Raw genomic sequence first — 72,089 nt, forward strand, 5'->3', positions numbered from 1 at the left:
AGTGACGGCACATCGACACACCTGCCCATTAGCAAATTATATTCATATGATAAGGTAAAGGTAATATGGCAATTAAGTTGCATGAGATAGATACAATAATATAGTTCACTAATATGACTGCAGCATTGAAAGGTAAAACCAAAAACCAACAGAGCCATAACAACTACATTGTGAAAATCACATGACTTCAAATAACGACGAGGAAAAACAACATTAAGCTTAATGTAAATAAAGATGGACTTACCAACAGAATATCAGATATCTGGGTAGACCTCTATGAACAAAAACAGTCAGTCACCCTGAATGTAAAATGTGGACTGATATTATCAGCACACTTCTAGCGTCTTTGGCACACAATGTTTGCATGTGACCAAATTCTTGTGTTCTTGTTTGCATGTGACGTGAGATATACATGGAAGGCTTGGATGGTCCCATCCAAGCAAACTTATGCAAATCTATGGGCAAATGTTTCCAAAGGGTGTCTTTGACATACATGCAGGGACACAGAACAGGATGTGGAAGCAAATAACCTGAACATCCAACAAACAGGTCCAACTTGTATGGCAGAGCTCTTACAGCAGTACCCTGTAATGTATACATGTGATGTTATAACAAACTGGCTTCTTTATAGTATTTGAGAGAGTTAATAATCGGTAGAGAGCTTCAACAATGAATACCTTATTATTACTATATACATTATTATTAATAATGATCAATAGATAACTCATTATAACTATATATTATTATAATTATTATTATCACTTTATTTAGACCATCTAATTCATCTGCACACACACACACACACGCACAGTATGCACACACCCGCACAGTAACTTACATACATGCATACTCTCACAAACACACACACACACACACACACACACACACACACACATACACAAACACAGTCACATACACACATGCACACACTCGCACTGAAATAGAGAGGGGAGGGGCAGAGAAACGGGTTTCATCTTTGACAGGAGTACCTCTTGTCTGTGTTATGTTTCTTTCACACACACAAACGCTCACACGCTCTCACTCACACACACACGCATCTTTGACAAGAGTACATCAGGAAGGTTATGTCTCCCCATGTTATGTTCCTGAACTTGTGAAAGCTCCTTTAGCTTAAGCTTTCATTTCATTACATGAACTAACAGATACTAGCTTACAATGATACTAACAGACAAACTCGCTAGATCTCACAAATAACAGAACACTGACTCTCTAAATGATGCACAGCTAGAACGATCGTGAATGTCTCTTGATCTAGCGAATCTTCCAAAGAACTCCAGTGATGCTCTGTTCCAGCTTTTTTCTGGACAGAGATGAGTCTGGTTTATATAGGAAAGAGGGGGGAGCCTTGAAACCGACTTGGGAGAACTAAAAACAGTCTGGTCATCCTCTGTGTACTTGCACCCCATGTGTCCCCACGGAAACTCTGGGAACCCCGGATAGTTTTCCCAAGACTTATGGGCTGTCAGTACCTTCTTCCTGATGTTCTCGGATATCTCGTTTCCTCTCAACATGGTGGATCTGTGTGGGTACACCTTGGCACTACAGTATTTTGTTTGGATTCCTCTCTCTTTTAATCTGTGTTGCCCAAACCTTTCCCTAAGGATGTCTCAGTTGATCGGTTTGCTTAATTGACTAATTAAGCACCCAAATAAGTTTCACCGAATCTGTTACCTGCTTGACTTTACCAATTCAGCTGGGGGTTCACTTACTTTTGAAATGGACTAATTCCATGTTTCATGTAGTTTTTTGGCTACTCAAACAATTCCCTCCAAACAAGTACATGCAAATGATAAACATAAACATTTCAGCTATGGACAATTGGTGATGAAAAAAAATGAAAAATCATGGTAAAACAACTGAAAACTCTTAGTGCTCAAGGGGTTCACATACTTTCAAGTGGCACTGTATGTCCAACCAATATTTTGACATGAAAAAAAGAAATCTAACATTAGGGTAAAATGAGCCAAAAACCGAAGGGGTACGTACCTCCTTGGAGTTGTCAGAACATGCTAGCACAGTGAGGCGTTTGGTTAGAGTGTGTGTGTTTGTGTGTGTGTAATGAAGAGGCTAAAGCCAGCCGGGGCGCAATTTAAGAAACGTGCCAAGGAGAAAGGTAAATCCTTAAATCCTATTCGTAGCCTAGATTGAATTCCAGATAAGAAAACTTTAATGAACGCGTGAACTACCCCGGACACTTTAGTGGAGTTAAGAAGAAAAGATGTACCTTATCATTGAACTAACACTAGCTAGACAGTGGCTTGTGACGTTCCTTGTTATTGCCATTCAGTCTAAACATCAGTTCAATTTCATCTGTACCGCAATTTGCATAATTTTCCATGTGTCATGAAATACAAATTTAACTAGTCAAAACAACGTTCGTTTTGGCCGAGGGAGCTAGCCGGTTAAATTAGTGCACTGTCCACAATCCCTCCTACACCTGAGGCAAAGGCTGTCAGTTGAACAGGACCTCCGTGTTGTACTGTCCACAATCCCTCCTACACCTGAGGCAAAGGCTGTCAGTTGAACAGGACCTCTGTGTTGCACTGTCAACAATCCCTCCTCGCATTAACAAACTCTGCAGTCAGAGACGAGCACATGTGTCCTATTAAGTTGATAAGTTATCTGTGAAGACGAGAATAACTATATTTTTTGTGAACTTTATATTGAAGGTTTGTTCCTGCTATGTTTTGTTACTGCCAGATAATTTCTCGATTATTACCAATATGTATTTTGGCTGTGATATAGTTGTGAGAGGGACAGACGTTGTCTGTTCATATTCTGTTCACTATTTATTCAAAAGTTCTATTAAATTAGTTGAATTTAAGAGAGTGGTTCATTTGAAAATGACAAAAATTAGATAATATTACCTTCTCAATGTAATGCCGTTAATAAAAGCAGTTATAGCCTATTCAACATATCACAAGGTTAAATCAAATGGCATAAAGTACAAATATGACATAAAATATAGGAGTGCCGTGGATGGAGAGAGATATGTTTTGAGGTGCCGTGAGCCAGAAAAGTTTGGGAACCACTGCATAGAACACTCTATAGCCCGCACACTCTCCACGGAGATCAACCGGTTTGTTTGTCAATAAACAGTTGAACAGGGGGGCGTGGCTGGAGCATAGTTCAGCACAGGCCTGACATTGTCTCAGTGATTTTGTTCTCCAATTAATGTTTGTCTAAGAGTAAAATTGATTCTGTACTTCAGTCTTCCTCTCTGCACTCCTCATTGTCAAAAGTAAAGCCCTCTCCTGCTGATGTGGCAGCCAGGGGCGGAGATCCCGGGGGGGACGGGGGGGACACGTCCCCCCATCGCATAACGTTGTCCCTCCCCCCCCCCAACAAAATTGAAAAAAAAAAATATATTTTGTAACAGAGTTGGGATTCGAACCCTGGTCGCTGGTGTGGTATCCTATGCTTAACCCAGTGTGCTATTAATTCTACAGTCTCAAGATTTAAACAAATAAAAGAATAAAAAATACGAGAATATGTCTACATTCATTGTTTCCATCAGGTCCGCTTCACCTGCTCTCTCTCACCTGCTCTCTCTCTCTCTCTCTGACAGCCGGTCAGTCATTTCCCTACTATCACTGGATAAAGGCATTTCCCATGAGGCTTTGCAACCATCCTACATTAATTTATGAACAAAAAAACGAATTAAATCGCTGGCCAATTTATATTTTTGGTCATGAAAGTTATGTAAAGTCTGAATAAAAAGAATTAAATCAAGGTAGGAGGCTAAGCAAAAATCAGTAGGCTGGATTAATGAAAGTGAGTTTATCTCACCATAAGTGAGATTTTTTGAGACAACAAGTGCTATATGGGCCATTCTACCGAATTCGTGTAATATGCAGTCCCTCAACAATAAAAACTATTTACAAAACAATTAGGTATTTAGGCATAGATATTTAATTAGAAAATGTTATGGTCTATATAAATCCAATGCATTACATGAGATAGTGATAAGCTAAATATATACAAAATCATCATTTATAGGAGACTTTCTATTGGGAAGTAGCTGTCCCCAACCCTGACATCTAAATTTCAATGCCTTTAAATAACACTTTTCAATTTTTTTAGATTTTTTTCAATGATTTAATTTCAAAGATCTTTATGATTGGATTGAAACAGAACATGGAATATTTAGATTTATTGTGGGTTTAATTTTTAAATCAATTTACTATACTCAAAAAATCATGTCCCTAGTTTTCATGTCACTACCGAAACACAAGAGTTTTAGTCCATTGGCTGAGCCTGTGTTTTAGCCACGACTCTGCATTTTTGACCATGCAGTGACACTGCATCTCTGTCCCTCATGGTTGAATGGTAAGTAGCTAAATCCCATAGTTTTTATATGAATGTGTTCCAAAGTCTGAAAATCGACGTGTAACCTTAAGAATTGTCACTACCGAAACGCATGTTTTCTTCAATTAAGTAAACCTTTTGGGGTTTCATGGAAAATCTTATGTTTGTATGTGTGTTCACCTCTTCAAAGATGTGTTTGAAAGCCGTGTGCAGGCTAGAATTCTTTATTTATGCTTAAAGTTAGCTAGAATTGTCACTACCGAAACAGTCACTACCGAAACATATGGTAGTGACCAGATGATTTCGGTAGTGACAAAATGAAATGGTAAGTAGTTCAATCCCATAATTTTTAAATAAATGTGTTGTGTGGACTAAAGGGTGGCCCAGAGCACCTTTTGGATGATTTTGGGTGAGAAATGAACATCCATCCAACAGTGCAGTCACTACCGAAACAGTGCAGTCACTACCGAAACAGATAAATTGAACTTGAAAATTTGGTAAAAAAATAATTTCTATGGATTTCATTGTGAAAACCTTCAAGAAATATTTGTAAAAATACTCTTCAGAGAAGGGAAGGAAACATAATCTGAACAGGTCAATAATAATACTTTTTTACTATAGTAAATGTGATGTTTCGGTAGTGACAATTTTTGGAAGAGGAAAAACATTCCAACACATTCTGAAAATACAATATAAAACTTGACTGTTCTTTTACTAGATATGTGTACTTTAGATATGGTACAATATACATACGGACAAAGTTTTGGGAATAAACCATAAAAAAATTCAAAATATATCCGGCATGACATTGCATCAATTCGGTAGAATGGCCCATATATATTGGTTGGACCACCTCAATTCATATCACAAAACCTCTTGGAGATTATCACGGGAACTTGATCTGATTTTATTAGTTTTAACTCAATGGACGGCTCATGGACTCCACAGTCACGGCTGCGCAGGGCACTAGAGAAGACGTTAATTTGCATGCAGCTGAATTCCTCCTTGAAGAGCCTTGGTATGCGTTTGAACTTTCATCATTATTTGTCTGTGAGTAGATGTTGTGTGTTAGGACATGTATTGCCGTTTAGAGAATTTAAAACTGACGTTGAATTTCTGTTTGTCACTGTTATTAGAGAATTCGGTATTTAGCAGCTAAGTTATGATAGTTCTCGTGACAGCAATTTTTTTCATGTCCCCCCCCGGAATTACTCTCTGAAATGTTCCCATGTATTGTCCCCCCCTGCAATGAAATGGGATCTCCGCCCCTGGTGGCAGCATGAGCTCTAATACAACACTGCTGATATGATGCCATGATAGGAGAGTATGAGCTCTATCACACAACACTGCTGATATAATGGACATGCTAGGAGAGTATGAGCTCTATCACAACACTGCTGATATGATGGACATGATGAGAGTATGAGCTCTATCACACAACACTGTTGATATGATGGCCATGAGAGGAGAGTATGAGCTCTATCACACAACACTGCTGATATGATGGACATGATAGTAGAGTATGAGCTCTATCACACAACACTGCTGATATGATGGCCATGAGAGGAGAGTATGAGCTCTATCACACAACAATGCTGATATGATGGACATGATGAGAGTATGAGCTCTATCACAACACTGCTGATATGATGGCCATGATAGTAGAGTATGAGCTCTATCACACAACACTGTTGATATGATGGCCATGAGAGGAGAGTATGAGCTCTATCACACAACACTGCTGATATGATGGACATGAGAGGAGAGTATGAGCTCTATCACACAACACTGCTGATATGATGGCCATGAGAGGAGAGTATGAGCTCTATCACACAACAATGCTGATATGATGGACATGATGAGAGTATGAGCTCTATCACAACACTGCTGATATGATGGCCATGATAGTAGAGTATGAGCTCTATCACACAACACTGCTGATATGATGGACATGCTAGGAGAGTATGAGCTCTATCACACAACACTGCTGATATGATGGCCATGATAGTAGAGTATGAGCTCTAACACACAACACTGCTGATATGATGGCCATGAGTATGAGCTCTATCACACAACACTGCAGATATGATGGACATGATGAGAGTATGAGCTCTAACACACAACACTGCTGATATGATGGACATGATGAGAGTATGAGCTCTATCACACAACACTGCTGATATGATGGACATGATGAGAGTATGAGCTCTATCACACAACACTGCTGATATGATGGACATGATGAGAGTATGAGCTCTATCACACAACACTGCTGATATGATGGCCATGAGAGGAGAGTATGAGCTCTATCACACAACACTGCTGATATGATGGCCATGAGAGGAGAGTATAAGCTCTATCACAACACTGCTGATATGATGATCACACTAGGAGAGTATGAGCTCTATCACACAACACTGCTGATATGATGGACATGATAGGAGAGTATGAGCTCTATCACAACACTGCTGATATGATGGCCATGATAGGAGAGTATGAGCTCTATCACAACACTGCTGATATGATGGCCATGATAGTAGAGTATGAGCTCTATCACAACACTGCTGATATGATGGCCATGATAGTAGAGTATGAGCTCTATCACAACACTGCTGATATGATGGACATGATGAGAGTATGAGCTCTATCACACAACACTGCTGATATGATGGCCATGATAGTAGAGTATGAGCTCTATCACAACACTGCTGATATGATGGACATGAGAGGAGAGTATAAGCTCTATCACACAACACTGCTGATATGATGGACATGATGAGAGTATGAGCTCTATCACACGACACTGCTGATATGATGGCCATGCTAGGAGAGTATGAGCTCTATCACACAACACTGCTGATATGATGGCCATGATGAGAGTATGAGCTCTATCACACAACACTGCTGATATGATGGCCATGATGAGAGTATGAGCTCTATCACACAACACTGCTGATATGATGGACATGATGAGAGTATGAGCTCTATCACACAACACTGCTGATATGATGGACATGATGAGAGTATGAGCTCTATCACACAACACTGCTGATATAATGGACATGATAGGAGAGTATGGACTCTATCACAACACTGCTGATATGATGGACATGATGAGAGTATGAGCTCTATCACACAACACTGCTGATATGATGGCCATGCTAGGAGAGTATGAGCTCTATCACACAACACTGCTGATATGATGGCCATGATGAGAGTATGAGCTCTATCACACAACACTGCTGATATGATGGACATGATGAGAGTATGAGCTCTATCACACAACACTGCTGATATGATGGACATGATGAGAGTATGAGCTCTATCACACAACACTGCTGATATGATGGACATGATGAGAGTATGAGCTCTATCACACAACACTGCTGATATGATGGACATGATGAGAGTATGAGCTCTATCACACAACACTGCTGATATGATGGACATGATGAGAGTATGAGCTCTATCACACAACACTGCTGATATGATGGCCATGAGAGGAGAGTATGAGCTCTATCACACAACACTGCTGATATGATGGCCATGAGAGGAGAGTATAAGCTCTATCACAACACTGCTGATATGATGATCACACTAGGAGAGTATGAGCTCTAATACACAACACTGCTGATATGATGGACATGATGAGAGTATGAGCTCTATCACACAACACTGCTGATATGATGGCCATGATAGGAGAGTATGAGCTCTATCACAACACTGCTGATATGATGGACATGAGAGGAGAGTATAAGCTCTATCACACAACACTGCTGATATGATGGACATGATGAGAGTATGAGCTCTATCACACAACACTGCTGATATGATGGCCATGATAGGAGAGTATGAGCTCTATCACAACACTGCTGATATGATGGACATGATGAGAGTATGAGCTCTATCACAACACTGCTGATATGATGGACATGATGAGAGTATGGACTCTATCACAACACTGCTGATATGATGGACATGATGAGAGTATGAGCTCTATCACACAACACTGCTGATATGATGGCCATGCTAGGAGAGTATGAGCTCTATCACACAACACTGCTGATATGATGGACATGATAGTAGAGTATGAGCTCTATCACACAACACTGCTGATATGATGGCCATGATAGTAGAGTATGAGCTCTATCACACAACACTGCTGATATGATGGACATGCTAGGAGAGTATGAGCTCTATCACACAACACTGCTGATATGATGGCCATGATAGTAGAGTATGAGCTCTATCACACAACACTGCAGATATGATGGCCATGATAGTAGAGTATGAGCTCTATCACACAACACTGCTGATATGATGGACATGCTAGGAGAGTATGAGCTCTAACACACAACACTGCTGATATGATGGCCATGAGTATGAGCTCTATCACACAACACTGCAGATATGATGGACATGATGAGAGTATGAGCTCTATCACACAACACTGCTGATATGATGGACATGATGAGAGTATGAGCTCTATCACACAACACTGCTGATATGATGGCCATGAGAGGAGAGTATGAGCTCTATCACACAACACTGCTGATATGATGGCCATGAGAGGAGAGTATAAGCTCTATCACAACACTGCTGATATGATGATCACACTAGGAGAGTATGAGCTCTAATACACAACACTGCTGATATGATGGACATGATGAGAGTATGAGCTCTATCACACAACACTGCTGATATGATGGCCATGATAGGAGAGTATGAGCTCTATCACAACACTGCTGATATGATGGCCATGATGAGAGTATGAGCTCTATCACACAACACTGCTGATATGATGGACATGATGAGAGTATGAGCTCTATCACACAACACTGCTGATATGATGGACATGATGAGAGTATGAGCTCTATCACACAACACTGCTGATATGATGGACATGATGAGAGTATGAGCTCTATCACACAACACTGCTGATATGATGGCCATGAGAGGAGAGTATGAGCTCTATCACACAACACTGCTGATATGATGGCCATGAGAGGAGAGTATAAGCTCTATCACAACACTGCTGATATGATGATCACACTAGGAGAGTATGAGCTCTAATACACAACACTGCTGATATGATGGACATGATGAGAGTATGAGCTCTATCACACAACACTGCTGATATGATGGCCATGATAGGAGAGTATGAGCTCTATCACAACACTGCTGATATGATGGACATGAGAGGAGAGTATAAGCTCTATCACACAACACTGCTGATATGATGGACATGATGAGAGTATGAGCTCTATCACACAACACTGCTGATATGATGGCCATGATAGGAGAGTATGAGCTCTATCACAACACTGCTGATATGATGGACATGATGAGAGTATGAGCTCTATCACAACACTGCTGATATGATGGACATGATGAGAGTATGGACTCTATCACAACACTGCTGATATGATGGACATGATGAGAGTATGAGCTCTATCACACAACACTGCTGATATGATGGCCATGCTAGGAGAGTATGAGCTCTATCACACAACACTGCTGATATGATGGACATGATAGTAGAGTATGAGCTCTATCACACAACACTGCTGATATGATGGCCATGATAGTAGAGTATGAGCTCTATCACACAACACTGCTGATATGATGGCCATGCTAGGAGAGTATGAGCTCTATCACAACACTGCAGATATGATGGCCATGAGAGGAGAGTATGAGCTCTATCACACAACACTGCTGATATAATGGACATGATGAGAGTATGAGCTCTATCACACAACACTGCTGATATGATGGCCATGATAGGAGAGTATGAGCTCTATCACACAACACTGCTGATATAATGGCCATGATAGGAGAGTATGAGCTCTATCACACAACACTGCTGATATAATGGACATGATGAGAGTATGAGCTCTATCACACAACACTGCTGATATGATGGACATGATGAGAGTATGAGCTCTATCACACAACACTGCTGATATGATGGCCATGAGAGGAGAGTATGAGCTCTATCACAACACTGCTGATATGATGATCACACTAGGAGAGTATGAGCTCTAATACACAACACTGCAGATATGATGGCCATGATAGGAGAGTATGAGCTCTATCACAACACTGCTGATATGATGGACATGATAGTAGAGTATGAGCTCTATCACAACACTGCTGATATGATGGCCATGATAGTAGAGTATGAGCTCTATCACACGACACTGCTGATATGATGGCCATGATAGTAGAGTATGAGCTCTATCACACAACACTGCAGATATGATGGCCATGATAGTAGAGTATGAGCTCTATCACACAACACTGCTGATATGATGGCCATGAGAGGAGAGTATGAGCTCTATCACACGACACTGCTGATATGATGGCCATGATAGTAGAGTATGAGCTCTAAACACACAACACTGCAGATATGATGGCCATGAGAGGAGAGTATAAGCTCTATCACACAACACTGCTGATATGATGGACATGATGAGAGTATGGACTCTATCACAACACTGCAGATATGATGGCCATGAGAGGAGAGTATAAGCTCTATCACACAACACTGCTGATATGATGGACATGATGAGAGTATGAGCTCTATCACACAACACTGCTGATATGATGATCACACTAGGAGAGTATGAGCTCTAATACACAACACTGCTGATATGATGGCCATGATAGGAGAGTATGAGCTCTATCACACAACACTGCTGATATGATGGCCATGATAGTAGAGTATGAGCTCTATCACAACACTGCTGATATGATGGCCATGAGAGGAGAGTATGAGCTCTATCACACGACACTGCTGATATGATGGCCATGATAGTAGAGTATGAGCTCTAAACACACAACACTGCAGATATGATGGCCATGAGAGGAGAGTATAAGCTCTATCACACAACACTGCTGATATGATGGCCATGAGAGGAGAGTATGAGCTCTATCACACAACACTGCTGATATGATGGCCATGATAGTAGAGTATGAGCTCTATCACACAACACTGCTGATATGATGGACATGCTAGGAGAGTATGAGCTCTATCACACAACACTGCTGATATGATGGCCATGAGTATGAGCTCTATCACACAACACTGCTGATATGATGGCCATGCTAGGAGAGTATGAGCTCTATCACACAACACTGCTGATATGATGGACATGAGAGGAGAGTATGAGCTCTATCACAACACTGCTGATATGATGGCCATGAGAGGAGAGTATGAGCTCTATCACACAACACTGCTGATATGATGGCCATGCTAGGAGAGTATGAGCTCTATCACACAACACTGCTGATATGATGGCCATGAGTATGAGCTCTATCACACAACACTGCTGATATGATGGCCATGAGTATGAGCTCTAACCCACAACACTGCTGATATGATGGACATGATGAGAGTATGAGCTCTATCACAACACTGCTGATATGATGGCCATGAGAGGAGAGTATGAGCTCTATCACAACACTGCTGATATGATGGCCATGATAGGAGAGTATGAGCTCTATCACAACACTGCTGATATGATGGCCATGAGAGGAGAGTATGAGCTCTATCACACAACACTGCTGATATGATGGCCATGATAGGAGAGTATGAGCTCTATCACAACACTGCTGATATGATGGCCATGAGTATGAGCTCTATCACACAACACTGCTGATATGATGGCCATGATAGGAGAGTATGAGCTCTATCACACAACACTGCTGATATGATGGACACACTAGGAGAGTATGAGCTCTATCACACAACACTGCTGATATGATGGACACACTAGGAGAGTATGAGCTCTATCACACAACACTGCTGATATGATGGCCATGATAGGAGAGTATGAGCTCTATCACAACACTGCTGATATGATGGCCATGAGTATGAGCTCTATCACACAACACTGCTGATATGATGGCCATGATAGGAGAGTATGAGCTCTATCACACAACACTGCTGATATGATGGACACACTAGGAGAGTATGAGCTCTATCACACAACACTGCTGATATGATGGACACACTAGGAGAGTATGAGCTCTATCACACAACACTGCTGATATGATGGCCATGAGAGGAGAGTATGAGCTCTATCACAACACTGCTGATATGATGGACATGATGAGAGTATGAGCTCTATCACACAACACTGCTGATATGATGGCCATGATAGTAGAGTATGAGCTCTATCACACGACACTGCTGATATGATGGACATGATGAGAGTATGAGCTCTATCACACAACACTGCTGATATGATGATCACACTAGGAGAGTATGAGCTCTAATACACAACACTGCAGATATGATGGCCATGAGAGGAGAGTATGAGCTCTATCACAACACTGCTGATATGATGGACATGATGAGAGTATGAGCTCTATCACACGACACTGCTGATATGATGGCCATGAGAGGAGAGTATGAGCTCTATCACACAACACTGCTGATATGATGGACATGATGAGAGTATGAGCTCTATCACACAACACTGCTGATATGATGATCACACTAGGAGAGTATGAGCTCTAATACACAACACTGCTGATATGATGGACATGCTAGGAGAGTATGAGCTCTATCACACAACACTGCTGATATGATGGCCATGAGAGGAGAGTATGAGCTCTATCACACAACACTGCTGATATGATGGCCATGAGAGGAGAGTATGAGCTCTATCACACGACACTGCTGATATGATGGCCATGATAGTAGAGTATGAGCTCTATCACACAACACTGCTGATATGATGGACATGAGAGGAGAGTATGAGCTCTATCACACAACACTGCTGATATGATGGACATGCTAGGAGAGTATGAGCTCTATCACACAACACTGCTGATATGATGGCCATGAGAGGAGAGTATGAGCTCTATCACACAACACTGCTGATATGATGGCCATGAGAGGAGAGTATGAGCTCTATCACACGACACTGCTGATATGATGGCCATGATAGTAGAGTATGAGCTCTATCACACAACACTGCTGATATGATGGCCATGATAGTAGAGTATGAGCTCTATCACACAACACTGCTGATATGATGGACATGAGAGGAGAGTATGAGCTCTATCACACAACACTGCTGATATGATGGCCATGATAGGAGAGTATGAGCTCTATCACAACACTGCTGATATGATGGCCATGAGAGGAGAGTATGAGCTCTATCACACAACACTGCTGATATGATGGCCATGAGAGGAGAGTATGAGCTCTATCACACGACACTGCTGATATGATGGACATGCTAGGAGAGTATGAGCTCTATCACACAACACTGCTGATATGATGGCCATGAGTATGAGCTCTATCACACAACACTGCTGATATGATGGACATGATGAGAGTATGAGCTCTATCACACAACACTGCTGATATGATGGACATGATAGTAGAGTATGAGCTCTAACACACAACACTGCTGATATGATGGACATGATAGTAGAGTATGAGCTCTATCACAACACTGCTGATATGATGGCCATGATAGTAGAGTATGAGCTCTATCACAACACTGCTGATATGATGGCCATGAGAGGAGAGTATGAGCTCTATCACACAACACTGCTGATATGATGGACATGCTAGGAGAGTATGAGCTCTAACCCACAACACTGCTGATATGATGGCCATGATAGGAGAGTATGAGCTCTATCACAACACTGCTGATATGATGGCCATGATAGTAGAGTATGAGCTCTATCACAACACTGCTGATATGATGGCCATGAGAGGAGAGTATGAGCTCTATCACAACACTGCTGATATGATGGACATGCTAGGAGAGTATGAGCTCTAACCCACAACACTGCTGATATGATGGCCATGATAGGAGAGTATGAGCTCTATCACAACACTGCTGATATGATGGCCATGATAGTAGAGTATGAGCTCTATCACAACACTGCTGATATGATGGCCATGAGAGGAGAGTATGAGCTCTATCACAACACTGCTGATATGATGGACATGCTAGGAGAGTATGAGCTCTAACCCACAACACTGCTGATATGATGGCCATGATAGGAGAGTATGAGCTCTATCACAACACTGCTGATATGATGGCCATGAGAGGAGAGTATGAGCTCTATCACAACACTGCTGATATGATGGCCATGATAGTAGAGTATGAGCTCTAACCCACAACACTGCTGATATGATGGCCATGATAGGAGAGTATGAGCTCTATCACAACACTGCTGATATGATGGCCATGAGTATGAGCTCTATCACACAACACTGCTGATATGATGGCCATGATAGGAGAGTATGAGCTCTATCACAACACTGCTGATATGATGGCCATGATAGTAGAGTATGAGCTCTATCACACAACACTGCTGATATGATGGACATGATAGTAGAGTATGAGCTCTATCACACAACACTGCTGATATGATGGACATGATAGTAGAGTATGAGCTCTATCACAACACTGCTGATATGATGGCCATGATAGTAGAGTATGAGCTCTATCACACAACACTGCTGATATGATGGTGATGAGAGGAGAGTATGAGCTCTATCACAACACTGCTGATATGATGGACATGATGAGAGTATGAGCTCTATCACAACACTGCTGATATGATGGACATGATGAGAGTATGAGCTCTATCACACAACACTGCTGATATGATGGCCATGAGAGGAGAGTATGAGCTCTATCACACAACACTGCTGATATGATGGACATGATGAGAGTATGAGCTCTATCACACAACACTGCTGATATGATGATCACACTAGGAGAGTATGAGCTCTAATACACAACACTGCAGATATGATGGCCATGAGAGGAGAGTATGAGCTCTATCACAACACTGCTGATATGATGGACATGCTAGGAGAGTATGAGCTCTATCACACAACACTGCTGATATGATGGACATGCTAGGAGAGTATGAGCTCTATCACACAACACTGCTGATATGATGGCCATGATAGTAGAGTATGAGCTCTAAACACAACACTGCTGATATGATGGCCATGAGAGGAGAGTATGAGCTCTAAACACACAACACTGCAGATATGATGGTCACACTAGGAGAGTATGAGCTCTATTACACAACACTGCTGATATGATGGACATGAGAGGAGAGTATGAGCTCTATCACACAACACTGCTGATATGATGGACATGCTAGGAGAGTATGAGCTCTATCACACAACACTGCTGATATGATGGCCATGAGAGGAGAGTATAAGCTCTATCACAACACTGCTGATATGATGGCCATGATAGTAGAGTATGAGCTCTATCACACAACACTGCTGATATGATGGCCATGATAGTAGAGTATGAGCTCTATCACACAACACTGCTGATATGATGGCCATGATAGGAGAGTATGAGCTCTATCACACAACACTGCTGATATGATGGCCATGATAGTAGAGTATGAGCTCTATCACACAACACTGCTGATATGATGGCCATGATAGTAGAGTATGAGCTCTATCACAACACTGCTGATATGATGGACATGATGAGAGTATGAGCTCTAACACACAACACTGCTGATATGATGGCCATGAGAGGAGAGTATGAGCTCTACCACACAACACTGCTGATATGATGGACATGCTAGGAGAGTATGAGCTCTATCACAACACTGCTGATATGATGGCCATGATAGGAGAGTATGGACTCTAACACAACACTGCAGATATGATGGCCATGATAGGAGAGTATGAGCTCTAACCCACAACACTGCAGATATGATGGACATGATAGTAGAGTATGAGCTCTAAACACAACACTGCTGATATGATGGCCATGATAGTAGAGTATGAGCTCTAACCCACAACACTGCAGATATGATGGCCATGATAGGAGAGTATGGACTCTAACACAACACTGCAGATATGATGGCCATGATAGGAGAGTATGAGCTCTAACCCACAACACTGCAGATATGATGGACATGATAGTAGAGTATGAGCTCTAACCCACAACACTGCAGATATGATGGACATGATAGTAGAGTATGAGCTCTAACCCACAACACTGCTGATATGATGGACATGATGAGAGTATGAGCTCTAACCCACAACACTGCAGATATGATGGACATGATAGTAGAGTATGAGCTCTAACCCACAACACTGCAGATATGATGGACATGATAGAGTATGAGCTCTAAACACACAACACTGCAGATATGATGGTCACACTAGGAGAGTATGAGCTCTATCACACAACACTGCAGATATGATGGACATGATAGGTGAGTATGAACTCTAACACAACACTGCTGATATGATGGCCATGATAGGAGAGTATGGACTCTAACACAACACTGCAGATATGATGGCCATGATAGGAGAGTATGAGCTCTAACCCACAACACTGCAGATATGATGGACATGATAGGAGAGTATGAGCTCTAAACACACAACACTGCAGATATGATGGTCACACTAGGAGAGTATGAGCTCTATCACACAACACTGCTGATATGATGGCCATGAGAGGAGAGTATGAGCTCTATCACAACACTGCTGATATGATGGACATGATGAGAGTATGAGCTCTATCACAACACTGCTGATATGATGGACATGATAGTAGAGTATGAGCTCTATCACAACACTGCTGATATGATGGCCATGATAGTAGAGTATGAGCTCTATCACACAACACTGCTGATATGATGGCCATGATAGGTGAGTATGAACTCTAACACAACACTGCTGATATGATGGCCATGATAGGAGAGTATGGACTCTATCACAACACTGCTGATATGATGGCCATGATAGGAGAGTATGGACTCTATCACAACACTGCTGATATGATGGCCATGATAGGAGAGTATGGACTCTAACACAACACTGCAGATATGATGGCCATGATAGGAGAGTATGAGCTCTAACCCACAACACTGCAGATATGATGGACATGATAGTAGAGTATGAGCTCTAAACACACAACACTGCAGATATGATGGCCATGATAGGAGAGTATGAGCTCTAACCCACAACACTGCAGATATGATGGACATGATAGTAGAGTATGAGCTCTAACCCACAACACTGCAGATATGATGGACATGATAGTAGAGTATGAGCTCTAAACACACAACACTGCAGATATGATGGTCACACTAGGAGAGTATGAGCTCTATCACACAACACTGCAGATATGATGGTCACACTAGGAGAGTGTGTCTGCTATTGCAATTAAGAAATTACTGAAAAAGAGACAGAGTAAAAACATATAGTAAACACACCTATTAACAAGGTGACAAACAGTTATAAACCTTAATAGATAGAAAAATCTTTAATCAATCAATTTTACATATTTCAGTAGCGGTGGGTGTGTCTAGATTACGACAAGTAACTTGTTTGGATTTCAACTGAAACGTGTTTTCTTGTCTATCAACACCCAATCGCGATGTACCTGTGGTACGTGTGGTGTAAAGAGATTAGCCAAAAATTGGCAAAACATTACCGATATGACCAAGTATGATCTCTATCAGAATCCGTAATCTCTCGTGAACATCTCCTAACTCGGTCGTCAGCTGTCGTCCCTGTTATAAGCGGGTAAACCTCAATTTAAAGAGCGAGAGAGGTATCGGTGTTGGTTGGAAACTGTATGACCCTCACAAGTTCTCGTCGCCAAATCGAATTCGCTCAGTTCGTTCCATGACAGTTTGTACACACAGAAATACATGTCTGTCTAGTACACTTAATTACGCTCTACAACTGTAATGTTTTGCACACATACAATTTAAATAACCCTGTGGGGCAGGAGCGTATGTTGTTTAAAATCCGTTATCCTGGTGGACACCGAAATCAATATTAAGTTACGTGTACCAGCGCGTGGGTGTTCATAGGTCGCGGGGGGTAATAGGGCAGGCTACGATACAAGACAGCAGATCTGCCCTTTGCAAAAATGTGTTTAAAATATTTTTTTTTATGAAGGTCTCGATTCATAAAGGCATATTTTAATTAAATCCACCACCAGGGATTTGGATCCAGGCCTCCATGTGCTTCCTTTAGACAATTTAACTGCACTCATCTCACCTTTTACCTAGTGCAAGAGGCTGTTGGTTAGCATAGGGTTAATGATGTGGACATGTAGGATAAAATGTATATGTTTCTCATTTAATTAATTAGGTTAGTATAGTATTCCATAGTATAACATGAATTGAATTGGTAACATAGTGTGGTCATGTATTCTGTTTGACCTGTTGTGTAATTATGAGCTCAGAGTGTCACCCAGGGCTTTGGGGGTAAGGGGATCCTATGTAAATATTCTCATCTCTGGGGAGGCAAAAGTGTAATAGTCCGAGGGAGGGGGTTTTAGGTATAAAAGACGAGTTTGCCCTGGATATGTGGGCATTGTTGTTGAACATTTCATGAACATGTAATGCTTATAACAATGCTCCCGGTATCGTGAATAAATCTGAAGTACCACTCCAATTTTGACCACAGACATGTCCACTGAGGTCTATGCACCACATCACTGACATTTACAGTAATACTGGAGGCTTCTTGCCCCACAGGAAAACATGTGAAGGATGACAATCAGTAGGAGTTACTCAGTGATGTAGATACAACAAAACATATGCTGATGCATATTACATCTCCAAAAGTCTTTAATATACACTTGTAAACATAACAGAAGATCTGATAATTCATAGTTAAATACAACAAAAGATCGAATAAAGTTTTTAACAAAAGATCAAATAAAGTTTTTAACCAATGATCAGTGGAGATGTGACAGTTTTTCTTGGTTTCTCCAGTTCCAAAACAAAGTAGTCTATGTGCGGACACAATCATCACAGTTGTCATGGATACAATCCGCTGTTTAGAACCTCTTCCACTGGAAGCCATTGTATTGTTCCCTGCAGCGTCTGATTCAGTGTCTCTGGCATCTGACTGGCCCCTCAGACTGCCAATCATCACGGTCGTCATGGACACAGCGGGGAGTCATGCCTCCTCGAACTCAATGAGGTATTCAGGGTAGGTCTGGTTGCTGTCAAAGACGACGAAGATCTTTGGGTGTTGCAGGTCGTCCACGCAGCTGTCGAAGACGTTGGTGAGGGTGCCGTCTTTGGAGGGGGGTCGGACAAGCGAGTTGGACCCCTGGGTGTACTCCCCGACCAGCACCCGGGCCAGGAACATGCACTTGTAAGGCGGCTCTCGATGGGAGGGGAGCACAGCGAAGCCGTGAGTCAGCGGACTGAGTTTATGTGTATGCGATGAGTTGCAGTACTTGCTGGAGTACTTAGCATCTCTGGCAAAGTAGGAACCTGTGAGAGAGGGAGAGAGATAGAGGCATAACATTAAGAAGGAGCCTATGAGAGAGAGAGAGAGAGAGAGAGAGAGAGAGAGAGAGAGAGAGAGAGAAATCCTTTAGTAGGAACCTGTAAGAAAGAGGAATAGTGCTCTGAATGAATTAATGGACTTAAAGTTCAAAATGTATTCGATGAAAGATGCAGGCTCTGCACGTCACCACTTCTGAACTAATCCTCATGCATTCATGAATTGTGAGTGAGGGAGTGAGGGAGACAGAGACAGAGACAGAGACAGAGAGAGACATAACAAGAAGTAGGAATCTGTGAGAGTGAGAGAGTGCACGCGCGCGCGCACGAGAGAGAGAGAGAGAGAGAGCACGAGAGAAACACAGTGGGGAATTCCTTTAGTAGATGTACTTCTGAAACGTGTCATACGTGAATTCAGATGATCCTTTTTAAAGGTACACTATATTGCTTTTGTTTGAATTATTCTGAGCTGAAGATTGCCAGCGTGCTGTGAATGAATTATCTTGAAGTTGAAAATGTAATCGATGAAAGATGCAGGCTCTGCACGTCACCACTTCTGAACTATTCCTCACGCATTAATGAATTCACTATTCAGACATTCCCTGCACAAAATGTGGGCTGCATCTTACATATGGCTCCTTTAAAGGCTTCTCTAGCAAACAGACACAGACACAGACAGACAGACAGACAGACAGACAGACAGACAGACAGACAGACAGACAGACAGACAGACAGACAGACAGACAGACAAACACACACACACACACACACACACACACACACACAGACACACACACACACACACACACACACCTTTAAAGGCTCTACTGCGCTGTTTTGTACCTTTGCCGTAGACGCATCCATGACTCCCGGCGAGCCGCCAGTCGAAGTTAAAAGTGCAGATGGCCTGGATGTTCATGGCGGCCGTCCCGTGGAAAAGCATCCTCTCCTCGATGTCCACATTATTCTTAATCCTCTTCAGCTGGGCTCTCTTCCTGGGGAAATTAATAACACCGTCAAACTCCACAAATCCTGTGTCTTTGGTACATAATAACTATACTATGATGTTCAGGAATATTTACAAACAGTTATGTAAAACATATTATACATGAACATCCTAATTTAGTTAATATGCAGTTGTATAGAACCTTACAGGCATAATTGAACATAATCTCTGCAGCAATGTCAAGCTAGGTTGAATTCCCTTTTCCCTCGTCATTCTGGACAGGACTGCCGTATTAAACTGAACTGATTCACTATTCACGCATCATTCTGGACAGGACTACCGTATTAAACTGAACTGATTCACTATTCCCTCGTCATTCTGGACAGGACTACCGTATTAAACTGAACTGATTCACTATTCCCTCGTCATTCTGGACAGGACTACCGTATTAAACTGAACTGATTCACTATTCCCTCGTCATTCTGGACCGGACTACCGTATTAAACTGAACTGACTCCATCATTCAGACATCTTATTGATCAGGACGGCAGTAGTAGGGGTTCAGGCAGTATTAGGGGTTCAGGCTGACCTGCAGAAGAACTCCCACAGGTCGGAGTTCTGTATCCTCTGGATGGAGCGGATGGGGCTGCTCATCGTTCTCTCGTAAAGCCCTTTGACCTCCTGGAACTCATGTGTGTCTTGGACGAGAGGGATGAGCTGAAGAGACAAAAACAGGAAAGAATGACTGACTTTAAGCTGCCAAAAAGCGGTGAGGTGAGGTGGTCGCTGCTCTGGGTCGTCATGGCGTCACATTACTCGTTCAGCATAGAGTACATGGTCCACATGGAAGTTTGTAGTTTTTAGTGGTTTTAGTGGGCATTTTCACACTTCCTGGTTTCAAAGAAAATGGGTTGAATGAAAAGTTTTCCATGCCAGTGAATATTAGGTGTGAGCGAAACATGAAGACGAGGAGCAGCAACACTCAGTGATTTCATCTCCGACAATGTAACATGATTGGTCAATGTAACAGTACTAGTCAACAGTATTGGTCAAGGTTTCCTGTGGCTTCCTAAGTCCATTATACTAGGATATTTAGGATAGGATATATAGGATATAGGATATAGGATATATATTAGGACAAAAGCTTCAGCTAAATGTAAATGTAATGTCAATGCACATGTGAAGAGAGGTGACTGAAAGGTCAAAGGTCAAAGGTCTACCTGGTACGGCTCTTCTGAGTTCCCCTTCTCCCAGTGGCAGGGCACAGGTACTGCAGGGCTGTCACAGATGGATCTGAATGCGGTCCGGAAAAATATGTATATATTTAGAACAATCCAAAGACACCTTTTGACCAGGCAGACACTGATGCAGCACATGCACTTAAACATGGTAGAGCATGGAGGGCCCCATGAGAAGAGACCATTACTAGATTAATATTATATTTATACATAGTGGATTAAATTCAATTGTCTTGGACTATTGTGTTGGCTTGTAAATGAACCAAGAGAGGAGACCGTTACACTGATATCACAGGTCACTTGTTTTTGTTCTGGGTGAATTTTTGTTATTGTTGTTGTTGTTGCTTCATTCTTACTTTGTTCTGCATGACTTTACTATCTCAGGCCTATTAGCAGTATCAGCGGTAGTAGGGTTGTTAGCAGGAGTAACTGGAGTAGGCCTGTTAGCAGTATCAGCAGTAGTGGGTCTGTTATAGAGATGCTCCGATCAGCATTTTTGGGGCCGATCACCGATTACCGATCACCAAAATCATGATCTGCCGATTGCCGATCACTGCCGATCACAGAATGGCAGGGTAGGCTAATGGTAATCTTTTATCTATCAAGCAGTAGTAGGTCTGTTAGCAGTATCAGTAGTAGTAGGCCTGTTAGCAGTATCAGTAGTAGGCCTGTTAGCAGGCGTATCAGTAGTAGGTCTGTTAGCAGTATCAGTAGTAGTAGGCCTGTTAGCAGTATCAGTAGTAGTAGGCCTGTTAGCAGTATCAGTCGTAGGCCTGTTAGCAGGTGTATCAGTAGTAGGCCTGTTAGCAGTATCAGTAGTAGGCCTGTTAGCAGGTGTATCAGTAGTAGGCCTGTTAGCAGTATCAGTAGTAGGCCTGTTAGCAGGTGTATCAGTAGTAGGCCTGTTAGCAGTATCAGTAGTAGGCCTGTTAGCAGGTGTATCAGTAGTAGGCCTGTTAGCAGTATCAGCAGTAGGCCTGTTAGCAGTATCAGTAGTAGGCCTGTTAGCAGGTGTATCAGTAGTAGGCCTGTTAGCAGTATCAGCAGTAGGCCTGTTAGCAGTATCAGTAGTATGCCTGTTAGCAGGTGTATCAGTAGTAGGCCTGTTAGCAGTATCAGCAGTAGGCCTGTTAGCAGTAGTAGCGGTAGTGGGACTGTTAGCAGTAGTAACAGTAGTGGGCCTGTTAGCAGTAGTAGCGGTAGTGGGCCTTTTCACTAACCGATCGTACGTAGGCTACCCCTCAAAATGTAACTGGGGATAAACAGTTTGATCCTTCACCTCATATTTTTAGTCCATAGTGACACCATCTCTCTCGTTTTTAAGTAAATGGTTATCACATATATAGATATACATTTCTTAGAGTGAAACTGGCAATCTTACATGATCTGCCGTTGTGGTGCATTTGCGGCTTCGCTGTCAACAGTGTCGCAAAGTGACGCATATGCGACTAGGGACGGGTAGTGGCAGTCCTGTTAGCAGGAGTAATAGTAGTAGGCCTGTTAACAGTATCAGCCGTAGTAGTAAAAGTAGCAGTAGTCACCTGAAACTAGTCCCAGATTGCAGGGCCCTTTTGACAGCTCTTTGTTTCCCCGTCGTGAGGTTGGTCTGCTTCATGACTGTGTCGGAGCAGAGAGAGGAGAGAAGAGGAGAGTAGAGGAGAGGAGAGGAGAGGAGAGGAGAGGAGAGGAGAGGAGAGGAAAGGATAAGAGAAGAGAAGAGAAGAGAAGAGAAGAGAAGAGAAGAGAAGAGGAGAGGAGAGGAGAGGAGAGGAGAGGAAATGAGAAGATAAGATAAGAGAAGAGAAGAGAAGAGAAGAGAAGAGAAGAGAAGAGAAGAGAAGAGAAGAGGAGAGGAGAGGAGAGGAGAGGAGAGGAGAGGAGAGGAGAGGAAAGGATAAGAATAGAGAAGAGAAGAGAAGAGAAGAGGAGAGGAGAGGAGAGGAGAGGAGAGGAGAGGAGAGGAGAGGAGAGGAGAGGAGAGGAGAGGAGAGGAGAGGAGAGGAGAAGAGAAGAGAAGAGAAGAGAAGAGAAGAGAAGAGAAGAGAAGAGAAGAGAAGAGAAGAGAAGAGGAGAGGAGAGGAGAGGAGAGGAAAGGATAAGAATAGAGAAGAGAAGAGAAGAGAAGAGGAGAGGAGAGGAGAGGAGAGGAGAGGAGAGGAGAGGAGAGGAGAAGAGAAGAGAAGAGAAGAGACTGGTGAAACACACACTGAAGGAACTGGGCTTGGGTCACAACTGCTCCGCTTGATAACAGCACTGTCCTTGTTCATCACGGTGAGAGGGACAGAAACTAACGTCTATTCAGTTTCAGAGTATATAACCAGAACCTAACATGTATTCTATTTAAGAGTGAAGTACCAGAAACTAACATCTATTCTGTTTAAGAGTATAGAACCAGAGTGAGATAAGAGTATGGATGTAAACCTTCAAAATCTATTCTGTAGGCATATTTGTTAGTGGAGAACTCCATGCAGCCGCGCCGGTTGCCGTTGTAACTCTGTTCTATGACGTCGCTGCTCACAGACGAGGTCGCGAAGGGGTCCGTCTGCAAAAATGAAAACACATTTTCATCATCAGAGTTCACATTCACGACAGGCCTACTGACAGATGCACTGACGGAAGCGACAGACGTGTGGTCAGACTCACGCCGAATATGTGCCAGCGGCCGCACTCTGCCAGGTAGAACCAGGCCCAGTTGGGCTCAGAGGTGTCCATGTCCTCCACCACATCATCCTTGGCCTCCGCAACGCTCACCCACGGCGCCAGCATGGTGTCTCCCTAATCACCTGAGAGACAACATGACACGTCCCCCTTATCACCTGAGAGACAACATGGACACGTCCCCCTTATCACCTGAGAGACAACATGGACACGTCCCCCTTATCACCTGAGAGACAACATGGACACGTCCCCCTAATCACCTGAGAGACAACATGGACGCGTCCCCCTAATCACCTGAGAGATAACATGGACACGTCCCCCTCATCACCTGAGAGACAACATGGACGTCCCCCTTATCAACCGGGAGACAACATGGACACGTCCCCCTTATCAACCGGGAGACAACATGGACACGTCCCCCTTATCAAACGGGAGACAACATGGACACGTCCCCCTTATCAACCGGGAGACAACATGGACACGTCCCCCTCATCACCTGAGAGACAACATGGACACGTCCCCCTTATCAACCGGGAGACAACATGGACACGTCCCCCTTATCACCTGAGAGATAACATGGACACGTCCTCCTAATCACCTGAGAGACAACATGGACACGTCCCCCTTATCAAACGGGAGACAACATGGACACGTCCCCCTTATCACCTGAGATATAACATGGACACGTCCCCCTCATCACCTGAGAGACAACATGGACACGTCCCCCTTATCAAACGGGAGACAACATGGACACGTCCCCCTTATCACCTGAGAGATAACATGGACACGTCCCCCTTATCAACCGGGAGACAACATGGACACGTCCCCCTTATCACCTGAGAGATAACATGGACACGTCCCCCTAATCACCTGAGAGACAACATGGACGCTCACACTCACTGGAGAAACGGAAGGACGGTGTACATTTAATTTAAAAAATATCAAAGGTTTGACTATAGCATAAGACAAGTGAAATTGTATAATCCACAAAATAGAATATTAATCTTGGTCTGAGATTGTTATATTTCCAGCGGTTGGTGTGCAGTGAAGCACTGAACTATACAGTGCAGCTAGTGGGAATGACAAGTGTGTTTGTCTCCCCATTGCATGACCACATAGGATAGCATCCCATCAAGATGAGCATAATGTGGCTTTGAAGTTTAGACAATACAACGGCAATGGAAGAACATTTAAACTATTTACAGAACACTAAGACTCATAACATGTCTTCAGATTAAGACTTTAAGACGACCACCTACAGTAGGATAGCCTCCCATCAAGATGAATTTCAGGGTGACATCAAAGCTTGCTATACCAACCACAACATATTTCAAACCTGCATAATGTTGCTTTGAAGTTTAGACAGTACAACGACAATGGAAGCACATTTAACCCTATACAGAACACTAAGACTCATAACGTGTCTTCAGAATAAGACTTTACAACCGTAGGCTACTTAGGTTGTAGAGAGGTTCTGCAAGAAGGCTACATAAAATAATCTAGACATTTGTGTTGTTATGTGAAAAGTTCTTTGCATACTTACCAAGTGCCGACAGGAAGGGTTACAACCAGTCCTGTGTCTGCTACGTGTCTAGTGGACAGAACATACCTGTGTCATTCATACACGGGTGTTATGTTTTTCTTTCAGTTCTGTTGTCATTCTCGTTTTCCATGAATACTGTCTGACATCATTTTGAAACTCCTCCCCTGTCCGTGTGCGTTGTCTTTCATACGTCTGTTTGACTCTGTCTTCAGGATCTGTGAGTGTTGGAGCAATACACAGGGAAAGAGAGAGAGGTGATGACGGGGGTGAGTGTAGACTAGAGCCGCAGGGCAACACTCAGAACAGCGGTTAGTGGGTGTATATTTTAATAATAACTAGTACGTATGTATAAAGAAGCTTCAGGTGTACAACGATTCAACCAAAGATTCGTTAGGCTTCAAATTACATTCACAGAAATCAAAGAAAGATAAAATACCAGGGTAACCTAAACGGTAAACAGTCAACGTCAAAAACAGGAAATAAAAAAGCAGGGCCGGCGAGTGCAGCCTGTAAGGCAAAAACTCACGTCAGCAAAAGGCCGTGTCAAGACAACAAGTCAGTAGAGATTTGAAGCAAAACTACAGAGGGGGAAATCACAGACATAGGGAAGCAGGCAGCGGAACAAACGTAAACAATGGGGAGGTACATTTAAGCGACGAGGATCTGGGATCTTTTAAAGGGATCATACAGCGACAGGAACTCGACTCGACTATGAACTTCGGCTGTGCGTGGCTGGCGCTGGTGATTGGTGCTCCAACCTGTCAGTCAATCGAGCGTCGGGGAAACTGTAAAACACGGCACGGAGTCCAGATAGGGAGCGCGCACCATAGATGCTAACAGTCAGTGCAAGAGCAAAAACAAGGACTCGGAGTTGTCGGCTCAGATTGTGTCATTTGCAGTGATGGGTGCAACATCAGGCCTTCCAACAGAGTAGATTAATACCAGTGCTAAGCATGGCTTTGCCAGAAATCACTATAGCAAATGTTCAACCATTGCAAAATGCTGATGCACTAAATCTTTGTTAAATTTTCACAGCACAAAAACTGATGGACTACAGTATTCTACCACAGATGACAGTGTAAATGTTATCTCCCATGGGTGATATCTAATGCTCAAATACAATCAAGTGTTTATTATTATTTAAGGCTTTGTTTCATATACATAATTCACCTTATGTTATTCATTTCAGTTTTAAAGGATATGTTACATAGCAGACCTGTTTGTCATGGTGCTTTAAACCCTTCCTGAAATAAATAAATAAATAAGCCTGGTCTAGCTTTATGATGGCCCGGCCTGCAGGCTATGTGTGGGTTTAACTATAGCTTCTCAACACTACTACTACAGTTATACATACTTCCTTTATATATATATTATATATATATATATATATATATATATATATATAAATTATTATATTTATTATATATAATATAACTACAGTTAACACTATATAATCCTGGTGTGAAAGAAACATGTTTAAAGAACAACAGCACACACGCACACACACACACACAAAGACAAGGAACAAGGAACAAGGAAAAAAGGAACAAGGTTCCAGAGGAGAGATCATAGCGATACCAGTGTGATACCAGGTGAGCACGGATGGGGAGGAAGTTACTGACAATACAGAGGAATTCAAACATTTTATGTCTGACGAACAATTCAAAATGGCCACCCCAACCCCCAGGTGAGAAACAGGACAGCAAGTTCAGGAGGGAAACCCCGAAGGATCAAAAGAAGTGAAAACATTCCTGACCCCGACATAACCTTGGTTATGATTCATAATTAATATGCAAGGGGAGAGAGGAAGGCTGCTCTGCACTTATGTAAGGTAAATTACCCATCATATATACTCAGTTATATATTCAGTTAGTTTATATTATTATTATTATTATTATTATTATTCATAATAATAATAATTATAATTATAATAATAATAATAATAATAAATAATCCATTTAATTTGTAATGCACTCTTCATTCAGAAGAACCTCCGAGTGGGAATATTGGTTAAAAAGGTTCATTTATCGTGTGCTGAATCTTGTGTTGATCATGTGTAGGCCGTCTCCCTCAGAGGTGAAGAGCACACAGCTGAACAATGTGTGGCTTCCAGATGCACTTCCTGTCACGTGTGTCGGCACTCATGCATCTTAGAAACTGAGGAAATTAGTGGGTAAATGTCAAGCAGTCCTGAAATAGACTAAGCAGATGCTAAGTAATAGACTTTTAGCAGATGTGTCGGAGGGCATATTACAATAGAGAAGCTGATAGGGCCTTGTGCTTTGAAGGTTAACCACGGGGAAACAGACATAAAGGTCCAGGGGAAGGCCTAAAGGCTACACCCCATGAGCACTATTTAAAATAGGACGGCCCCGTACAATGTTGACAACAAAATGACAATTCCTAAAGTCCAAAACAAGTCGACATTTGGGGTACAGCTTAGCAGACATCCATCTGGGAATATTTCTTTCTGAGATGGGAATTCCCTGAGTGAGTTAGGGATAGGATAGCCGTGTTTCCATTATCAGGCCAAACCCAGGCGAGCCAGTGCGTGCCAAGGCTAGGCCCGGCCTGTCTAAATTAACGATGCCTATAGCTGGCTTATATTTGAGTCTTCAGGCTACCTGTGATGAAGATTTACTACATTATTACTGTAGCCTACTTGACAGTTTTAAGGAATAGAGCCGTCTGATGAGTCTGTTTATCTTATGAGGAATATGCTTTATTTGAGTCGGTTTACCTTATGAGGGATATGGTTTTTTTGAGTCGCTTTACCTTATGAGGGATATGGTTTATTTGAGTCGGTTTACCTTATGAGGGATATGCTTTATTTGAGTCGCTTTACCTTATGAGGGATATGCTTTATTTGAGTGTCAATTGTACATTTCACTTAACAAAGCTACAAAACTTTTGTTTCCATTATATTCTTTTTTTTTTTTTTTTACTTAGTCTGTTAGAGGTCGTAGGTGTCGGGCATCCAGACTTTATCGTACGATATCTCAACATGAATTTCCCACTCGCTTGCAAAGTGCGTGACGTTTACACCAAGGAGGCATAGGTTTAAGGGCACTACTGCGGGGCTATTGGCCCGATAGTTGAAACACAAATTGATTTGTTCTTGTGCTTGAGGCGCCAGGCCATTAGCCCAGGTTGGCCCGGAGAAAGCCCTAGCTCACACTGGCAGTGGAATCACACTTGAGCTTATAAAAGCTTAAAAAATCGTATACAATCTTATAAAGGCTTATGTATTTATATATGTATGTCAACTGCTTCATGCTTATGTATTTATATGTATGTCAGCTGCTTCATGCTTATGTATTTATGTGTGTGTCAGCTGCTTCATGCTTATGTATTTATATGTGTGTCAGCTGCTTCATGCTTATGTATTTATATGTATGTCAGCTGCTTCATGGACCTGCTCAGTTTGCTGTAACCCGCCTGTGGTGTAATGAACCTATCAGACATCTCATTAGTGTTCATAGACTATATCTGCATGTTAACGCTAGCAAAAAAAATGGAATATACATACAAATAGATGAAATGCACTCAATGCTGCTCTGGCAATCAAATCTGACAATCTGTCTCCAATCACAGATCAACATACTGTACGATGCACAAGCACTGCTCCAATCAAAGATCATCATACTGTTTGATGCACATGCTCTGCTCCAATCACAGATCAACATACTGCACGATGCACAAGCACTGCTCCAATTACAGATAATAATACTGTTTGATGCACATGCTCTGCTCCAATCACAGATCATCATACTGTACGATGCACATGCACTGCTCAGAGGGATAATTTGCCAGCAGATCTGTTGTGCTTACTTGGCCATCAAACACAGAAGGATGTATTTGTATTTGAAAGCAAACTAAGCAGAGCAGTAGGCTGCACCTGGCACAGGGCAGAGATGCTGAGATATGGGAGACGCTCTACTATAGGGTGTCATTTTTGAAAGACAAATATATTTTCTTGGCAAGATTCAGACAGAACATCTATGCCGTAGTTGTATTTAATCAGCAATAGAGAGAAAATATGGAATACTAAACATGCCCACACCCTCTAGCAAGTAAAGCACAGCTATTTTTTTAGAACCTGAGGTATGTGGCAGTATGAAACTCAGAGACAGATAGATAAGCCATCGAACAAGCAGGTTGCAGGAAAATATTTCAGAATATTCCTTCTTCGATATCAGTACGAATCTATGTATACTGATGCTATGGTGCTCAAACATACACGTGTTTCGTGACGCACGTGCTCTATTAACAATAGAAAGTTGGAATAGAGCTTTCCTGGACAGTTTGGTGGCTCTTAAAAGAGCCTTTTGGTTTGAGAATACAATTTTATCTTAAGCACGCTCCCCACGGATGCGACGGGCCAGCTGGATGTCCTTAGGCATGATGGTGACCCTCTTAGCGTGGATGGCGCACAGGTTGGTGTCCTCGAAAAGACCGACCAGGTAAGCCTCGCTGGCCTCCTGAAGAGCCATGACGGCAGAGCTCTGGAAACGCAGGTCGGTCTTGAAGTCCTGAGCTATCTCTCTGACCAGACGCTGGAAAGGCAGTTTGCGGATCAGCAGCTCAGTGGACTTCTGGTAACGACGGATCTCTCTCAGAGCAACGGTACCGGGCCTGTAACGATGGGGCTTCTTCACGCCACCGGTGGCTGGGGCGCTTTTGCGGGCAGCCTTAGTGGCGAGCTGCTTCCTTGGGGCCTTGCCTCCGGTGGATTTGCGAGCGGTCTGCTTGGTTCTTGCCATGGTGATCAACGACTTCGAAGTACTGCGAAAAGTGTAAGTTTGTCTGCTCAAAATGGCTACTTATACCGTCGAGCACCGACTGCTCTCCAGCGATTGGGTGATAGTCATGAGCGTGCGGGACGATCATTGGTCAGAACAGGAAGGCGCCTAAATCAGTAAGTAAACCCAGCCCACAAGCTGGTTGCTTTGTTTTTAATTCTGGTTCACTTTCAATCAAAATCCCACATCATTACTAAGTGTATGTAATCTCTCTTTTGTTAAATATCTAGACGTTGTAAACATTTAACTTAAACGTTTGGTGCTATGAGAACGAATAATAACATATTTGTGAACACGTTTTACAATAGCATCAACAGATATCCAATCAGATTGCATGTTTTGTGAATCCGCCTTAATGATTGGCTAGTCCAACGTGGTGTATCAAATCAAGCCACCCTTCTTCGAGTTTAGAAACAACATGGCATCTCCCAGTAAACGTCCACGCAGCGAGCAACAGCGATTATCTGCAGAAGAAGTAGAAGCTTTTCTAATGAACGACGAAAGTGATGAAGAAAGTAATGTAGATTCAGAGGTTGGTGGGATTTCTAGTGGAGAAGAGTTCGAATTGAACCAAGGATTGGAAGGAGAAAATGACCCTGTTTCTCTCATGAGGTAAGTTCATCGTAAATACACACACCCAAGAAGTAGTCACTCAAATACATGCTTTCCTCCTTTGTGTCTCGAAGTAAATAATACTTAGCTAGATTTGTAGCTTCACAAAACATTTTTGAGAGCGAACATTCACATGTTTTCGACGAAGCGTTAGTACTCACCTACTATTAGCAAAGAACATGTTACTCTGTTTCCCTGTTGGCGTGTGAAAGGCAAGCAGTAACTTACAAGAAATGTAGAAGAAAATATAAAGGAGTATTAATTTTTCTTTCAAGATATTGTTCTAACCTAATTCATGAAAATTTTTGACGGTTATGGTTTCTGTGTAGTTTATTATGTCAATAGTTCGTTGTTGATTTGAGGAATAAAGGTTTTGTTCGCATGCAATTTCACCTCTGTATATGTATTGTACAGACGTGAAATATACAGTACCAGTCAAAAGTTTGGACACACCTTCCATTTTTTTGGAGAAGTGTTTTCTTTACTTTTATTATTTTCTACATTGTAGATTACAGTTTTTATCCATTGCTTTGGGCAATTTCACGAAACAGAAATTAGGCCTACATTCTCAAAACAACACGTGCAAACCTCCAAACCACTGGGCACAGATTCACAACAGATTGGCATTTCTCATTCCTTTAATCAAATTGCAATTGTTTTAGAAACTCCTTGCAAATGACAAGTACAATTGCCTACAGTTTGCACACATTTCAAATGATTTAGCACATCTGTGCGAATGGTATAGTACAATTGCCTTCAGTTAGCCCAATTACCAATTGAATACACCTTGCTGGTCTAAACTGACTGTTGCTTCTCAAGGCATTTGCATGGTTATCCAATTCACCTCGTACGACTTCACTAGAGACACGCCCTTTCTAATCTGATGATTGTACGACTCACCTCTACCTGCATGGTTCTACGAGGGGCTGTGGAGATTACCAACGCTTTATTATGATGTTACAAGGCCATTACATCATCAACAACAAACTATAAAATAAGAAATCGTTTGTTTTTATCCCGTGTATTTTTAGTTAATGATCAGAGGCTGTTGTTGTGAAATGAATTACTAACGACAATGACCAAGCTCGCGGTTATTGTCGAATATTTTCTATTATTATACCACACAAACAGTTCTGCTTTTTTACGTCTACAATTCAGGTTCTTTACAATTTAATCATTTACACTGCATGCTCTGCTAACTCAAACACAAAGAGGCTGTTCGAAAACCAAGAAATGTTTTTATTATTGCTGTAATTAGACGACGTCTCCCTATGCTTTATAATATGCGGCGAGAGCCACGATGGAGCAAGGAAGAAGGGAGATGTCGGTTTTCCTCCTGCATCGCCGCTGGTGCCCTTCATAGTTTTTTTCATTTTTACAAACTTGTCCCTGATCTTCCTCCAACTCCTAATGCACTCCTGGACCTCCAGCCCCAGGTTCCCAGCGATCTCTCAGCGATTTTTTAAAAACGGAGGTGCTGTCATATAGGGAACGAAACAGGAAACGTCATTAGGGGTGTCGGACAGCTCGGATCGGATAGTGAGAAAATTCAAGCGGTGCTCCAGAGGCCATCCGACACCCTCGGATGGCTCTCCGAGGTGCTCAAAGGTGTGGTCCCACTTCAAGGAGGGCGTTTAAGGGCGTGCCTCGTGAGATCGGAGAGCACGATCGGACAAGCATGTGAGCGCCTTCAGTCAAGTGGTTGTTCTCTGCAAAACATGTTGGCATAATTTCCTTGAGTACATCATCACCTGCAAAATAGTTCACTCTACTGTCAAAATCTTTCAGGCACATAATACCATGAAAAACATCATGGTATATCGGGTAATATGGATCTCTTGGATCATCAGCTTACAGTAATTTTCAGGTGCAACTAGAACTTTACTAATCAAGGGGGAGATTCACACATCCGATCACCAATCGCACAGTAAGTTTAGTTAGCTGACAGGTCCTATCCAGGAGTATAAATGCTTCCATCAAATATCTAGAGCTTGACCAAGTTCAGTACAATTTATGAACATGGAAGCACCTGGCCAGGGAAACAACCAAGGGCAACTGCCTGTTAGAGAAGAGGAGGAAGAAAAAGAGGAGCAACGGCGGATGTCCCAGGCCAGAGCGGGGGCAACATCACCATGTGTGATGCCATTTTAGAGAATAGTGTAGTCTCCCACATTCCCAGTCTTGGCCCATACAATACCCAGAAGCTCCAGGTTGTGATGTTAGTGTAGGCTATACATCATTTTAGTTTTGATGTGCTTATTGTATGACAGTATATTGTGCTGTACACATTTTCTGTTACTGTAACCACGATGTATGGCAATAACTGTAACAATTTCCATGGCAGTATGAGTGCAGTATGAGTGGTACCATGTAGGCTATGCTTGAATTATTCTTTTTTCTGTTTGATACACAAAGTATTCTGGAAAGAAAACATCTACTGCAGTAAACATTCAGTGTTCAGTGTCAGGACTGAGCCAAGATTAAAATGTGCACTTGAGGGATATTTCGATGGTCCGCTGCCATACTGGCAAAACATGTAAACGTTCTGACCTGCAGTGCTTAAACAATGCCAAAGGGACTTTTCATTTTGGGGGTACTGACTATTAGTATGAGAAAAGGAATGAGTTTTAATTGATGAGTTGTCTGTTTTGGGAGAGATATGACCTTTTGCAGGTGTGCCATAGTGTTTTGATAAACCATCTAGGTTATTTTGGCAAATATATTTAAAGCTTGGAGAATGTCCTTTTCTTTTCGGAAAGAACTTTTCATTTTGGGGGCACTGACTATTTTTATAAGAAAATGATTTGGTTTTGAAGCTTGACTTAACTGTTTTGGGTGAGATATGACCTTTTAAAGGTGATCTATGTAGTTGTGCTGAACCATATAGGCTATTTTGCCAAATGCACTAAGAGCTTTGAGAATGTAATTTCGGTTTCGTGAAATTGCCCAAAGCAATGGATAAAAACTGTAATACAGAAGATATTTTAACTACAGAATAACGCATATGGAATGATGTAATAATACAAAAAAGTGTTATCTACCATGTAAGAAATAATAAAAGTAAAGACTTCTCAAAAAGTGAGAAGGTGTGCCCAGACTTTTGACTGGTACTGTGTATAAAGTGAGTGTGAAAGAAGAATAGAATATTAACTGGTTCTTTTTCTGATCAATTGATTTTCAGCTTAGGTACCTGCGATATCAGCCACCAGGAGAGCAGCGATGAGGGTGCCCTGGAAATTCTGGCAGCCAACTCAAGAGTTGGACCAACACCGGATCAGCACACGGGACACAGCAGCTATGAAGAGACAGATAATCCAAATCGGCTTCCAGATTTCTCACCACAAAGACCTGCTGGCATTCATTTAGTGACGCCGGTTCTTAGGGGGACTATGACACGTGCTGTTGATTTTTTCCAGTTATTTTTTTCTGCACATATCCTTCAAGACATTGCGTCCCACACTAACTCTTATGCGTTGGGTGTCATTGAAGGAAAGCAGTCTTATGCTGACAAGAGTGGGGCATGGACTGAAACAAGCCCTGGGGAAATAAAGAAGATGATTGCACTCATCCTATACTGTGGTCTGGTGGATGTTAGCTCCTTCCATCGTTACTGGAGCACGAAGACCCTATACCATGGGCTTTGGGCAAGGTCTATCATGACACGGGAGCGGTTCCAGGCCCTGATGGCCATGTTACATGTAGTGGACCCCAGTGCTGAGGATGGAAATGATAAGCTGAGAAAATTCAGACCTTTCCTTGACCATTTCAAGGAGCGCTGCAAAGCTCTGTATCAGCCCTTTCAAAATGTGTGCGTGGATGAGCGACTGGTAAAGAGTAAGCTCAGATCTGGAATTCGTCCAAATATAAAAAACAAGCCAACAAAATGGGGACTGAGGATATGGGTGCTAGCCGATAGCAGCAATGGCTACACCTGTGATTTTAATGTGTACACTGGAAGAGATGCTGGACGACAACCAAGTCTTCATGGATTGGCGTACGATGTTGTCATGACGTTGACGCAGCCCCTGGTAAATCAAGGATACCACCTTTACTTTGATCATTTTTACACATCGGTTCAGCTGGTAAAGGACTTATTCAGACTCAACATCCCTTCAACCGGAACAGCGGCAGAGAACAGGAGAGGCTTTCCCGACGGAATGAAAAATGGAAAAAAGTGGGCAAACGGGAAAGAGCGAGGAAGTATGAGATGGGAGAGGGATGGAGAGTGCTTGGCCTTACAATGGAATGATGACAGACCAGTCACCATTTTATCCTCCATTGAAGCAGCTAATAACTTTGTCATGGTCACACGGAAAGAAAAAGTTATAGATAAGTGGATAAACGTTGAAATAAAACAGCCGCAAGCCATACAGAATTATAATCATTACACGAAGGGAGTGGACAGATCGGACCAATTGATTTCAAAAAACAATTCTCTTCGGAAATGTAAGAGGTGGTGGAAGGTGTTGTTTTTCCACATGGTTGACATTGCAGTTGTTAATAGTTTTATATTGTTTCAGATACACAGAGCTGCAAATCCAGACAACGATGACCTCAAGCGGCCTAAAAAGTTTTCGCTCGCAGAGTACAGAGAGGAGTTGGTCAGACAGCTGGCAGAGTTAGACGACTACGGACCCCCTCCAGTGCACAGACCCCCTTCAGTCCAAAGACCCCCTACAACACAAAAAGGGGACTATGAAACGGAGCATATCCCAATTATGTCTCATTTGAAGCGCAACTGCAAAGTGTGTTATGCTGCAACGGGAGTTCAGCTGAAGGTCAAGACATTCTGCGATGCTCCTCAGTGCCAGGTCTACCTTCACTTAACGAATAACCTAAACTGCTTTCAGATATGGCACAGCAACGAGCACAAGCACTGAGACATGTGCATATGTGTACCGGGAGGTCATCGTTGTCTGGATTGTCATCTCATTGTTTCATTGTCTATCAGCCTGGCTCATTGGTATGGCAGTCAGAGTGCATGTTTGGCACCCTGTAGAGTAGACCCATGTTCAAGTCCGGGTGGGGTGACTAGACTCATCCTTCCCTACAAACTGGAATGAAATAGTTTATCACACTGAATTATACTTGAATTACATATTTTGAAATGTACATAATGTGGAGGTCACCAGATATTGGGCTGCAATATTTGAGGTTTTGCTCAGATCAAGCTGATGTTTTAAGAATATATGGCTGAGATTGCATAAAAGGATATATTTTAATGAATACATTCCATTGAAAAACTTGTGTGCTGTGTTGTACTCCTTACTATGAGCTTTTAATATGAGATCAAACATTAAAATATGTTACAAAGTGTTCATACATCACTTTTTAAATTGAAAGCACCCCTAACCAGTGATTTTGGGGTCAAAGAGTTAAAGCAAAATCAAGCTTATCCTTAAACTAGTGTAGGTGGTTAATCAAAACTAAATAAACCAGGCAAAATAATGACTAATTTAACTGAGAACAGCCCTCGAGGTTACGCTGTAGGCTAGATCATACTATCAGAAACAGCTTGGGGTAAGGGCTGTTCAATTAACAGTGTAGGTGGATAATCAAAACTAAATAAACCAGGCAAAATAATGACTAATTTAACTGAGAACAGCCCTCGAGGTTACGCTGTAGGCTAGATCATACTATCAAAAACAGCTTGGGGTAATGGCTGTTAAATTAACAGTGTAGGTGGTTAATCAAAACTAAATAAAACAGGCAAAATAATGACTAATTTAACTGAGAACAGCCCTCGAGGTTACGCTGTAGGCTAGATCATACTATCAGAAACAGCTTGGGGTAAGGGCTGTTCAATTAACAGTGTAGGTGGTTAATCAAAACTAAATAAACCAGGCAAAATAATTACTAATTTAACTGAGAACAGCCCTCGAGGTTACGCTGTAGGCTAGATTTTATGGTAAAGATCACCTTAAATGACTTATTTTGTGATCTGGCGCTATATTTATAATTATTATTTTTTTTTCTTGACCTTTCAGGGGGGGCGGGCCGCCACCCTAATATCATTGTAGGGGAAACACTGAGGTGGTTAATCAAAACTAAATAAACCAGGCAAAATAATGACTAATTTAACTGAGAACAGCCCTCGAGGTTACGCTGTAGGCTAGATCATACTATCAGAAACAGCTTGGGGTAATGGCTGTTAAATTAACAGTGTAGGTATTTATAATTTTATATGATTAGCCAAAATACTTTTTTTAAATGAATTGTGCGGGCATTGGGTCATGTAAGCCACTTAGACTGTTAGTGGTGGTGTTTATATTCTGTCAATGACTGATGTTAAAGAAACGAATATGGAACGCTTTCACATGATTAAGTGGGTGGCTCTTAAAAGAGCCTTTTGTCGATGCCGGGCAGTGGTCACTTTACTTGGACTTCTCGGTCTTCTTGGGCAGCAGCACAGCCTGGATGTTAGGCAGCACACCACCCTGAGCGATGGTCACTCCGCCGAGCAGCTTGTTCAACTCCTCGTCGTTGCGCACAGCCAGCTGCAGATGGCGGGGAATGATACGACTCTTCTTGTTGTCACGGGCAGCGTTGCCGGCCAACTCAAGGATCTCAGCGGTCAGATACTCGAGCACGGCAGCCATGTAGACCGGAGCTCCAGCTCCAACACGATGGGCATAGTTGCCCTTGCGGAGCAGCCTGTGAACACGGCCCACGGGGAACTGCAGTCCAGCCCTGGATGAGCGAGTCTTTGCCTTCGCTCTGGCCTTTCCTCCGGTTTTACCTCGTCCACTCATGTTTCACAGATTCGTTGAAATGACAAATGAAGTCTAGTTTTGACAAGCAAGTGAGGGGCTCTTATACTCACTCAAGAATATTCCCTTTGCTGTCGCGCGAAAGCTAAGAGCCAATCAGAAAGCGACTCGATTTCGACCACTCTGCAGTCCTCTCAAAGGTTCTCTTCCCTGCTTTAAATACACCGAGCGCGCACCACAACGGATACACTGATTTTCTTTGAAAAACAGAACATGTCTGGCAGAGGTAAAGGAGGAAAGGGACTCGGAAAAGGAGGCGCCAAGCGTCATCGCAAGGTTCTCCGTGATAACATCCAGGGGATCACAAAGCCCGCTATCCGCCGTCTGGCTCGCCGTGGCGGTGTGAAGCGTATCTCCGGCCTCATCTACGAGGAGACTCGTGGTGTGCTGAAGGTTTTCCTGGAGAATGTGATCCGTGATGCCGTCACCTACACTGAACACGCCAAGAGAAAGACCGTGACCGCCATGGATGTGGTCTATGCTCTGAAGCGTCAAGGCCGCACTCTGTACGGTTTTGGCGGTTAAAGTGTACTCATCACTACCCAAACAAAGGCTCTTTTAAGAGCCACCCATGTCTTCCCTGAAAGTAGTTTTCCATATACTGTGGCTGTATTATAATTATTAGTCCTCTTCCATTCGCTTATATAAACAAGATCTAAGGAGTTTGTTTTCGTGTGTGTTGGTGCCTCTTACATGTGCGTACATTAAACTGCTTTTAGCGTCGTGAAGGTATTGATTTATAGTATGAAAATAGTGTTTCTGGTAGATGAACCACGTAGTTCTGTCCAGTTACACTATTAGTCTTGTCGCAAATTAAATGCATAGGTACAGACTACAGGCTAGTCGACAGGTCGAAATTTGCCATCAAAGTAGGTAGCATGTACAGTAACCTTGGTACGCTGCAGGAACGTTCAAAGGCTATCTAGCGTAGGCTAACGTGCTAACGTTAGACAGTTGGCTGACGGGCGCCTCGCAAATCACATCAACCATTGTTGCTGTTCACAATAACGGATAGTACACGGTCTATTTATCGGTACATTAAAAAAAAATCTAAGCAAGAAACGCCGAAAAATGTCCATTACATACAAGACACGAAGTTTAGCTGCTAATGCATGACTAGCATACAACGTTAGCATGCTGCTATTAATTATAGGTGTGCCTGTAGAACATGAGTTGTTGTCAACATAAATAATTGATTGTTATTTACTTTGCACATGAACATAATTTGAGCAAAAAACCCGTGACCTTCGTGGCTGGCGAGGCACTGACTATTTAAGGTCAGATTTACAAATATATAAACTCAAACGAGAGTACCTTAAATCACCATTCAATTGGCAGCTTGCACATTGACAGCACCCTGAGGGTTTCTGTCTTTTCCTTTATAATTGTGTGAGTTAAATCGCAGAGACAATAACAACAGATATATAACTAGCTATGATTTCACGCAAATGTAACTCTTCTATTTAAATCGTTTAAGGTTATTAAAGGTGTCCTTTGTATGGAGGAGGAAGATAACTGAAGAAATGCATCCCTCCCCCAAGGTAGTGAAAAACAGCAATGGGAACAGGCGTGTTGTTCCCTTTGAGGTACGTAATGAGGTTTTCAATTAATGAATGACCGATGCACACAATATTTTGAGGAAAGTGTTCATGTGTGCAAAACGACCTTAATACGTGCATAGTACATAGTATAGTACAACATAGTACAACATACGTGGGAATGGTGTTCTGTGTAGCCCAATTAGCTGATGCCATAGATTCGTCCACTTTCTAGGAAGTAGCCAATCCTGGTTCGCGTCTGGATATGACGCAGGAAAATAGGGTCGTTTGGATGAAGCTACCACAGTTGCTCATTTGCATAAGGTTTTGTATATATACCGATGACGACGACGTCACTTTCATCCGATATCGAATACTGAAGCAACAATGCCTGAACCAGCGAAGCCAGCCCCGAAGAAGGGATCCAAGAAAGCGGTGACAAAGACTGCTGTGAAGGGAGGCAAGAAGCGCCGAAAGACCAGGAAGGAGAGCTATGCTATCTACGTATATAAGGTTCTGAAGCAGGTCCACCCCGACACCGGCATCTCCTCTAAGGCGATGGGCATCATGAATTCTTTCGTGAACGACATCTTCGAGCGCATCGCTGGGGAGTCTTCCCGTCTGGCTCACTACAACAAGCGGTCCACCATCACCTCCAGGGAGATCCAGACCGCAGTGCGTCTTCTTCTGCCCGGTGAACTAGCCAAGCACGCCGTGTCTGAGGGAACGAAGGCGGTTACCAAGTACACCAGCTCCAAGTAAAACTCCTATTTGACACCCAACGGCTCTTTTAAGAGCCACCCACATTCTCTGTTAAAAGCTTTCCATCAATTATGTGTTTGAATCGGATTCGCTGCCGCAGAATCGACTCCGTTCGGTGTGAGCAATGGTTAACACATTATATATATCTGTGCTCTCTTACAGCTGCCCCCCCCCCCAAAAAAAATATGTGTACTACATCATCATCCTCGTCACATTTGAGCATACAATGTACATGACGTTACACTAATTGGGAAACAACCTATTGCGTATTACAATTAATCTGTTTCAAAGTGTTTTAATTATTTTGTGTGTCAGTTGATTAGTTAGTGAGCACTACAATTTCCCTTGGAATAAATAAAGGAGCCGCCCACTAATAGTGTGCTAAAATAGGTCCTATTTCCGCAAAACGAATCATTTTGAGCGTAAAAACTAACCTATTATTGAACTGGTGCAGGTCGCACAGTAAACAAACAGATGTACAGAACAAAATAATATATCAGTCTGCATCCACCAAATGCTGCATAAAGGTTAATTCCGAGTCTTTCGCTGTCTCCTGTTGTGAGAGGCAGCAGATGATTAACATAGCATACTCAACATATGCAAGCTGCTTTGTTATGTCTTCAAATAAGCATAATTACATTCAGTGGTTAAAGTGGGATTTGGTAGGTGGGGGTACTCTATTTTCCCGTGTGGTGGCGGCGGCGGGGGGGGATTTGGTGGATCTGGCGGCGGCCGTGGTACATTAATAAAATATACACCATCTAACTTCTCTCTCAACAGGTTAACGGCCCTATCTGACAAGGCTACCTCTGGTGGTGACATTTATGTACTGCTGCTGAGTTGCATTTCTAAATCCCCGTTTGGAACTCTATTCTCTACTGACAGTCTCCCTCTTGTGGAGGCAGTGGGGTATGACAGCCCGTCCGCGCCACTTAAACGAGAGAGTGGAAGTTCCCAGTGAGAATCTACTGCACTTTTGCCCTCTAGTGGCGCAAATACCACACTTCAGCCTGGTGTCAACTTCAAAACGAACCTCGTCTGACGAGGCGTTCACACTAGCCGCGAATTTTCTCAGGCGGTATGCCGCCTAGGGGGCATGGTCAGAAAAATATGTTTGGTTGTCATCTTGCGAGTGTCATGTAGCAAGTTCAACTGCAGTGCAGCGCTAATAGCATTTTAGCAGCTAGCTTCTTCATTCATCTTCAATCAAAGCGTTAGCAGCAAGCTAACATAACGGTTAGGAGCTTAATTTAAGACCTACAATATTCAGTTTGCCCTGACAATGTTCGTATAGTATATACACAACAAACTGAGTCGATGTAGACATATAAAAGTCGTGTAAACACCTTTATTCACATACAAATATTTCCAGTTAAACAGACTCCCGGGACCCAGGATTAGCAGCTAGCTTCTACATTGATCTTCAATGAAAGCGTTAGCACCAAGCTAATAATAATGGTCGAGAGCTTATTTAAGACCTACAATATTCAGTTTGCCCTGACAGTGTTCGTATAGTTTATAAACAACAAACCGAGCAGATGTTGACATATTAAAGTCGTGTAAACACCTGTATCCAGCTTGATTCACATCAAATATTTTCCAATCCGGACTTGCGAGGCTCCGCCATTTTCTATGAAATATTTTGAATTCACCGGGCTTCTGCACTACGTCAGTAAAGTCAAACTCCAATTCTGACACACGCCGCGGTGATTGGTTACCGCCTGGTACACATTTGCATAAAGTTAAAGGTTCGTCAACTTTGATAGTCAGGCGGCGGCGTTTTTTGCTCAACAGATGGAATTTCGTTTCCATTCATTCCCAATAGGAGCGGCACGAAGTTCGTCTGTGTGTGAACGTACCGTAAAACTTCCCCTTTTCTGTGGACAGCTTCTGTATCTCAACTCAGTGCTCATTCATCAGTGCTCAGTGTTTTAAATGGGTTTCTGTGTAAATCAGACACTTAATCCTTAAACTGGGTCTACACCCACCTTTAGACTTGTGTTTTAGAGTGCGGTACATTAAGTACTTGATGGAAATATACTGTTATGTGCATTATTCCTACTTTCACATTTCATACCATACAAGGGTTAAATAATGCTACGAAAAATAAGTGAACAATATTCAGTATTGAAATAAGATCAACACACACATACATACCACAATACCAGGGCCTCCACCTGGTCTTCAGGATGCTCAAAACTCTCTCCACCACACATCTCGCTTTTGACAGGCGACTATCGGTTGTTTATAAAGCAAGTATAGGAACTGCAATGTTGTATGATTAACCACGGGATAGACATTGATTTTCAAGTATGTCTGCAGTCTTGTGGCTAATATTTGGATGCATCCTATGAACCGGAATGCATTTTTTCATCTGGTGGTTAGTAACGCGCACAGTAGCGCTTGTCAGGTAAGATGTGAATGCATCTCTCTCCCTCTCAACTCCGATGCCTCATTAAAACAACGTTGGATAGATTTTCATTCACACTCAGTCTTGAGCAATTAATTTCATACATTAAATTGAGGAGATTTGTAACATCAGCTTGATGACTAGGTGTGATTTCACACAATGGAGACTGTCCTCTAAGGGGACAAAGGCCTGTTCGTTTTTTTTGAGGTAGTCTGATATGCCTTGATGTATATTTCCCCTCAAATTGATGCACAAGTGGCAATAATAACATGATGGCAAAAAGGACTGTAGTAAAATATTTCTTTATTTAAATGAAATGTAAACATACCATTAAAACAACCTACTTTCAGAGGAGTTCAGACTTTGTACAAAAAAGTTTCAGAGCTAGACTTTTGATGTCTGAAACTTGTCAACATAGGAGTTAGCTAAACATATGTGAGTTTAGCAGTCATTAAGTGTGTGTGCTTTCACTGCTACATACTTATAACTTCAGATTGACCTTTCCCTACACAATGAATATTGAAGTAAGAAAAGATAACCACTTCAGTTCCCCCCGAGATGCCAAGCCTCAAAACAGTTTCTGTCTGTTTCAAGGCACAGATAGACATCACATGCTTTGCACTTCCAAGGGGTTTTGATGTCCTTTCCACTCTCCACTCTGCAATGTGCACAGCTCTTGAGGACATGACAAGCCCTCTTGCCCCCAACGGTGGGAGGCTCAACCTCACAAACTGGTGTGCAAAACTTTCTGGCATTCGGGACAGGAGAAGACTGTGGCTGAGTTTTCTGTGGAATACCAAACAGCTGTGCAGTGAGCTCCTCCATGAAAGCCTTGTGGCTCATGCTGTCCTTGTGCATGTTTTGCATTAGTTCTTTGTGGAGAAGGAAGGCGTTTGTTGCAGCAACGTCCAGGAAGTGATAGAAGAGTTTCTTGTACCACTTCAGAGTCGTGTGTTGTGATTTGTAATACTGGTCTGATGAATACAAACCACCTATTAACTTGTTGTATTCTACCACAGGTGAGGGGCATGGAAGAGACTGTGATGACCAGACACCCTCTCTGGATCTCACTCTTGTCTCTCGTACATCCCCAGTGTAGGCTCCGTGGATGGTGGAGCAGACAGCTCTCACCTCTCGTGTATCCATCCATTTCACATACACCAGGGGACCATCCCTTATCCAGCGACACGTTCCTGTAGGGGACCTCTTGTTCAGTGCATTGACAGCACTGCGTGGGCAGCCCCTCCGAGCATCTCTGTATGCTCCACAAGCACCAAACTTGGAAGCAAACAAGTCCTTGAAAAGCTTTGGGCTCGTGTAGAATTCATCCATGTACACATGATATCCAGACCCCAAATACCTTTTGTCAATCAGTGACATGACAGCGTCATAAGAGAGACCTTGCCCTGTTATGAAGTTGTTATTTCCATTGTATACAGAAATGTCCAGAGTGTACCCATTGCTGGAGTCTCCCAGCACAAACAACTTGAAACCACACTTAGGGGAAGCCACCATACGCTCGTCCACAGCAATGTTCCTGCGAGGCTGATAGAATGCCTTACAGGCACTCCGGATAGTGTTCATGAGGGGTTTGAGCCGGAACAGTCTGTCATGTGCTGAGGTTCCCCTCTTCGCATCATTCACTCTGTCCTCGTCTGGGTCGCTCATGTGCACATTGCAGGAGATTGTTTGGAATCTGCCTCTTGCCATCGCCTGGTCTGCTAAAGGGACGTAGCAGGGATGGCCTTTCCTCCAGTAGTCTCGTACATCATTCAGCTTGACCATGCCCATAAGGAATATCAGTCCAATGTATCTGTAGAATTCAGCAACTCCAACATCCACCCATTCATAGCCGCTGGCTATGGACTTTGCGGCTTGCTTGTTGGTGTTTTTGCAGAGTGTTTCCACAGCACTGTCTGAAAAGAAGAGTTTGAAGAGGTCCAGGGGAGTGTGGTTGTATGCTGCACCCAGCTGCACACCAGGCTCCCTTGCAGGAAGAAACCGCAGTTTTGCTGGACCGGCATCTTTGTCGTTTTCTGACTTCCATTTGAGCAGACGTCGTGCTCTTTTCCTCGGCGGTGTAGGTGCAATGTTCTCTACGTCTCTGTAATACAGAACATTTAAAACAATTAACAGTTGTTCTTTCATATAATGTTCAGGGACTTTAACAAGATAAAATTCCAGCACTGCAATTCACAAGTTCGGTCATTTACATCTGGCTAGTTTCGATCGTTTACCCCTGACTAGTTTCGATTCACACCTATTGTACACGTTAAAATAGCATACATGACTAGGGTTTGTGTTTGCAGTTCAACATCACTGGCTGAACCAAGCGCCTATGTTTTACTTATTTTCGCACTGACAACAGTCTCCAACTTACACACAAACTTTTAAAGTAAGTTGTAATGGGTTGCTGTTGTTCATAGCACGTTAGATATTTCATCGTAGATTACTTCAAAAGACTGGCATATTTAATATTAACCAGCATACTAGCTGGCTAACTGGCGCGCTAATCCAGTGTGTTGTGCTATTTCCACACACTACGCCACGCCAACTGCAGACGGTTTTAGCATACAATAATTCGCTCAACTCAGAGCATATGACATGCGTTTTACTCCCTAGAAGTTAATCAACATCATGCGTTACAAGAGCCAGTAAAGCGAAGAAAACTTACTCATCAGAGATATCCTCAAAGGGGTCAAGACGATGCACAAAGTGGTTCTGTTCGTCATCACTGTCTTCACCACTCTCATCGGAGGTATGGTTATCCTCCTCCTCGCTCTCCAGAGCAAGTTCCTCCCGGATTAGGCACGGTGCGTTAGCAGCAAAGGTGGGTTCCGACATGTTGCTCCTCCTCAGTCTGTATGATAACACAAAGCACCCAATAATGTGAACTGCACTATATGGCTGCAAAAAGGGGCGTTTACTCAGGGTTCCCCGCCATGTCATGACCCAATACGATCGCCGAAATATCATAGCTTACCATATGAATAGCCCTCATTTGCTATGAAAGGGCCATTAGGAGTTAATTCTTGCGCAAAGACTAAAATGTGCAAGCTTTTCTTTCTATTTTCCTTAAAAGTTGCGTATTTTCGTTTTAGTTTTAAACTTTATGCATTTAAAAGTAAAAGATTCAGGGGGTGTTCTTTGTATGTCTCTAGGACAAAAACTCGTAACACTTCTTAAAAGAAAGCCCCGACATCTATAATTAACTCGTATTGACTGAACCATTTCGTTTATTTTACTATTTCAAAATTCATGTCTTATATCCATCACCGGATTATGGCAACTTTCACCAGCTTGGGTTGGACAGTCGCTCCCAGTCTGTTTATTAGACGTTATCACCGTCTGTCTGCACTCTCGCGAGGCTCACTCACTCTGGTTAAAGGCATATTGACAAGAAATCATCCCTGAAAAATCGTCTCAAAATCAGTTTACAAATACAAGGTAGCATTGTTTGATAATCCATGTCTGTTTTAAGAAACGTGCACTGTTTTTTATTCCTCCAGACTGCGCCAAACGTCTGCTGTTTATGTCCCAAAGAACACTTATTGTAAGGTAATTACGAAGTCTTAAACATCATCCAAACATCTCACACGTCCACACCAGTCTTTATGCATGTTTTGTGTCGGATTCATGTGTGTGGTTTTGAAAACATTATCGCTTTAAAGTTTCAGAAGCACTAGCAGTAATTGAGTGCAGTCCATTGCTTTTAAAAACCCAGAGGTCAGATGATGTTATGGTCGTTTGTTAGTTGAGCACCATCTGATTGTAAAGTAAGTATAGGAACTGCAATGTTGTGATTAGCCGTGGAATACTGATTTTATAGTAGCCAATTCTGCAACCTTGCACCTATTACTCAGGTGCATCCTTTAGACGGGAATGCATTTCCCCCTTCTGGTAGTTAGTACGCACAGTAACTCTGCCAGGTAAGGTATGAATATGTCTATCTCTCCCTCATATGACCCCCAGTATTACCTCAGGTAAAACAACATTGGATAGATTTGCATTCGCTCTGTCTTCAGTAATTAATTTTAGAAGTTAAATTGAAGAGACTTGTAACATCAGCTTGATAACTAACTGTCATTTCACACAAAGGAGACTTTCCTCTAAGGGGACAAAGGCCTGTGCGATTTGTTTAGGCAGTCTGATATGCCCTGATGTGTTTGTATATTTCCCATAGTTAAAAACATTGATGCACAAGTGGCATAGGATAATATTTTCAAAGGCATCAGAAATATTAGCAAGAGAGTAAAAGGAATATAGCAAAATATGTTCTTTATTTAAATCAAATGTAAACATACCCTTACGATAACCTCATTTCAGGGAAGCTCAAAACACATTGTGAAGATTTCAGAATTAGACTTTTGAGGTGTAAGCTATAAATATGAGTTAAGCATTCCGAAAAGAATGTGTGGTTTTACTATTTCAGAGTGACCTTTCCCTCGCCAACATACTTTCCCTACACAATAAATATTGAAGTGAAAAAGACGTCCTGATTAGTTCCCCCAATTATGCCAAGCATCAGGACAGTTTCTGTTCTATTCATTGTAAAAGTAAAATTGAGGAGATTTTTAACATCAGCTTGACAACTAGCTGTAATTTCACGCAGAAGACACTTTCCTCTTAGGGGACAAAGGCCTGTTCAATTTTTTGAGGTAGTCTGATATGCCCTGATGCTTTTGTATATTTCCCCTCACATTGATGCACAATTGGCATATGATTATATTCTAGAAGACCTCAGCCATAATAAAATGATGGAAAAAGGGAATGTAGTAAAATATTTCTTTATTTAAATCAAATGTAAACATACCCTTAAAACAACCTAGTTTCAGAAAGGCTCAGACTTACAAAAACACATTGTAAAGTTTAAGCTAGACTTTTGATGTCTGAATCTTGTCAACGTAGGAGTTAGCTAAACATATGTGAGTTTAGCAGTCATAAAGTGTCTGTGCTTTCACTGATACATACTTAAAATATCAGATTGACCTTTCCCTACACAGTGAATATTGAAGTAAGAAAAGATAACCACTTCAGTTACCCCCAAGATGCCAAGCCTCAAAACAGTTTCTGTCTGTTTCAAGGCACAGATAGACATCACATGCTTTGCACTTCCAAGGGGTTTTAATGTCCTTTCCACTCTCCACTCTGCAATGTGCACAGCTCTTGCGGATGTGACAATCCCTCTTGCCACCAACAGTGGGAGGCTCAACCTCACAAACTGGTGTGCAAAAAATTCTGGCATTAGGGACAGGTGTTTGTGGCTGAGTTTCCTGTGGAATACCAAACAGCTGTGCAGTGAGCTCCTCCATGAAAGCCTTGTGGCTCATGCTGTCCTTGTGCATGTTTTGCATTAGTTCTTTGTGGAGAAGGAAGGCGTTTGTTGCAGCAACGTCCAGGAAGTGATAGAAGAGTTTCTTGTACCACTTCACAGTCGTGTGTTGTGATTTGTAATACTGGTCTGATGAATACAAACCACCTATGAACTTATTGTATTCTACCACAGGTGAGGGGCATGGAAGAGACTGTGATGACCAGACACCCTCTCTGGATCTCACTCTTGTCTCTCGTACATCCCCAGTGTAGGCTGCGTGGATGGTGGAGCAGACAGCTCTCACCTCATGTGTATCCATCCAGTTCACATACACCAGGGGACCATCCCTTATCCAGCGACACGTTCCTGTAGGGGACCTCTTGTTCAGTGCATTGACAGCACTGCGTGGGCAGCCCCTCCGGGCATATCTGTATGCTCCACAAGCACCAAACTTAGAAGCAAACAAGTCCTTGAAAAGCTTTGGGCTCGTGTAGAATTCATCCATGTACACATGATATCCAGACCCCAAATACCTTTTGTCAATCAGTGACATGACAGCGTCATAAGAGAGACCTTGCCCTGTTATGAAGTTGTTATTTCCATTGTATACAGAAATGTCCAAAGTGTACCCATTGCTGGAGTCAGCCAGCACAAACAATTTGAAACCACACTTAGGGGAAGCCACCATACGCTCATCCACAGCAATGTTCCTGCGAGGCTGATAGAATGCCTTACAGGCACTCCGGATAGTGTTCATGAGGGGTTTGAGCCGGAACAGTCTGTCATGTGCTGAGGTTCCCCTCTTCCCATCATTCACTCTGTCCTCGTCTGGGTCGCTCATGTGCACATTGCAGGAGATTGTTTGGAATCTGTCTCTTGCCATCGCCTGTGCTGCTAAAGGGACGTAGAAGGGATGGCCTTTCCTCCAGTAGTCTCGTACATCATTCAGCTTGACCATGCCCATGAGGAATATCAGTCCAATGTATCTGTAGAATTCAGCAACTCCAACAGCCACCCATTCATAGCCGCTGGCTATGGACTTTGCAGCTTGCTTGTTGGTGTTTTTGCAGAGTGTTTCCACAGCACTGTCTGAAAAGAAGAGTTTGAAGAGGTCCAGGGGAGTGTGGTTGTATGCTGCACCCAGCTGCACACCAGGCTCCCTTGCAGGAAGAAACCGCAGTTTTGCTGGACCGGCATCTTTGTCATTTTCTGACTTCCATTTGAGCAGACGTCGTGCTCTTTTCCTCGGCGGTGTAGGTGCAATGTTCTCTACGTCTCTGTAATACAGAACATTTAAAACAATTAACAGTTGTTCTTTCATATAATGTTCAGGGACTTTAACAAGATAAAATTCCAGCACTGCAATTCACAAGTTCGGTCATTTACATCTGGCTAGTTTCGATCGTTTACCCCCGACTAGTTTCGATTCACACCTATTGTACACATTAAAATAGCATACATGACTAGGGTTTGTGTTTGCAGTTCAACATCACTGGCTGAACCAAGCGCCTATGTTTTACTTATTTTCGCACTGACAACAGTCTCCAACTTACACACAAGTAAGTTGAGTAAAGTAAGTTGTAATGGGTTGCTGTTGTTCATAGCACGTTGGATATTTCATCGTAGATTACTTTAAAAGACTGGCATATTTAATATTAACCAGGGCCTCGTTTCCCGATAACGATGTATCTTAACGGCCTACGTGGATTTTCGCGACATCGTACACTAAGTAGCACTTTGTATTTACGTGCGTTTCCCAAACAACAACTTAAAGTCAGGTGCACGAGCGCAACGTGCACGAGTGCTTAAGTAGCTCTTAGGGTGGAGCTGTCCATCACAGTAGTTCTGAAAGTACAGCAATCGATGCCAGAAGAGTCGATTTTGAATGAAGTTCCAATATAACAAGTCTCGACATAAGAACAATACCTCAATAAATATATATAGGCTAGAAAATATCAAATAAAAACATCACTCAGGGCATAAGCCGCCATAATATGTGACTTAATTCAGATATTGATTGAAAAACAACTACAAAAGGGCGTGTGTGCTGAATGAATTATTTAAAAACGTGCTCAGATGAACTAGAAAACACCCAAAAGGTAATTGACAAACGCCCACTTAGGCTTGCCTAGTTGTTCACCTGTCTGATCACTGATTGCAGGTGATTCCAATGTATTGATTATGGACTACGATTGGCTGATGCATCTTATATTAGGACCTGTGGGTAGTTGTCCGTATGAAAAGATGGATTCAACACGTAAAAGGCGTGCGGCGTCGTTTGCAAAGGAGGAATTACAAGTACTCCTTGACGAGGTGGAAGCAAATAGGAGCATCCTATTCGGCCGCTTTAAAGGGAACGTGTCCAACAAAGCGAAGACTGCTCTCTGGATAAAGATCGCTGAAAGAATGGCTGCTTCCAGCTCCTCCTGCCCAGTCAGAACGTGGACAGACATGAGGAAGAAATGGCAAGACCTGGCCAGCACCACCAAGACCAGAGGGGCGGCTGTGCGGAGGGAGGCAGCGAGGACTGGTGGTGGCCCCAACACCGTGCCCCCCCTCACCCCTGAGGAAGAGAGGGTGCTGGCCATCATCGGCCACACTGCCTCCGAAGGGATCCCGGGGGGCATAGATCTGAGGGCGAGGGCTTCCACCTCCCAGCCCCCCGGGGCCTCATCCCCAGCCCTAACGTCTGATGCCTCCTCGCCAACCCACAGTGCCACACCCACCTCTGCACCCAGCTCCCTCCCGACTCGCGGCAGACCTCAGACGACAGGTGGCAGGGGGCAGAGTCGCGACTGGCGCTGCACCTGCAGCGAAGGTCTGCTGCAAGTGGAGAGGGAGAGGGCGCAGATTGAGCGGGAGAGGTTGGAGGTGGAAAGGGAGAAGGTGGAAATAATGAGGGCCCAACTCGCGATCCAGCAGAGACAGCTGCTGCTGCAGGAGGAGCAGTCCGCGAGGCCCTCATTGAGCCTATTCCTGCCGCCTCAGGGTGAGTAACATTTAACAGTGTCCAATTCTCCAGTGTATTCCATTCAATTGCACTATTCAACCTTTCTTCCTTGCAGATGCCCCACATCCCAGTCCACCTCCAACCTGATGGCGAGGAGGCATTGGAGCTCCGGCCACCCCTCTGGTGTGGGCGAGTCTTGCCATTTGTTCCTCACGACTGTCCACATTCTGACTGGGCAGGAGCTGGCAGCAGCCATTCTGCTTGCCATAGACAGCGGTCTTTGTTTTGTTTGATGTCCCTTTAAGCGGCCCAATAGGATGCTCCTATTCCACCTCGTCAAGGAGTAATGGTATTCCCTCCTTTGCAAACGACGTTGCAATGCCAATAAAGCTCTTTTGTTTATTTGAATTTTGTGTGTGTGTGTTTCCTTTACGGTTTCAGTGGAATGGTGTTGGTATTTTGTGCTAAATGTACTTCGTGTCCAGTCATTGTATTATCAAACCTTGCATGAAATGTGTCTGTTTAGACGGTTTATCTCAGGATTCACTTTGAAAAGGAAAGAACACCACATACGTCCTCTATTTAGTTGGCCATGGGCCAGTCGAGGAGTTCAATACTTCGCTACTTATGTTTCGATTAATCATAACCCATGTGCTTGGTGAATCTCTGTGCGTAACGTGCGCTTTACGCATGCAAACTTGGAGCTGGTGAGCTGCTAACGTTGTTTAGCTTTAAGCATGACAATTGTGATTTGATGGGTGCCACACTGCTGAATGATAACAGTAGGCTTATTGTGGGGTGACATTGGGCTGATGGAGGGGTGGTGTTTGGGTGGTGTTTGTGACAGGTGCTGGAAGTGGGGTGCTTGGTGACTGTAAAGTAAAAGTTGGGTGGGGGGGGGGAGTAAAAAAAAAAAAAATCATAAAAAAAAAAAAAAAGTATAATAAAAAAATAAAATAAAAAAAAGGACAAATAAAAAGGAAAATCCAGGAACAAATGTTCAAAAACGGGGGAGGGGTGGGAGAACAAAACACAAAGGGGGGAAAAAAAAGGACAAATAAAAAGGAAAATCCAGGAACAAATGTTCAAAAACGGGGGAGGGGTGGGAGAACAAAACACAAAGGGAAAAACAAAATTAAACAAAGAGGTTGATGACGGCCTGCCGGACCCGAAGACCGGCCCGGTGTTGTTCAGCACGACCTTCGGGTGGGGGAGGGTTGGCATCCTCATCATCATCATCATCGTCCTCGTCGTCGTCCTCCTCCTCAGGGAGATAGCCGCCAGCCCGCACAGCCATGTTATGCAACATGGCTGTGACGACTATCACCCGAGCGCTCCGCTCTGGAGTCAAACGCAGCCCTCCCGCTGAGCGGTGGAGACATCGGAACCTCAGCTTCCACTGTCCCAGCACGCGCTCCACCAGGCCCCTGGTCCTGATGTGGGCCGTGTTGTACCTCTCCTCAGCTGCGGTAGCGGGATTGGCCACAGGAGTAAGGAGGTAGGATCTGAGCGGGTAGCCACTATCCCCGAGGAAGATCCCCCTCCCAAACACTCCTGCGGCCGCATCCCGCCCCACAGCTGAGTCGGCCCAAATGAAAGAGTCGTGGGCGCTTCCTGGCCATTTCGCCACGATATCAACGAAAAGGCCTTTCGAGTCCACGACGACCTGGACGTTTAAGGCCGAGTAGCCCTTCCGGCAGATGAACGTCGCATCCATCAGGGTTGGGTTGGCAATTGGGATGAAGGTGCCATCTACCACCCCAATCACCCGGGGAATGCCCGCCACTCGGTGGAACTGCACGTTCTCTGTCAACCTCTGCTGTGCCGTCTCTGCCACACGTATATGATGCTGTGCGTGCTGGGCCAATATAACAGTGACGGCCGCCACACACTTCGACACGGCTGCCCTGCTGAGCCCAATTCCATCGCCCACCACCTGTAAGAAGCTCCCAGTGGCATAGAAGCGCAATGCCGCCAGGAGCTGGACCATGGGGCTCAGGGCATAGTTGCGCCTTGTTGCCCTTCTTATCAGGGGGGACACGATTTCCAATAGCCCTAGGATTTCCCCCCGGGGCAGGCGGTAGCGCAACAGTACCTCCCCATCTGACAAAATGTCGAGGGGGTTAAAACGTAGCCGCAGCTCAGCATTAACGGTAACAAGACGGCTGCGCCGTCGCCGAATTCTCTGGTTCATATGAATAAGTCTCAATACACCAGCCATCTTTACTCCTCGAAGAGTGTAACTCAGCACTACCTTGATATAGGGCTGGCGGGTGCAACCCTCTTGATTGATTTCCAGCCCGGCTCAATGACATGTCAATTTCCTAATATTGCAGCCTAACTACACAGTCAGAAAAGCCATCTCCTTAGTTCAATAACATATTATTTTGTATAATCTTTAATGTGTTGAGGAGGTTGAAGCGTACGTCATGCGTGACTGTATGAGATATGAAACTAGCGATTTAGGGCAGGAAACAACCACTAGCTAGAAAGCTACCATATAAGCCAATGGAGTGGTGGCATAAGCGCTAAATGTGCCATCAAACTACTGTTTGAAAGTTTCAGTCAAGACCTAAATACTCTGCATTGGTCGCGTAGCACATTTCCGATCAAACCGAGTCATTATAAACATATAAAAAGTTGTGTAGATAGCTTTATTCATGTAAAATATTCCTCGCTTCAAGTAGCCATGTTTTTTTTTTTAATTCCCGTTTCTTCCGAACGACGGTCGAACGACGCCCCTGGTGGATTAAATCGCTAAGTGTGAAGTTACTACTGGTCCTGACCACACGTGGAATTCTTCTCAGCGAAAGAGACACTTAAGCTAAGTGTGGCGTTGGGAAACCCGTTTGCAACGTAGGAATCCTCTTACGAGCGATTTCAAGTGCTTCTTAGGCTAAGTGCGCGTTCGGGAAACGAGGCCCAGCATACTAGCTGGCTAACTGGCGCGCTAATCCAGTGTGTTGTGCTATTTCCACACACTACGCCACGCCAACTGCAGACGATTTTAGCCTACAATAATTCGCTCAACTCAGAGCATATGGCATGCGTTTTACTCCCTAGAAGTTAATCAACATCATGCGTTACAAGAGCCAGTAAAGCGAAGAAAACTTACTCATCAGAGATATCCTCAAAGGGGTCAAGATGCACGAAGTGGTTCTGTTCGTCATCACTGTCTTCACCACTCTCATCGGAGGTATGGTTATCCTCCTCCTCGCTCTCCAGAGCAAGTTCCTCCCGGATCAGGCACGGTGCGTTAGCAGCAAAGGTGGGTTCTGACATGTTGCTTCTCCTCAGTCTGTATGATAACACAAAGCACCCAATAATGTGAACTGCACTATATGGCTGCAAAAAGGGGCGTTTACTCAGGGTTCCCCGCCATGTCATGACCCAATAGCGATCGCCGAAATATCATCGCTTACCATATGAATAGCCCTCATTTGCTATGAATGGGCCACTAGGAGTTAATTCTCGCGCAAAGACTAAAATGTGCAAGCTTTTCTTTCTATTTTCCTGAAAAGTTGCGAATTTTCGTTTTAGTTTTAAACTTCATGCATTTAAAAGTAAAAGATTCAAGGCTTCTGGGGGTGTTCTTTGTATGTCTCTAGGACAAAAACTCGTAACACTTCTTAAAAGAAAGCCCCGGCATCTATAATTAACTCGTGATGATTTAACCATTTCGTTTATTTTACTATTTCAAAATTCTTGTCTTATACTATATCCATCACCTGATTATGGCAACTTTCACCAGCTTGGGTCGGACAGTCTCCCAGTCTGTTTATTAGACGTTATCACCATCTGTCTGCACTCTCGCGAGGCTCACTCACTCTGGTTAAAGGCATATTGACAACAAGAAAATCATCCCTGAAAAATCGTCTCAAAATCAGTTTACGAATAAAAGGTAGCATTGTTTGATAATCCATGTCTGTTTTCCATTCCATTCCTCCAGACTGCGCCAAACGTCTGCTGCTTATGTCCCAAAGAACACTTATTGTAAGGTTATTACGAGGTCTTAAACATCATCCAAACATCTCACACGTCCACACCAGTCTTTATGCATGTTTTGTGTCGGATTCATGTGTGTGGTTTTGAAAACATTATCGCTTTAAAGTTTCAGAAGCACTAGCAGTAATTGAGTGCAGTCAATTGCTTTAAAAAACCCAGAGGTCGTAGATGATGTTAAATGGTCGTTTGTTAGTTGAGCACCATTTGTTTATAAAGTAAGTATAGGAACTGCAATGTTGTGATTAGCCGTGGAATACTGATTTTATAGTAGCCAATTCTGCAGCCTTGCAACTATTACTCAGGTGCATCCTTTAGACGGGAATGCATTTCCCCGTTCTGGTAGTTAGTACGCATACAGTAACTCTGCCAGGTAAGGTATGAATATGTCTACCTCTCCCTATACGACCCCCAGTATTGCATCAGGTAAAACAACATTGGATAGATTTGCATTCACTCTGTTTTCAGTAATTCATTTTAGAAGTTACATTGAGGAGATTTGTAACATCAGCTTGTTAGTTATGTGTCATTTCACACAAAGAAGACTTTCCTCTTAGGGGACAAAGGCCTGTTCGTTTTTTTTGAGGTAGTCTGATATGCCTTGATGTATATTTCCCCTCAAATTGATGCACAAGTGGCAATAATAACATGATGGCAAAAAGAATTGTAGTAACATATTTCTTTATTTAAATCAAATGTAAACATACCCTTAAAACAACCTACTTTCAGAGGAGCTCAGACTTTGTACAAAAAAGTTTCAGAGCTAGACTTTTGATGTCTGAAACTTGTCAACATAGGAGTTAGCTAAACATATGTAGGGTTTAGCAGTCATAAAGTGTGTGTGCTTTCACTGCTACGTACTTATAACTTCAGATTGACCTTTCCCTACACAATGAATATTGAAGTAAGAAAAGATAACCACTTCAGTTCCCCCCGAGATGCCAAGCCTCAAAACAGTTTCTGTCTGTTTCAAGGCACAGATAGACATCACATGCTCTGCACTTCCAAGGGGTTTTGATGTCCTTTCCACTCTCCACTCTGCAATGTGCACAGCTCTTGCGTACATGACGAGCCCTCTGGCCACCAACGGTGGGAGGCTCAACGTCACAAACTGGTGTGCAAAACATTCTGGCATTCGGGACAGGAGAAGTCTGTGGCTGAGTTTCCTGTGGAATACCAAACAGCTGTGCAGTGAGCTCCTCCATGAAAGCCTTGTGGCTCATGCTGTCCTTGTGCATGTTTTGCATTAGTTCTTTGTGGAGAAGGAAGGCGTTTGTTGCAGCAACGTCCAGGAAGTGATAGAAGAGTTTCTTGTACCACTTCACAGTCGTGTGTTGTGATTTGTAATACTGGTCCGATGAATACAAACCACCTATGAACTTGTTGTATTCTACCACAGGTGAGGGGCATGGAAGAGACTGTGAGGACCAGACACCCTCTCTGGATCTCACTCTTGTCTCTCGTACATCCCCAGTGTAGGCTGCGTGGATGGTGGAGCAGACAGCTCTCACCTCATGTGTGTCCATCCATTTCACATACACCAGGGGACCATCCCTTATCCAGCGACACGTTCCTGTAGGGGACCTCTTATTCAGTGCATTGACAGCACTGCGTGGGCAGCCCCTCCGAGCATATCTGTATGCTCCACAAGCACCAAACTTGGAAGCAAACAAGTCCTTGAAAAGCTTTGGGCTCGTGTAGAATTCATCCATGTACACATGATATCCAGACCCCAAATATCTTTTGTCAATCAGTGACATGACAGCGTCATAAGAGAGACCTTGCCCTGTTATGAAGTTGTTATTTCCATTGTATACAGAAATGTCCAGAGTGTACCCATTGCTGGAGTCTGCCAGCACAAACAACTTGAAACCACACTTAGGGGAAGCCACCATACGCTCGTCCACAGCAATGTTCCTGCGAGGCTGATAGAATGCCTTACAGGCACTCCGGATAGTGTTCATGAGGGGATTGAGCCGGAACAGTCGGTCATGTGCTGAGGTTCCCCTCTTCGCATCATTCACTCTGTCCCCGTCTGGGTCGCTCATGTGCACATTGCAGGAGATTGTTTGGAATCTGTCTCTTGCCATCGCCTGGCCTGCTAAAGGGACGTAGAAGGGATGGCCTTTCCTCCAGTAGTCTCGTACATCATTCAGCTTGACCATGCCCATGAGGAATATCAGTCCAATGTATCTGTAGAATTCAGCAACTCCAACATCCACCCATTCATAGCCGCTGGCTATGGACTTTGCGGCTTGCTTGTTGGTGTTTTTGCAGAGTGTTTCCACAGCACTGTCTGAAAAGAAGAGTTTGAAGAGGTCCAGGGGAGTGTGGTTGTATGCTGCACCCAGCTGCACACCAGGCTCCCTTGCAGGAAGAAATCGCAGTTTTGCTGGACCGGCATCTTTGTCATTTTCTGACTTCCATTTGAGCAGACGTCGTGCTCTTTTCCTCGGCGGTGTAGGTGCAATGTTCTCTACGTCTCTGTAATACAGAACATTTAAAACAATTAACAGTTGTTCTTTCATATAATGTTCAGGGACTTTAAACAGATAAAATTCCAGCACTGCAATTCACAAGTTCGGTCATTTACATCTGGCTAGTTTCGATCGTTTACCCCTGACTAGTTTCGATTCACACCTATTGTACACGTTAAAATAGCATACATGACTAGGGTTTGTGTTTGCAGTTCAACATCACTGGCTGAACCAAGCGCCTATGTTTTACTTATTTTCGCACTGACAACAGTCTCCAACTTACACACAAACTTTTAAAGTAAGTTGTAATGGGTTGCTGTTGTTCATAGCACGTTGGATATTTCATCGTAGATTACTTTAAAAGACTGGCATATTTAATATTAACCAGCATACTAGCTGGCTAACTGGCGCGCTAATCCAGTGTGTTGTGCTATTTCCACACACTACGCCACGCCAACTGCAGACGGTTTTAGCCTACAATAATTCGCTCAACTCTGAGCATATGACATGCGTTTTACTCCCTGGAAGTTAATCAACATCATGCGTTACAAGAGCCAGTAAAGCGAAGAAAACTTACTCATCAGAGATATCCTCAAAGGGGTCAAGACGATGCACGAAGTGGTTCTGTTCGTCATCACTGTCTTCACCACTCTCATCGGAGGTATGGTTATCCTCCTCCTCGCTCTCCAGAGCAAGTTCCTCCCGGATCAGGCACGGTGCGTTAGCAGCAAAGGTGGGTTCTGACATGTTGCTTCTCCTCAATCTGTATGATAACACTAAGCACCCAATAATGAGAACTGCACTATATGGCTGCAAAAAGGGGCGTTTACTCAGGGTTCCCCGCCATGTCATGACCCAATAGCGATCGCCGAAATATCATCGCTTACCATATGAATAGCCCTCATTTGCTATGAATGGGCCATTAGGAGTTAATTCTCGCGCAAAGACTAAAATGTGCAAGCTTTTCTTTCTATTTTCCTGAAAAGTTGCGAATTTTCGTTTTAGTTTTAAACTTTATGCATTTAAAAGTAAAAGATTCAAGGCTTCTGGGGGTGTTCTTTTTATGTCTCTAGGACAAAAACTCGTAACACTTCTTAAAAGAAAGCCCCGGCATCTATAATTAACTCGTGATGATTTAACCATTTCGTTATTTTACTATTTCAAAATTCATGTCTTATACTATATCCATCACCTGATTATGGCAACTTTCACCAGCTTGGGTCGGACAGTCTCCCAGTCTGTTTATTAGACGTTATCACCATCTGTCTGCACTCTCGCGAGGCTCACTCACTCTGGTTAAAGGCATATTGACAACAAGAAAATCATCCCAAAAATCGTCTCAAAATCAGTTTACGAATAAAAGGTAGCATTGTTTGATAATCCATGTCTGTTTCCATTCCATTCCTCCAGACTGCGCCAAACGTCTGCTGTTTATGTCCCAAAGAACACTTATTGTAAGGTTTTTACGAGGTCTTAAACATCATCCAAACATCTCACACGTCCACACCAGTCTTTATGCATGTTTTGTGTCGGATTCATGTGTGTGGTTTTGAAAACATTATCGCTTTAAAGTTTCAGAAGCACTAGCAGTAATTGAGTGCAGTCAATTGCTTTTAAAAACCCAGAGGTCGTAGATGATGTTAAATGGTCGTTTGTTAGTTGAGCACCATTTGTTTATAAAGTAAGTATAGGAACTGCAATGTTGTGATTAGACGTGGAATACTGATTTTATAGTAAACAATTCTGCAGCCTTGCAACTATTACTCAGGTGCATCCTTTAGACAGGAATGCATTTCCCCATTCTGGTAGTACGCTTACAGTAACTCTGCCAGGTAAGGTATGAATATGTCTATCTCTCCCTCATATGACCCCGAGTATTGCCTCAGGTAAACAACATTGGATAGATTTGCATTTGCTCTGTCTTCAGTAATTCATTAGAAGTTAAATTGAAGAGACTTGTAACATCAGCTTGGTAACTGTCATTTCACACAAAGGAGACTTTCCTCTTAGGGGACAAAGGCCTGTGAGATTTGTTTAAGCAGTCTGTTATGCCCTGATGTGTTTGTATATTTCCCATAGTTAAAAACATTGATGCAAGTGGCATATGATAATATTTTCAAAGGCCTCAGACATTTTAACAAGAGAGTAAAAGGAATATAGCAAAATATGTTGTTTATTTAAATCAAATGTTAACATACCCTTAAAATAACATCATTTCAGAGGAGCTCAAAACACATTGTAAAGATTTCAGAATTAGACTTTTGAGGTGTTAGCTATATGAGTTTAGCATTCAGAAAAGTTTGTGTGGTTTCACTACTACATACTAATAATTTCAGAGTGACCTTTCCCTCGTCAACATACTTTCCCTACACAACAAATATTGAAGTGAAAAACGATGTCCTGCTTAGTTCCCCCAATTATACCAAGCATCAGGACAGTTTCTGTTCTATTCATTGTATAAGTTAAATTGAGGAGATTTTTAACATCAGCTTGACAACTAGCTGTATTCGGGCAGAAGACACTTTCCTCTGAGGGGACGAAGGCCTGTTCGATTTTTTGAGGTAGTCTGATATATACCTTGATGCTTCGGTATATTTCCCCTCACATTGATGCACCAGTGGCATATGATTTTATTCTAAAAGACCTCGGCAATAAGATCATGGAAAAAAGGAACGCAGTGAAATATTTCTTTGTACAAAAACACATTGTAAAGTTTCTGAAATAGACTTTTGATGTCTGAACCTTGTCAACAGGAGTTAGCTATAAATATGTGAGTTTCGAAGATATTAAAAACAGATAACCTCTTCAGTTCCCCCCTTGATGCCAAGCAACAAAACAGTTTCTGTCTGTTTGAAGGCACAGATATACATCACATGCTCTGCACTTCCAAGGGGTTTTGATGTACTTCCCACTCTGCACCCTGCAATGCGCACAGCTCTTGCGGTTATCACGAGCCTTCTTGCCACCATCCCACCGAGGCTCAACGTCACAAACTGGCATGCAAACATTGCTGGTATTCAGGATGGGTGAAGTCTGTGGCTGAGTTTTCTGTGGAATACCAAACAGCTGTGCAGTGAGCTCCTCCATGAAAGCCTTGTGGCTCATGCTGTCCTTGTGCATGTTTTGCATTAGTTCTTTGTGGAGAAGAAAGGCGTTTGTTGCAGCAACGTCCAGGAAGTGATAGAAGAGTTTCTTGTACCACTTCCCTGTTTTCTGTTGTGTCGTGTTGTATTGGATCAACTGGTCTGATAAATCCACACCTCCCACAAACTTGTTGTATTCGACCACCGGTGAGGGGCATGGAATAGACTCTGAGGACCAGACACCCTTTATGGATTTCCCTCTTCTCTTTGCTACATCCCCAGTGTAGGCTGCGTGGATGGTGGAGCAGACAGCTCTCACCTCTCGTGTATCCATCCATTTCACATACACCAGGGGACCATCCCTTATCCAGCGAAATGTTCCTCTAGGGGACCTCTGGTTCAGTGCATTGACAGCACTACGTGGGCAGCCTCTCCGAGCATCTCTGTATGCTCCACAAGCACCAAACTTAGAAGCAAACAAGTCCTTGAAAAGCTTTGGGGTTGTATAAAAATTGTCCATGTACACATGATATCCAGACCCCAAATACCTTTTGTCAATCAGTGACGTGACAGCGTCATAAGAGAGACCTTGCCCTGTTATGAAGTTGTTCTTACCCTTGTATACAGAAAAGTCCAAAGTGTACCCATTGCTGGAGTCTGCCAGGGCAAACAACTTAAACCCGTACTTAGGGGGAGCCACCATACGCTCATCCACAGCAAGGTTCCTGCGAGGCTGATAGAATGCCTTACAAGCATTCCGGATAGTGGTCATGAGGGGTTTGAGCCGGAACAGTCTGTCATGTGCTGAGGTTCCCCTCTTCGCATCATTCACTCTGTCCTCGTCTGGGTCGCTCATGTGCACATTCCAGGATATTGTTCGGAATCTGTCTCTTGCCATCGCCTCTGCCGGGAATGGGACGGTGAGGAAGTGGCATTTCCTCCAGTAGTCTCGTACATCATTCAGCTTGACCATGCTCATAAGAAATATAAGTCCAATGTATCTGTGGAATTCAGCAACTTCAACATCCACCCATTTATACTTCACGCCTCTGGCTATGGACTTTGCAGCTTGCTTGTTGGTGTTTTCGCAGAGTGTTTCCACAGCACTGTCTGAAAAGAAGAGTTTGAAGAGGTCCAGGGGAGTGTGGTTGTCTGCTGCCCTCAGCTGCACACCAGGCTTCCTTGCAGGAAGAAACCGCAGTCTTGCTGGAGCGGCATCTCTGTCATTTTCTGACTTCCACGTTAATGGCTCTTGATTGGGAAGATGTCGTCCTCTTTTCTTTGGTGGTGAAGGTGCAGTATTCTCCTCGTTTCTGTAATACAGTAAATGCACAGTTGCTCTTATATTTTATGTTCAGGGATTGAACATATAATTCCAGCGCTGAAATTGACACATTACAACCGGTTGGATCATTTACCCCTGAGCAGTTGATTCACGCCCATCAGTAGCGTTAAAATAGCAACACTAATGACTAAACACAGGTGTAAAACACGTTTTACTTATTTTTGGGCAGACAACAAACTCCAAACGTCGACAACAAACAAATGTCATTAATATATGACTAAAAATCGCCGTGCAGATGGTAGTAGCCTAACATGGTTCACTTAACTCAGAGCATGATATGACATACGTTTTTAAGCCTCTTGCCACTGTCTAGCTGGTCTAATTTAGTTATTACCAGGAGAGGTCACTGTTACTGAAGCTTCAAGTAATGAACCCATTTTTTAAACAATAATGTGCCTAAATGGTTCAGTGCTTCACAAAGCTTCATTTGCCCATCGCTACGTTTTACTCCCTTTACTTTTTCAAGAGCCAGTCTAGCGAAAATAAGTTAAACTTACTCATCAGGGATATCCTCAACTTGGTCAAGACGAAGCACGAAGTGGTTGTGTTCGTCCTCACTTTCACCACTGCTTTCATCGGAGGAATGGTTGTCCTCCTCGCTCTCCAGGATAAGTTCTTCCTGTATCTCGCTTACAGTACCAGCAACAGAGATAGGTAGCGACATGTTGTTTCTCCTCAGTCTGTGTGGAAACAAACAACCGACCATATGGACTATTTTTATATTGGTGTAAAGGACCGGTTAATCAGGGTTCCTGGCCACGTCATGACCCAAAAGCGATCGCCGAATTATCTTCCCCATTACCATATGAATAGCCCTCATTTGCTATGAAAGGGCCATTAGCGGCTAAAACCTCGCGCAAAGACCGAAATGTGCGCTTGACAAAGTGCTAGTTTCATTTGTGTATGCATTATAAAAATAGAAGTATTGGAGTTTTCTAATTTTGTCTTTAGGACAAAATCTCGCTGAACTTTACAGGCATATTGACAACAAGAACAACATTTCCCACCAGTGAAGGATTACAGTTTGGGGTTATTAGCTAGCTTAGCATAGCAAGTAGACAATCACAGCAACCAGGAAACACGGTGATAGCAACTAGCACTAGCATAGCAGAGTTTTCTGCTCAGCCTGCAGGAAAGTTCCATTTATCTTAATCAGTTTACCAATAAAAGCAACATTGGGTTAGATGAGTAGCCAGAAAATTGGCCAAAATGTATTATTTAGTCTGTGCTCTTACCGGAAACGTAATCAACTGTCGTCAAAACGGAAAACGAGGTGGGGGTTGGGGCGCATAGACATACAAAAATGTTTTGGATTTCTATGGTTGGATGTTGGTGTCGTCTCAGTGGCTGTCACTATCAACCCACCTCTTTCCTGGATGTTAGCCAATCATGGTCAAGAAGACGATGACGCATTGTCGACTGTTTTCATCAAAACACAGTTACTAATTTGCATATGATCTACTATATAGTGCTTTCGCACTCGACCGTTATCATCTTATTCTGCCCGCACAACTCAACTGACCATGCCCGAAGTAGCGAAGCCAGCACCCAAGAAGGGATCTAAGAAAGCCGTGACCAAGACGGCCGCTAAGGGAGGCAAGAAGCGCCGAAAGACAAGGAAGGAGAGCTATGCCATCTACGTGTACAAGGTGCTGAAGCAAGTCCACCCTGATACCCAACCCGGTCTCCTAGTGGAATTGTAACCCCTCTACAAAATATCACGTCCGAGAATGTAAGCATCTTACATTATTTCAGCCAATCAGGGCAAGCAATGGAAAATGTAAGCCTTTTGCATTATTTTAGCCAATCAGGGCGATGTAAAATATCGTTTCTCACGAGATTTTCTTCTGAAGGCGCGGAAAGAGCATTGCGGCTGTCAAATTACCATTGATTTTTAAGTAAGTATTTAGTTTACATGGGAGTTATTATTATTTTTGTTGAAAATATCATCCACCTATGCTATAGTAACTGTAAATGCCTGCTGTACAGCCCGAAAGTTTACAGTTGTTAAACTGCCACCTCATAATCTATAATTTGTTAGAAAAGAAAAGAAAAGATAGCATGCTATAACGAAGCTAGCTAAGCTAGTGATTGTACAAGTTTAAAGATATGTATCATTAGCATGTATTAGCATGTATTTAGCAGTCAGTAATTGATCCTCTAGTGAACAAGATTAACTACTTATCTATGGTTTAATTGGTAATATTTCTAGCATGAGTGAATCAGCCAAATGTTTCACTCTCATCTCTGAACTTTCTCATCCATTTTTGTCTACATGAAGATGCCAGGATCGCATAAAATTTGTGTTGCCTGCCAGGCCAGGATAGCTGTGGCACAAAAAAAATGCCCTTCCTGCTCTAATTTGCAGCCACATAAGCAAAAAAAAAAAGAAAAAATCAAAAAAATAATTGAAAAGCCCCCATCGACCCAAAATGCAGGGAAGGTGTTAGATGGTGTCATTATTGGTGTAAGTATATTTATTTTAATATTGCCTGTATATATATTCCACAAATATGCTACAACAGAAGCTAGGCCTGGGCGATATGTAAGGGATAATACATAAAACGCTGGTCATTATCGGGAAAATAAGTACCGACAGGGCTAACCGGACCCAGATGCGAAGCAGAGGGGTCTTGTTTCGCCTTGAAGGTACTTATTCCCATTCCAATAGGCAGTGATACAGACGCAGTAAGGTATTGTAAAAATACGAGTGATTGAATTTGTCATTTAAACCACCAAAGCGGTCCAAACTAAATGAAAACAGTACAGTATTTACAGTACAAGTGACAATAGGCACAGCCATCTTGGAATCTGTCTCGTGAACTTGGCTCGATCACTTCTAGGTTCAACCGAACAGGCAAGGCCGCCATCCGAGGAAAGGGGGCGTGTTCGTGCGTGTCGCTAGGCAACGTCCTGTGTTTTACCTCGGACCTCCGAAACGGATGGATAATCGAACGCACTATCATGACCTAGAACTTTGGGAAATCCCATTCAAGTCAATGGAGCGTTCTACTTGCATTGTGAAGAGCCGTATAATAAATCAGTGGTATATCATGATATTGCTTGATCATAGTCACAGAACAAACATGCCGAAATTAAACATTTCTGTTTAACACTTAATATAACATTCAACTGTTCTTCAATTATCAACCCCTATGTCGACACAACAATGAAAAACACACAAATACTGTAAATAAGTATGGGGTTGCGTCTGTCTTACAAACCCAGGTGCTAGATTTGGCACTATATATTTAACATGTTTAATTTTTTTATGATAAGAGAAGTTATTGAATTATTGCCCAGGCATAACATAGGCTAACACGCAGCACACACACACACTCACTATTATTCTGAACCACATGCAGTATGTAATAACTGTAGAATCCTAATAAATGCATCACTAATGCAAGTTACCCATTTTCCTCAATCAAAGACTCAAGACAAAGAATACATTGTTCTAAGGGATTTACTGTAGTTTTATGCCACAGTAAAGCGATGTTTACCGGTACAGATCCAGCGACAAATCTATCTGACGAGATTCACTTGCGCCTTCACTTTTGAAAGTTCCTAAGACACTCCCATAACATCACCTGTTGGTTGGTTCTTTCACCCAATTACCTATTGATCTTATCTGACTCCCCCACGCCCATTCTCCTGTGTGTCTTGAAAGTAAAGAGATACGATTTATGTAATTCTGCTGTAATTATTATTGCTTACATGAAAACATTTCCTACATAACAAAAGGTGTTTTCATTTATATTTTGTGTTTAAGCCTCATTACAACACTCCATCCATTCCGTTGTTGCACTACCACTGAATGGTATTTGGTGACTGTCTACATTTTTGCATTCTTACTTAATTATTCTAGTTGCTTAATAAATTTTGGGTTTTGGGTATGATCTGCAATAAATCAATTAGTAACATCAAACAATTTTCACACCATTCCCCCCAAACTATCAGTGCTTGACAGTATCATGAAAAACAATTGCAACTAGGGTGTACTAAGTGAACCTTCTAAATGTTTTTTGTGCTGCAGAGACCCCTTTCCTACTGTCAGAGTATAAAATGTGTATTCTGTCCTCCCAAATCTGATTATCTAATGATTTGTTCTTGTTTTGTTACAGTTGCACAAGCTAAAAGCCGTTGGGTTCTACCCCCTGCTGCTTGTGGGAAAGAAGTGTAAGGGGGTGTTTAAGGCACAGCTGCTACACCTGGATGGAGACATTGATTGCCATAAGAACGATGCCTTCAGTAGCATCCAGGATGTTTTTGAGAAACTCCTGAATTGTAAGTATGCTTTAGTACATTATTGAGAACCCCACTTTGAGAACTACTAACAGCAGTGTTTTCTTGTTACTCGTTGGGATATTATAGGCTTCAACACTACCACTAAAGCCCTATGAAACAATATTAAATAACATAGCTTGGATACATCTTATGGGCATATAGGTGAACAAAAAATACATAAGGGCTTATTTTATAGCCTTATACCCTTACATTTAACAGGCTCCTCCGCATTACACACAACATTGATTATAATATGATTGGGAATTTGTAATGGATATAACGTATTTATTACATGTTATGATTATTTCACAGTACCAAAGCCAGTCTCCACCAGCATTGCACCTGCCCCCACCCTCCCTACTATCTCCACTCCCACCCTCATTACCCTCACCACTCCCACCCTAACCACCCTCCCCACTCCCACCCTACCTACCCTCCCCACCCTACCTACCCTCCCCACTCCCACCCCAACGACCCTACCTACCCTCCCCACCCCCACCCTACCTACCCTCCCCACCCTACCTACCCTCCCCACTCCCACCCCAACGACCCTACCTACCCTCCCCACCCCCACCCTACCTACCCTCCCCACTCCCACCCCAACGACCCTACCTACCCTCCCCACCCCCACCCTACCTACCCTCCCCACTCCCACCCCACCCACCCTACCTAACCTACCCACTCCCACCCTACCTACCCTCCCCACCCTACCCACTCCCACCCCACCCAAACTACCTACCCTCCCCACTCCCACCCTACCTACTTTCAAACCCACCCACTTTCCCCACTCACACCCCACCCACCCTACCTACCCTCCCCACTCCCACCCTACCTACCCTCACCCCACCCACCCTCCCCACTCCCACCCTACCTACCCTCGCCACTCCCACCCCACCCACCCTACCTACCCTCCCTACTCCCACCCTACCTACCCTCACCCCACCCACCCTCCCCACTCCCACCACACCCACCCTACCTACCCTCCCTACTCCCACCCTACCTACCCTCAGCCCACCCACCCTACCTACCCTCCCCACTCCCACCCTACCCACCCTACCTACCCTCTGCCCACCCACCCTACCTACCCTCCCCACTCCCACCCCACCTACCCTACCCTAACACCACCCACCCCACCCACCCTACCTACCCTCAGCCCACCCACCCTACCTACCCTCCCCACTCCCACCCTACCTACCCTCTGCCCACCCACCCTACCTACCCTCCCTACTCCCACCCTACCTACCCTCAGCCCACCCACCCTACTTACCCTCCCCACTCCCACCCCACCTACCCTACCCTAACACCACCCACCCTACTTACCCTCACCCCATTCACCCTCCCCACTCCCAACCTACCCACCCTCCCCACTCCCACCCCACCCACCCTACTTACCCTCACCCCATTCACCCTCCCCACTCCCAACCTACCCACCCTCCCCACTCCCACCCCACCCACCCTACCCACTTCCATACAGCATTCCCCTTCCTACACGCTACACCCTACTTACCTTACCTCAACCAGCTCACCTCAACCTCCACCACCCTCACCCCGCCCACCTCTACAACTACAAGAATGGTAGGATATATATATATAAACATACTTTTTAATTCCACATTTGTGGGAGATATATACAGGAGATTTAAATTCTTCTCTAAATATAATTTTTCTGTTCTTTTACAGATTACGATCCTCCCTCCAGCACTGTCAATCAGTTTAATTAGCAGTTCTTTCAATCAGTTCGAATGATCAGTTCTTCCAATCAGTTATTGTTCATTTTTAGAAATCTATTCAAAACTTTAACTGATATTTATTATTTGTTTGTGAAAATCTCTACCAGTGGAGAGGTTTTATTGTTCATTTTAAGAAATCTATACAAAACTTGAACTGATATTTATTGTTTGTTTGTGAAAATCTCTACCAGTGTAGAGGTTTTATTCATTTTTAGAAAATCTATACAAAACTTGAACCGGCTAGTAACTGGCTAACAACTAGCTGTGTGCATATTTTGAGTATGTAATAATATATTGTTAATTTATTAAATGACATGTCTTCCTATAAATTGTATATCTTGTGTGTGTTTTTGAGGTGATATTTGTGATAATTGTGTTGTGTAACTGCTGTTTGTAATGACCACAATGAAATTGGGTGGAATAGCTTATTATAGCTTAAATCACTTCTACACATCTCAAGCATTGCAAAAACATATGATTTAGGCTAATTAAGATGATCTATCCTTATATAACACTCTTAAAAACTGTGTTTTCATGGTTACTAATTGTGTTTTGAGTACTTCAAGCATGGCTCAATATGCTCTGTTGTCAATGCCACAGAGCGGGTGGGATCAAATGCTCTCCTAATCCAACGCCGAATCCGAATTGAACAAGCCAACTCAATGCTTCAGGAGCAGACAAGGCCAACCACCAACCATCCCATATCGCTGACAGAGCGGTCATATTCCATGACGATGATGAAACAATCATCCCCCCCCCCACCCCACAAGAACACACGTTTACGAAAAGTATTTATCTCCTTACTGCTACTACTAGAGACAAGGCATCGAAGAGCTCCACTTTGGCTGAAACAATTTCTGTGCTAAAATCAATTTCAATTTCAAGCAAATGTACAAATACAATGTACAAATTGTCTAATAAAGATTTTTCTTCACTGTATTGTAGTTTCTTTAAAGTGCATTGTTTTTAGTAGCACCTGGGTATTGACGGCAAACTTCATACAATAAATTGGGTGCTGTATGTAGTGAAGAATGAAGCTGTGCAGAGATATATGATATGATTTTTAATGCACACCAGCTGTTCAATCGCTCTGATTAAAATGTCTAGATGGGCCTGGATACAAAGATGTGAGTTGTGCTGAAAATTAACCCATTTTCACTGACCAGCACGGCGGCTGCCCACTGCTTCAGATGTGCCTCCAATATGTCTGAAGTTGACCCTAAAATACAGTGAACTCTGAACTCTGCTTTACCATTTAAGGTACACTGGAGCACCCAAGAGCCACACTTATTAATAAAGAAAGAGGAGATGCTTGGTTTAACAAAACTGATAATTCGGGACTACACATACAATGACTCCATGCTTAATGTAGTAGGCTACTTTGGGTGATGTCAATATTTAAATTGCTTTCTGTATGCCTAAGCCTAGGAATGCATGTTTGAAAAATGAATGCGTACTGAAACAGTGAAAGTACATTCTATGTACTGTCCCCCCAGACAAGGCATGGATAGATATGGGACATGTCCCAGTGCATAGGTCTATTAAACTATAAGGCAAATATGAACGCGGCCTATTCGTTACTCTTCAACCAAGCTAGTGCAGGGCGTTGCCTAGCAACCGGGGTCAGAATTACACGTTTTTCGATATTTCGACGAATTATGCTTCTTTTTATTCAATATTAAGGTTGTGACTCATGTCACAACTTGCTTGAAGTATTTATGTGCATATTTTACACACTAAAAATCGCCTGTGCCAGTGTTTACAGCCCTAATCGTAATTTGTATATATTTTAAACAAAACCGCTTCATAGAACTACAAATACAGCGCCATTGTTGTAAGCACCTTTAAAATGAACGGTACACGTCGGTACACGTCATGGGAAATGTAGTCAATTTACAAAAATGGCTATATTGTCAAAAATGCATAATAGTTTTATATATAACATGAGGAACATGCTTAAATGACTAACATTTGCCACCTTCTTGAATATAAAGTCAAAACCTTGCGACATTGCTATTTTTTTTTAAATAAATATTATTTTTCCATGTTTCCACATGAGGTACACCAATGACAGAAACATTATTTATAAGCCATATCTTTAACAATTAGCATACCAAATTTCAGACATATTTGACCTGTAGTTCTAGAATTTAGGCCTTCCGAAACCTGCTCTGTTTACACCTATAGGTGGCGCTACTGAGCTAACCGGGGGGTCCTGGGGCAATAGAAATTCCTCAGATGCTACTTTGCATCATGCTGAATAACATATGCTTATTTATTTCAGTCTATGCATATTTTCATTTTTCATCAACCGGGCATAATATGACCAGTAGGCCTACAATTTGATGAGCATGACATGTAATCATCACGACCAGAAAATGTAAAGCAATATTTGCAATTTAGGCACAAAAAAAACATTTCACATAACTTAAGTGCATAGGGTTTGGGATGGCCTCGTGAACTTGTGTGCATCCAAAACTGTCTGAAAACTCAGCCGAATAGCTGTCTGGATGATACTTTGCAGGGTTGTCGCGTAGGTCAAAACTGACCAGCAGGGTGATGACATACAAATCAGGTTTATTTCATATCAGAACACTTACATATATCAGATAAAAGTACAGTATGGATGTTTCAATGTGTCTGGTTTGATCCGTGAACTTGTGTGCATCCAAAACTGTCTGAAAACTCAGCCGAATAGCTGTCTGGATGATACTTTGCAGGGTTGTCGCGTAGGTCAAAACTGACCAGCAGGGTGATGACATGCAAATCAGGTTTATTTCATATCAGAACACTTACATATATCAGATAAAAGTACAGTATGGATGTTTCAATGGGCCTCATTTATAAAACGTACTTACGCACAGAATTGATCTTAGACTGTGCGTGCGATCAAATCCACGTCTAAGTACAGATTTATAAAAACCGTCTTAGACGTAGAAAAGGACGTATCTCTACGTCTGGTTTTAGGTCGTGTAAGTTCATTTCCTTGTGGCAATACTGGAGTACTGCAGGAATTTAGAACTCAAAGCGCCGACACGCAGTTTCATTATCATCATCGTGCACCACCGTCACCATTAGGGCGAATGTTTCGCTCAATAAAATCAATTAAACTATTAGAACAATTCACACATGAATGAGATTCACGTCTAATAGGTATTCCGTTTTTATTTCACAAGTGTAAAACATTTCGCTCAATCTATAGCCTATAGAAAGTCTAATAGTGGCTTAGTTTTCATTAGGAGATATAGCTGCATTGGCGTTGTTAGAGGATATTGCCAACTGCGCAATAAGGAGAGAAAGGTTTTTTTCGTGATCGCGCACACTTTTTGACACAGGATGATGTATGGCTGATAAGCAGGTAGGCCTACAGCTTGTCGAGAGCGTTGTGCCCAAATAGCCTCTCGTCTACAGAGGCGCACCAGATGCAAACAGGCCATACACGTTCAGGTTTTGTCTGTTCTTGGATTCCTGGCTACAGGAACGTTCCGAAGAGAAATTGGAATTCATTTAGCAGAATTTTGCCCGATGTTCTTCGCAGTATTATCACTTTATATGCCCGTAATGTATTAGATTTCCATACAGTGCCCAGGAAAAGCAAAATGTGTAAGAGGATTTCCTGCGTAAAACAGGGTTGTATTTTCATCCAGATTGCGCACACTCAAACAGCCTAGGAAGACCACTTTAATACAGCACATGCCCGTGCGCGGTTGGTAGTGGAGCACAGCAAAGGCATGCCTAAGGGAAGGTGGCGATGGCCAGCGAGACTCCGATGCTGGAGCAGCAGTGCGACAGTTGCGGCCGCTGGTGCTTCGGAGACGTGCCTTCTACATGTCAAATACTTTGCTTTTGCCATTACGCCACCAGACAGGCTTTTCTAACGATGTTTTGGCCCGCATCTGCTGTTCCATCAGCAGAACGTCGATGTCAGCCTCACTTTAATTCTTCTGTTTACATGTTTCTTTCTTGTTTGCCACTGTCACAGAGAGTTTGTGCATTGAGGATGCGCTCTGTTTG

At 43.0% G+C, this 72,089-nt stretch overlaps 7 protein-coding genes and 1 long non-coding RNA gene across 10 annotated transcripts; 4 read left to right on the forward strand and 4 right to left on the reverse strand.

Annotated features, from left to right (window-relative positions):
* Positions 1 to 18,950: 18,950 nt before the first annotated feature.
* Positions 18,951 to 26,173, reverse strand: LOC308379170 (protein mono-ADP-ribosyltransferase PARP11-like). 3 transcript variants are annotated; one of them, XM_080856227.1, is made up of 8 exons: positions 26,060 to 26,173; positions 24,436 to 24,608; positions 24,214 to 24,334; positions 23,334 to 23,409; positions 21,775 to 21,847; positions 21,144 to 21,271; positions 20,452 to 20,603; positions 18,951 to 19,596 (listed from the first exon to the last, which is right to left on the reverse strand). In XM_080856227.1, the coding sequence occupies exons 2-8, from the start codon at positions 24,556 to 24,558 to the stop codon at positions 19,274 to 19,276; spliced, it is 996 nt and encodes a 331-aa protein (XP_080712353.1). In that variant the 5' UTR covers positions 24,559 to 24,608; positions 26,060 to 26,173; the 3' UTR covers positions 18,951 to 19,273. The 3 variants fall into 3 exon arrangements, with proteins under 3 accessions (XP_080712353.1, XP_080712354.1, XP_080712352.1); XM_080856228.1 differs by having other exon boundaries at positions 24,436 to 24,575; positions 26,060 to 26,164; XM_080856226.1 differs by having other exon boundaries at positions 24,436 to 24,575; positions 25,994 to 26,109.
* On the reverse strand, positions 26,111 to 38,180 carry LOC308379194 (histone H2A-like). Its single transcript, XM_080856252.1, has 2 exons — positions 37,786 to 38,180; positions 26,111 to 26,208 (listed from the first exon to the last, which is right to left on the reverse strand). Exons 1-2 carry the CDS (start codon positions 38,157 to 38,159, stop codon positions 26,202 to 26,204), a joined length of 381 nt encoding a protein of 126 aa, XP_080712378.1. The 5' UTR covers positions 38,160 to 38,180; the 3' UTR covers positions 26,111 to 26,201.
* Positions 27,975 to 30,942, reverse strand: LOC308374093 (histone H3.2). The gene has a single exon (XM_080849798.1). The coding sequence runs from the start codon at positions 30,754 to 30,756 to the stop codon at positions 30,346 to 30,348; it is 411 nt and encodes a 136-aa protein (XP_080705924.1). The 5' UTR covers positions 30,757 to 30,942; the 3' UTR covers positions 27,975 to 30,345.
* A 203-nt stretch (positions 38,181 to 38,383) lies between the features above and the next one.
* Positions 38,384 to 38,839, forward strand: LOC308377217 (histone H4). The gene has a single exon (XM_080853801.1). It carries the CDS (start codon positions 38,391 to 38,393, stop codon positions 38,700 to 38,702), a length of 312 nt encoding a protein of 103 aa, XP_080709927.1. The 5' UTR covers positions 38,384 to 38,390; the 3' UTR covers positions 38,703 to 38,839.
* A 1,140-nt stretch (positions 38,840 to 39,979) lies between these two features.
* Positions 39,980 to 41,443, forward strand: LOC308375021 (histone H2B 1/2-like). The gene has a single exon (XM_080851045.1). The coding sequence runs from the start codon at positions 40,103 to 40,105 to the stop codon at positions 40,475 to 40,477; it is 375 nt and encodes a 124-aa protein (XP_080707171.1). The 5' UTR covers positions 39,980 to 40,102; the 3' UTR covers positions 40,478 to 41,443.
* A 10,843-nt stretch (positions 41,444 to 52,286) lies between these two features.
* LOC308367328 (putative nuclease HARBI1) lies at positions 52,287 to 53,372 on the reverse strand (the record flags this gene model as incomplete). The annotated part of the gene is made up of 2 exons (XM_080841216.1): positions 52,287 to 52,351; positions 52,532 to 53,372. The coding sequence occupies 2 exons, from the start codon at positions 53,370 to 53,372 to the stop codon at positions 52,287 to 52,289; spliced, it is 906 nt and encodes a 301-aa protein (XP_080697342.1).
* A 10,199-nt stretch (positions 53,373 to 63,571) lies between these two features.
* Positions 63,572 to 69,014, forward strand: LOC308365301. Its single transcript, XR_013968652.1, has 2 exons — positions 63,572 to 63,790; positions 68,676 to 69,014. It is a non-coding gene; the product is annotated as an uncharacterized lncRNA (long non-coding RNA).
* LOC308375062 (uncharacterized protein) lies at positions 63,830 to 69,014 on the forward strand (the record flags this gene model as incomplete). The annotated part of the gene is made up of 4 exons (XM_080851102.1): positions 63,830 to 63,838; positions 66,183 to 66,345; positions 66,658 to 67,920; positions 68,026 to 69,014. The coding sequence occupies 3 exons, from the start codon at positions 63,830 to 63,832 to the stop codon at positions 67,644 to 67,646; spliced, it is 1,161 nt and encodes a 386-aa protein (XP_080707228.1). The 3' UTR covers positions 67,647 to 67,920; positions 68,026 to 69,014.
* Positions 69,015 to 72,089: the final 3,075 nt, after the last annotated feature.

This window comes from Sprattus sprattus, assembly GCF_963457725.1.
Source record: "Sprattus sprattus genome assembly, chromosome: 1".
In the NCBI taxonomy this organism is placed as follows: Eukaryota; Metazoa; Chordata; class Actinopteri; order Clupeiformes; family Clupeidae; genus Sprattus; species Sprattus sprattus.

Excerpts from the sequence above, each read along its gene's own strand:
- LOC308379170 (XM_080856227.1), bottom strand. The coding sequence starts at position 24,558 with ATGCTGGCGCCGTGGGTGAGCGTTGCGGAGGCCAAGGATGATGTGGTG. Across the intron at positions 21,272-21,774 it reads ACTCAGAAGAGCCGTACCAG|CTCATCCCTCTCGTCCAAGA; the intron begins GTAGACCTTTGA and ends TTGTCTCTTCAG. Across the intron at positions 20,604-21,143 it reads CTGTGGGAGTTCTTCTGCAG|GAAGAGAGCCCAGCTGAAGA; the intron begins GTCAGCCTGAAC and ends TAATTTCCCCAG.
- LOC308374093 (XM_080849798.1), bottom strand. The coding sequence starts at position 30,756 with ATGGCAAGAACCAAGCAGACCGCTCGCAAATCCACCGGAGGCAAGGCC.
- LOC308379194 (XM_080856252.1), bottom strand. The coding sequence starts at position 38,159 with ATGAGTGGACGAGGTAAAACCGGAGGAAAGGCCAGAGCGAAGGCAAAG.
- LOC308377217 (XM_080853801.1), top strand. The coding sequence starts at position 38,391 with ATGTCTGGCAGAGGTAAAGGAGGAAAGGGACTCGGAAAAGGAGGCGCC.
- LOC308375021 (XM_080851045.1), top strand. The coding sequence starts at position 40,103 with ATGCCTGAACCAGCGAAGCCAGCCCCGAAGAAGGGATCCAAGAAAGCG.